This window comes from Colobus angolensis, unplaced genomic scaffold, assembly GCF_000951035.1.
Source record: "Colobus angolensis palliatus isolate OR3802 unplaced genomic scaffold, Cang.pa_1.0 Scaffold54, whole genome shotgun sequence".
Classification (NCBI taxonomy): domain Eukaryota; kingdom Metazoa; phylum Chordata; class Mammalia; order Primates; family Cercopithecidae; genus Colobus; species Colobus angolensis.
The window spans coordinates 6,714,574-6,786,662 of record NW_012118932.1 but is presented as its reverse complement, the minus strand read 5'-3'; the positions used below and the strand labels follow the sequence as shown (position 1 = coordinate 6,786,662).

The 72,089-nt window shown below is 36.4% G+C and overlaps 1 protein-coding gene across 1 annotated transcript; it reads left to right on the top strand.

Annotated features, from left to right (window-relative positions):
- The first annotated feature begins 24,608 nt into the window (after positions 1-24,608).
- On the top strand, positions 24,609-59,549 carry CCDC50 (coiled-coil domain containing 50). The gene is made up of 12 exons (XM_011961259.1): positions 24,609-24,633; positions 25,742-25,804; positions 26,659-26,785; positions 29,712-29,802; positions 38,835-38,952; positions 43,724-44,251; positions 48,825-48,940; positions 49,360-49,404; positions 49,501-49,605; positions 51,470-51,549; positions 56,778-56,884; positions 59,124-59,549. The coding sequence occupies exons 1-12, from the start codon at positions 24,609-24,611 to the stop codon at positions 59,141-59,143; spliced, it is 1,425 nt and encodes a 474-aa protein (XP_011816649.1). The 3' UTR covers positions 59,144-59,549.
- Positions 59,550-72,089: the final 12,540 nt, after the last annotated feature.

The following is a 72,089-nucleotide window of genomic DNA, read 5'->3' as shown; positions in this document are numbered from 1 at the left end:
TTTTCTTTTCTGAACCAGCAATCAAGACTCCCTACTTTACTTTTGCTCTCCAAGTTCCTGTATGGGTAAATGAATTGTCCACTTGCCATAATTTTGCCATTTAGCCCTCTCTAACCAAGGTGTTGATCGAAGCCTTTCTGGACATTTTGGCATTTCGTCAACTTCTTTGCAATTTCTTAAGCATTAGAGCTTTACCACTTTTAGCCATGCAGTGCATGCTTTCAGCCTCTCCTATTTTCTCCAAGTGTTAATCTTTATTTTTCTTTCCTTACAGCAGTTCTCTCAATCTCGTTTTTTATGTTCTATTCTTATATTCTTTAGGTGGAAAGTTCTGCTGGCTCAAAGTTGGTGAACACTGTGTGTATTGGTGTGCATGTGTCTGCTTAACATCTGGAAATCAGTTTGCCTAGGAGTGACTTACTTCTTGAAGTACAGGTAGCTAGCTATTCTGCTAGCAAATCCTTTTTCCTTAGTGAAAGGTACAATTTCATACATTTTTAGAAATGTCTGTAAAAGGAGACATACCTAGAAAGCACTGATTTATTTTAGGTTCAGAACACTGCAGTGGCATAATGTGGTAAATTAAGTTAATGGCATACATCCAGAACTTCAAGGGGGAAAGACATAAGATTATGTCTGGTACAGTCAGTTAACCCAGTAGTCTAAGAAATTTAAAGCTTATTACATGCACACTAGGCATCTAAACAGATGGCAATGTCCATGAGATGTACATATATCTGGCTACAGGGCAAACTCACTCTCCTTGGTTTTCAAAATTCCGTAACAGTTTTTGTTTTGGTTGTTGCTTTTTAATGAGACCCTGGCTGGGTTTCTTTGAGCAAAGAGTTTTGTGTCTTAGTTATCTTGCTTTACCCTCATTTGGATGAAGGTCTTTTATGTGGTCAGCAACTATTCAGTAAATATTTGCCTGTGTGAGTAAATGAATGAGTGAATTGATGAATACATTATTATTCTCTGTTGGTTTAGGAATCTTATCTCTGGCGTAAGTGTTTTGTATTCTTTTTCAGAGTATAAGCTTTTAAAAGGCAGAGATAATACCTTTTAAACCATGTGTATCACTTATCATTTATACCAGCATTAAATTTATAAAAACTTGGATATTTTTTCTAATATTTTATGGGTATGTCTTGTAAATAGAATTCATTCAGCATAGATATGTATTACATAGAAAAATTAAAGAATTTGTTGCTTTCTCTTCTGACTTTGGAGATAATCATTAAGAGTAGAATTTTAGTAAAATTTTCTAAATGCTGGTTTGTGTTTTTGATTTTTACTTGAGTAATAGGTTTAATTTTTTGTTCTAAGTGCAAAGCAGTATCGCTCCCTTTGGGAGCAGGAAGGAATCTTACATAATTTGCATATCTGCTGTGTACCACGTGTTGTGTTGAGGGTATTTCCACAATAAAAACATTTTCCGTGGCACATGAACATGATCTTTGCTCTGGTATGGAATGCATGGAGTTGTTGAAAGAACTTTCTGAATTCATATGTGCACCAAAAATGACTTTCACAAAAGGGAAGAAAATAGTTTATTGCCATATGTAGACTTGCAATACTTTTTTGAATGACCAAGGGAATTTTCAAATGGATGTAACTGTTAATTTGTAAAATACATGTATTTTTAAACTAACAGATACTTAACGGACAGCTCACACGTGGGAAACCATAGTTAATTGGTACTTTAAAAAGAGATTTCAGAGTAGAAAGCCTTAAAAAACACTGTTCTGGGCCAACTTCCTTATTTTCCAGATGAAAATCTGAGGGTCAGGGAGGGCAAGTGAGCTGTATTAGACCATCGAGGCTGAGTAGCTAGGAATTGGCACGTTGGGGCCTAGAATTAGAAAAGTTTAGAACTGTGAGTAGTTACTTACACAGCTTATTCTTCCCTCCTTTTCTTTTTACCTAACTTCTCTTTTCCTTTTCCTCCTTCCCTCTCTTCTCCTTCTTTCTTTTAAATTATTCTGTAGATACATAAGATTCATTTCTGATGTGTTTCATTTATGTGATATGCCATATGTTTAAGACAGTAGAATGAAAATAATAAGACTTTTTCTGAGGATAGTTATTTTAAGGATAATGTATCATATGGATGCTGAGTTAACGTAGGTTTAATTAAAATTTTTTACAGCTTTTATTTTTGATTCAGCAAATGAATTACTGAGTGAACTAGAGGAAGTCACACTCTTGCCTCACTGTTTTTTCTAAGTGAACTATAGGAAGTCACACTCTTGCCTCACTATTTTTTCTACCTGAAAAATCTTGCAAAAATGCATGTCTTCTCTGGTATATTTATTCTAAAGAGGCTAATATTTAAAGGTAGAAACTCTAAAATTAAACGTATTGGAGAAATAAAGTCGTAGGCCGTGGTCTTTCCTCAGCCCTTGTTAGGGACATAACAGTTTTTGTTGAGATAAGTGAATTTTTCCTCAGTGACAAAAAGCATGTGATACTCTACCATTCATAAAGAAAGCAGTTATGGAGACCACTAAACTTAAGCAAATGCTGCTTGAAATCCCGATTCTCCAAGTACAGAAGCATATTTAGAAACGAATCGCTTTGACCCATAGAGGACAAAACAAACATTAAAACAACTATATTAGCTGTTTCAGAGATAGCCACTGGAAGTGCCGTTGGATTAATGTTTTTAACTGGTGACTCATTTAAAGGGGTCCTGTGCTTCAAAAATGTAAAACCAGGATAACCTAGATCTTAGATAAGACCCACAAAGGATAATTAGTTTTTATATTTAGAAAGACTTTGGGGATTACTTAGATGTTTGATTCTAGAATGTTCCAGGTGTCTGAATTTAAAAACCAGCACAAGTGTTCTCAGATACTACTTTTAAAAGGACTGTTAAGCAGAAAACAATCATTATTTCCTTTTGTTATTTCGTTAAAAAAGCATACACACGTACATTAAGTGTGTATGCCTATGATAGTTGTTAGCCTACATTGAGAAAAAGGAAAAAAACAAAGCAGTGGAGACTTTCTAATAAACCAGAACCAATGTATTACCAGTCTTGTTTATTTATCAGTGGTTCTTTCCTTTTTCTTTGTCGTTTTAGTCAAGTTCAGTGAATCATTTACATACAGTAAAAATTCCTTCATTTTTAGTGTGTAGTTCTGAGTTTTGACAAATGTGTAGTCTTGGAACCACCACAACAATCAAGATACAGAACAGCTCCTAACCCCGAAACTTCTCAACCCCTGTTTCATGCCCCCACCAGCCACTGATGTGTTTTCTGCCCTTGTAGTTTTGCCTTGTCAAAAATGTTATATAAATAAGATCATATAGTAAGTAGTTTTTTGAGTCTCCGCAAACATACTGTTTATCCATTCACTCATTGAATGTTTTGAGTTGTTTTCAGTTTTGGTGGGTGTCAGTAATGTCACTCTCAACATTTGTGTACAAATTTTTTTTTGTATGTGTGTGCATGTGTATTTGAACATAAGTTTTTGTTTCCCTTGAATGGACTTTCCGGGTTATATGGCGAGTGCATGTTAAAATTGTCAAACTGTTTTTCAAAATGGCTGTACCGTTTTGCATTCCCACCAGCAAGCTATGTAAGCTCCAGTTGTTCTGCATCCTTGCTGGCATTTGATATTTTCAGGGCCCACTTAATTTTTTAAATTTTAACCATTTTAACAGGTGTGTTATGATATCTTATTGTGGCTTTAATTTGTATTTCCCTAATGACTCATGATGTTGTGCCTTTTTTCTTGTGCTGATTTGCTTTCTTATATTATTTGTTGAAGTGTTTGTTTCAAATTTTAGCTCATTTTAAAATAGACTTTTCTTATTATTGAATTTGAAGGTTCTTTACATATTCTGGATACAGTTCTTATTAGATATACAGTTTGCCCATGTCCATGGTTTTAAAAACCTTAATTCAATATCAGAATGATATGGGGGATCTAAATACCTTCCTAGCCCTACTGGACATTAGCTAAATCTCTTAGAGATGGTTTCAGGAATCTAGTTTTTATGTACAGACTATGTACTCAGACTTACGCATTGGCATTTGGAAAATACAGAATGAGTATACTGTGGCCACCTCAATACAGGGATCTTCTCCTAATTTCTTAAGTTTTTGCCGTGACAACTCATTTATCTGATAAAGAATGAGCAGTAATCCTCTCTCATAGTTGAAATTTGTTGCAGGGACCTACAAACTACTGCCACTTGTTTTATGTAGCAAGGTAGTTCAGGATGGCTTTTATATTTTTTAATGATTCAAAAAAATGTTATGTGAAAATTATATGAAATTCAAATTTCAGTGTCTGTAAGTAAGTCTGCTTACATACTATAGAGGCAGAGATGAGTAGTTGTAGCAGAGACCACGTGATTGGCAAAGCTTAAATTTTTTGCGACCTGGTGTTAGAAAGAAAAAAAAAAAAAAGATTTGTTTTGGAGCCATTTTCAATGAAACTTTCAAAAAACTTTCTTATTTAACCTTTTTTGGACAGTTCATTTATTGGTATAAACACTGTTGATCATAACTTTGCTTTAATATAATGATGCCGTTGGGAATTACTGTTGCTTGAACGCTTATGACAGCCTATTTAATTTTTGAAGTGACTTCAAAAAGTACAGACTTAAATCATTTTTCTCTCTCTCTCTCTTTTTTTTTTTTTGAGACAGTGTATCGCTCTGTCGCCCAGGCTGAAGGGCAGTGGTGTGATCTCTGCTCACAGCAACCTCCGCCTCCCAGGTTCTAGTGATTCTCCTGCCTCAGCCTCCCAAGTAGCTGGGATTACAGGTGCCTGCCACTACGCCCAGCTAATTTTTGTATTTTTAGTAGAGACAGGGTTTCACTGTGTTGGCCAGGCTGGTCTCAAACTCCTGACCTCATGATCCACCTATCTTGGCCTCCCAAAGTGCTGGGATTACAAGCATGAGCCACTGCATCCAGCCTCTTTTTTTAAGAAGAAAAGAATTACACTCCCGGTAAATTTCTGGGGACTTTCAAAATCAAATGTAGGTAGAAGTCTTACGTAAAGTAAGATTATGCCATATGCCAGCTCTGAGAAAGGGTCTGTGGGGCTTTCAGAAGTTCATGAGTATTCAACAGATTCAACCACCTTAAAATGCTTGCTTATTTTATTTTATTTTATTTTTTTAGCTTATATTATTGGCCCTATGTAAAACCTATTACAGATATTTGTGTGAATGAAGTATCATTTCATCTTTTTAGAGCCTTGTATCAGAGGTACCTAGGCTGATTTATCACCAGATTTTTCATCTTGCCTGATGAGCATTTCCAGTCCTGATACAGCTCTTCGGTGACCAAATACCAGGGGAGTCTCCCGTGGACTTTTTTGGCTTTTGGTTTTCCAATGAGTCATAAAGGCTTAGTCATTTTCCATTAACTTCAGGAGTTTTAACTGCATATAGTAAAACTGTGAATGACTTATAAGGATATCTTTCCCTCTTCACTGCTTCCCCATCAGCAACAAATTCTGTTTTGTTTATTGACTATGGAGGAGTCCATGATTGACTTTAAGTATCATATTCACTAATTTTTGAGTAGCATCTTCCCACCAAATACTTTGAAAATACTAGATTTTTCTTTTATGTTATGAAGGTCTGTGTAAATGTAGCATATAAGAGTTGACAAATACTGTGAAAGACTTTTTGTCTAGATGGGAGTCCTGACATAGAAGAAAGAGAAAGATAGAGGCTCACTTAATGTTCCACGTTCTTCCCATCTGTACATCTTGAGTTTGCCTTAATATCTGGACCAGTAGCTGTTTGGGAAAGGGCTATTCACGCTCAGTGACTACATTTATAGATCGCTTTCTGGCTTTTCCTAGAAAATACTTTCAATTCTGTCAGCGATCGCTGGATTCTAAGTTGACATGTTTGCTTCTGTTGTTTTCCCAGCATTCTCTGGTCAGACCTCATTATTTCACATTGGTCTTTGGTGTATCCACAAATCATTCCTTCTTTTTATAGTTTCCCCATTGAAGCTCCATAGAGCGAATCTTTGAAAAATCATTTTGCCTATGTGTGTATGTTAAAGGGGACAGACTGTAGGTGGAGACAATGGTTAGGGAGTTTTACTGTGCTAACCCCTGAATTCAAGGAATTTGGTTTCTGTGGCACCCAAACTCCCCAAAGTAGAATGACTATTGGGGCTTAAAGGCAGGGTCACCAAATAATTTACAAGCCAAACCTAGATACTTTGTGAGTAAAAAGGGATGATTCTAATAATTTCAACAGAATAGGTATATTTTGGTGACCACCCAAGTGAAGGGGACTTTGCTGAAATACCACAGGAAGTTGGATATGATGACTGGGCGAAGTCACTGTTACAGAACTTTCTGACTGGCAAATGTAAAGTTTTAATTGGCTCTTAAAACCCAAAGGATACCTGTCTCCCATAGACTGTCTTGAGGTTCTTAATTTATTTTCTATTTCATAATCGATTACTAAATGAAACATATAATCTGCCCTATAGAATGCAGTCGAAATCATTGGGGTTTTATTTATTCGTATTTAGTAGTCACAGAGTTTATCAGAATTCTATTTGGATAGCTTATTTTTGGTCCCTAATTTATAGGTTCCTCTATTCCCCCAAAATGTGGGGAATAGATGTTGAACCTATTTTTGCAATTGAAGGAAGGTAAGAAATGGACACATTTCTGATTCCTACTACTTGGCATTCATTTACATTTTAAATAGAAATGTAACAGGCTACCTTTTTACTCTGCATTTCTGTTATGCATCTTTTCAGTAATTGAGCTCCTCTCAGAATTATTTTGCAGTATTTTCTTTAGTTTACCAATACATTAAATAATTTATGCAAATTGAAATCTAGCTTAGAGTATAAAATTCAAGTTCAACTGAGTAAATTGTTTGTAAAGGGAAGTACTTTGAACGTGGATTTGTAAGACCTGGTTTCACGTCTCTTCTTTACTACTTATTAGCTGTAAGAACTCGGAGAAGACAATATCTCTGAGCTCCAGTTTTGTTATCTGTTCATTGGAGGTAATATTTAATGTGCTTTGGGAATTAACTGAAGAACTGGATATGGAAACATTTTGTAAAATGTAGGAGTATACATTTTCTTTTGATATTACTGTTCAAGTTGACCTGTAAATAATTCCACTTTGCTATCTTCCACACCATTGATCCTATGAGCCCTACTAACTGTCTATCTAGAATTTCCTTCTTCAGTGTCCACATATGTCCTGCTTCTCTCCTACCTCCCAACCCCTGGCCTCGCTCAAATGCTGTTTCTCTGTAAAGTTTCCTGCTTCTTTCCTGTGTATCTCTCCAGCCCTCCTTTAAGTATTTACTTCCTTAAGCAACATGTCTTCATGCTGTATATCAGGTTGCTCTTTCTCTCAAGATGAAGCTGGTTGCTGACTGATCTCGGTATTTCTTAAAGGTCCTCACACATAGGAGCTATATCCAGAAAACTTGGGAAATATCTGATAATTTGTTCTCAGTGAGCAAGCTATTCGAGGTAACCAAATTAATGACATGAGAGTAAGAGCTATGATCATTTGCATGAATTCCCTAGCATAGGAGTCGGGGACAAGGAGCAAGTCTTTTGCTTTTTGTTGTGTGAGTTGGTCCAGCTGTCAAATTTCTGTAGGAAGTTGATTGGTGTTGCGATGGACAACTCCTGAAGTCAGAGTAGTCTCCTTTGGAGGCAACAGTCTTCCTTGTTTAAGGATTAATTTTAGTTCTATAAGACCCTGGTAATCTTTGTACACGTTCTAGTAAAGTGATATTGTCATTTTGTTGCTCTTACTAGAGTATTCAGTTAGTTTCTTAGATGGTATTGGGTTCCATCAGAATTTTTATGTGTGCTATTTTCTCTTTTAGATTCATTTTTAGATAAATGGGGGAAGACTCTTACACAGTTTAAACTAGTCAAACATAGTGTGTATTTTTAAAATTCTTGATATAAGGGGAGACGATTGTGAAGAATCTGAAAGTTTTGGGTTGGAAACAATGAATGTACAGATTGCAAACTTGTCTTGATTTATACTGAAAAGGGGAGAGAGCATGAGCAAAAGAATGAGCTGAAGCCTGTTTGCTTTGGGGATGGTATGTTCAATTTGTACTTATTTTAGAATGGTCTCTTTCGGGTTCTTATGGTGTATTAGAAGTTAACACTGGTTAGAAATATGCAATGCTATGAAAAACAAATGTATGCTTCAAGGGAGTTACGATATAAAATTTTCTGAACCATCTAAATAATTTTGACTCCATATGAAACAAGTGAGGCAAATGATTCCTTTATAGCAGAAAAGGATTTGGACAGCTCATCTTCCTGTTCACAGATACAGGCTGCCCCTGATTTTCTTTCATTTCCTCTGCAGCGGGTATTACGTGTTAATGAAGCAAACTGTAGGTTGTACTGAAGCCAATTTCGGTAGCAATCGTAGAGAAATCTAGGGCATTTAGAACATGTTCCAGATGAACATAAAAATTTGCTGATCTTCAAGAAACCTTCTGAATATGGAAAGTGTTGACTTTCCCAGGCTGTCTGATCATCTGGCCCCAGGAAAACCTTTTAGTAAATGTCATAGTCCACATTTATATTCATTGGACAGTTAGTGACTGATAACATGGTCTCCTTTTACTCTGATAGTGAAGACCCTGTGAGAACTGTTAGTTGAAACAGGAAAAGCTCACCTTTTTAAAAGGCGCCGGATTGAACAAAAGATTAAAATTTATTTCTGGTTAAATATACTATACAGATGGATAGAAGCAGATATTGTTATCTTGGATGCTAGAAATAGTGAAATCAACAGCAACAATGAAGAAAGCAATATTTGGTGTAGGTAAAAGTTAGCATGGCAATTACCCTAGATGAATAGGCTTTAATTATTACATTTTTACATGGTGTGTAATACTTGTATCCAAGAGACAAATGTCTATCACTAACACCAAATCAACTACATTTCATTCTACCTTATTTTTAAGTTGGATAGATTCTTAAGAGGTAATTTAATCTGTCTCCTCACAGGTCAGGACATGAGGCTCTGATTTGGAAAGTGACTTGTCAAAGTTCATTCACTTGATAAGCTACTGACCGAGCCAAGACTAAAACTCTGACAGGTACCTGGAATTAAGAGGGCTCTTTATACTATGATTTACTTGCGCCTTATATACTATGATAAAGTCCTTATATTTCTGTAAATTGGGCAAGTAAATCTATATTTATTACATTTAAGATGCTAAAGTGTCATGGAGATGTAGCAGAAAGCTTTTACTACAGCAACTCAAAATACAGAATTAGGAAACTACATTTAGATTTAGCTATGCCAAAAAGTTTTAATCTGCGTGTTAATATACTGGTTAGATTTTGGCTGGCTACACTTCTACTCAACAGTTTTCCTTCATACCCTTCTGGATGGTGATAATTTGATGATTCTTCTATTTCAGTAAACTATAATTACATAATTTTCACATAGAATTCAACTTTCTAATCTTGGACATTCAGCTGACAAAGTTTGGAGTGGCAGAGCTTATTAAACATTTTAGACATTCTGATTTCCCTGTAACTCAGGTGGACAATGTGTATAGTAAACATATTCTCCCTCAGGTGGACATACGAGGTTAGAAAGAGCTTTAGACGTGCAGTAAAATATTGATTATATTGTTATTCCTTGCCAGGAAACATTGCTTCAGATTCTATTTCTTTTTCTTCCAGGACAGGGTTTCACTCTGTTGTCCAGGCTGGCGTACAGTGGTGCAGTCAGCTCACTGCAGCCTCAAGCTCCTGGGCTCAAGTGATCCTTCTGCCTCAGCCTTCTGAGTAGCTAGGACTTCAGGCCCATACCACCATTCCTGGATAATTAATTTTTTTTGGTTTATTTTGTAGAGTTAGGGTCTCACTATATTGCCCAGGCTGATCTTGAACTCCTGGCCTCAAGTGATCCTCCCACCTTAGCCTGCACTGGGATCATTTCTGCAGATTCCTAAGAGCAAGTACTCACTGCATATTCCAGCACAGATTTTGTACTAAACAAGTGACTAGATCTGTGTTAATCAGTGACTTAGTGGGACCTCACTAGAACTAATACCTAATAGAAAATGACTAATTATAAGGATTTATTAACTTTGATGAGGCCAATAATAGGCTCTATTTATTGAGCTGCTGCTTAGTGAGTAGCAGATGCTTTCTTTGGCCCTTCACATACCTTATCTAGTTTAGTCCTGACAACATTTATCCTTGTTTTACAGATGAGGAACCTGAGGTTCAAAGAAATTCAATACTTGTCCAAGGTCTTTTAGCCTGTAAGTAAGCAATATTTGAGTCCTGATCTGGACTCAAAATACTCGTAAATACTTCTTAAACACTTAGCAAAATTCAAAACAGATCCAGGTTGTTGTTCTGTATACTCTGTTTATTTGTATGTTATTGAAGTCTTAGCATCCTCCTCACTGGAGCCTCTCAGTATGACTCATGGCAGCATAAGGTTTTGCTTTTCTATTCTCAGCGTGCTAGCTTGTTTTCAGCCTTTGTTGGGAATAGAGAACTATCAAGAGTTCACATGTAACTTAAGTACCCATAAGGGGAATATAAATTTCTTTCTTAAAAAAAATTACCCCACTCTTGTGAAACTACTTGGAGAGCCAAAGTCGTTGACAGAATCACTTCTTAAAATCTATGTGTAACTCCCTGTTACCTGTGTGGGGATTTTCTGGACGTACTTTGAAACACTGGCTGGCTTCCTCAAGTCTACTGTGGGGTCACCTTATTCTGTGTAGACGGTATTTCCAGCGGAAGAAATATTATTTTAATATAAGCTTACTTTTATTAAAATTAGGAAGACATAGCTCCTGATCTTCTGTGGAAGTGTCCCCCTAGATTGTATAAAACTGATTTGATTCTGGGAATGTACCCATGGTCTCAAGGTATCTTTTAGACAAACACGTTTCTAGTCAGTGAACATGGCCAGTTACTGAGCATGTGGTGTCCTAACAGTGGAATTGCAGAGATTTCAAGATTGACACATTTGTTTTCTGTTCCTACCTTATGATTTCCATAATCCAAGATTTCTAGAAATGTGTATAGAGTTCTGACAAATGGTTATCAGAATGGAATTGTGAGCATTGCAGTTTGCTTTATGGGAGCAAGATTTTAAGAAATTATTTTACCATGCCTGTTGATCCTATGACTCTATCTAAAGTAAAGTTGTTGGGGAATTTTGAATATTGCTCTCATTCGTTTAAAGTTGAAATGAATTTACTAATTCTAATAAGAATGTGCTAGCCAAAGTATCTAGTAGCAAAAGAGAATTGGAAAATGGAAATATGTGACTCAAAGGATAAATAGAACTCGCAGTAGCTGGTCCTTAAGGAAGCTCTTGTGTCATATGAAGCCAATAAACCAGAATGGGTTTTCTTCCCCTGGTATAAACTTGTACTTAAGTTGGGCTGGAAGTGATCTTAGGGTTTTAATGGGCATGACCGGGTTTATCCTACAGAGGTTTAGGGAGATGAGTGGCTTTTCTTTCTAGGCTAAGGCAAACAGTACTGGCTGCCAAACCATTTGAGGGCTTGTGTAAGTGCCAGGAAAAGTGCCATTCAAGTAGTGAAACAACAGAAGGTTGGAGTTTCTTTAGGAATACATGGGAAAAAAATAAAATAAAATGAATTCTTACTATCTGGATATGCTTTGTGAAAAATTGCTTTGGAAAACATTGTCTACTACTGCTTATATAATGGTATTTACCCTTTTGAGGATGCCTCATGGCTATCAGTGGCCTGTTTTTTTCATAGAATGTCTGACTGCCTCCATGAGAATAATTGATAAGTACCTTTAAAATTTCCTGCAGTGCTCAAGTACAGTTGACCTTTGAACAATATGGGTTTGAACTGTGTGGGTCCATTTATGCATGGATTTTTTTTCAATCAAGTGTAGATCAGAAATATGGTATTTGTGGGGTGCAAGGCCTGTATATACTGAGGTATTTTTCATATGCCTGAGTTCCACAGGGCCAACTGCAGGATGTGAGTATGCACCAATTTTGGTATCTTTGGGGTTCTGGAACCAGTCCCTCTCGTGTATACCCAGGGATGACTTTACTTAGGATGGTTATTATTTCTCTCATATTGCAAGGGCATAAACATAAGTGATGTTAGTTTGTTTAAGATTATTTAGTTGGTGAGTGACAGAGCTAGGATTGGAATCAAAGTAGGAGTTCTCTTGGTTACACCATGCTGCTTCCTTGTGCAGTAGATATTCACTGAGTATCTCAAAGAGCCAGTGTTCTGTGCAGTGTACTGCAGAAGCTACTGTATAACAGTTTCATCTTTCTCTAAGTATAATTTTAAGTCATCTCTTTATGTTTAATTGTGAAATTTTATAAACCCATTTGAAAAGTAAACTGAACAATTTAAAAACAGCAAAAGTGCTTCCTTTTTACTCATCTTTATGATTTTAAGAGTAATTATTTAATTGCTAAGTTCATATATTCCTGAATTGTTCTAAAGCAAAGCAACCATGTAAAATGCAGTTGTTTTTTAAAGAAGGGACGGGAGACAAGAAATCTAGGAGAATGTTTCTTCAGTTGTGACTCGTTTAACTTTAAGGGCCAGTCGAAATTCATAAATGTTCACATTTGTTCATCGGAATCCAGGGTACTTCAGTAAGTGTTTGGTAAAGTATTAGAGATTTGGTGGGTTTATTCAGTACCAGTTGTATTTCAAGAATTGAACTCCTCTAACTATGTTGAATACCTGATTCACTTTACTTTCTAATCAGGAATTGGTTCGCTTTGTGTCTGTGACTGTATCTGCACAATGGTTGCTAGATAAATGTAGGATAGCTCTTAACCTTTCACTCTACTGAGGTTAGCAAAACTATTACGTTAGGCCTGAGGAAGAAGCAGCATAGGAGAAATGTAAATATACAAGCACTTTGAAGATAAATCAGTGGCTGACACAAGACCAGTAATATACTCAAGACCCTTAGTTGTCTGAAATGGCAAAGCAAATTATAACATCATTGTGTTTGCAAGCTCACATGCTTGTGCACGCATGCACATACAGAAGGTTAAAATGGTTTTATATGCTGTGAAGTCTCTAATTCAGGTTCACTGAGCGGTCCAGTTGTCTAAATTAGTTCTGTCTTACTGTCACATTGTGATTATCCTCTAGAGCAGTGCTATCTAATAGAACAACTGTGATGATGGAAACGTTCTGTGTTCTGCACTGTCCAGAGTAGTAGCCACCAGCCCCGTGTGGCTATTTAGCACTAGGAATATGATGAGTGAAACTGAGGAGAGCTGAACTTTAAAAATTGAATTTATGTTAATGTAACAGTTACATATGATTGGTGGCTACCATATATAGTGTGGAACAATTGTTTGTGACACTAAAGGATAGAATGATGATGGATTGATAGAACATATTGATTTTGGTTCAGTTTAAGGATGTCATTTCTGTTTGTTTGTTTTGGAGACAGAGTCTCGCTCTGTCACCCAGGCTGGATTGCAGTGGCACGATCTCGTCTCGCTGCAATCTCCGACTCCCGGGTTCAAGCAATTCTCCTGCCTCAGCCTCCTGAGTAGCTGGGACTACAGGCGCCTGCCACCTCATGGTTAATTTTTTGTATTTTTAGTAGAGACAGGGTTTTGCCATGTTGGCCAGGCAGGTCTTGAACGCCTGACCTCATGATCTGCCCGCCTCAGAGTCCCAAAATGCTGGGATTACAGGCGTGAGCCACCATGCCCGGCCAGGATGCCATTTCTAACAGATGTTCCATTGAGCATTAGACTGTGAGGAATGCACATCATTAGGGGTTTTGAAGAGAACCTTAGTGACTGCTTGGTGGGAATAGAAAGACAGAGCCCAGGAATCAATTTGATGGGCACTCAGAATAAATAACCTCCTGATTGAGCTCATTTTGAGGTTATGGGATGTTTCTTGAGAAGAAAGGAAGCTTAACTTGAGTGCTTTCTGTTAATACCTGCATCAGCATCTTCTAAGAATAGACAAGGCTAAGGCTTAACTTTTCTTGGGTAGCTTCTGTTTTGTTACTCCCACCAAAAAAAAAAAAAAAAAAAGGTTTTGGATTCAAAGCACCAATCCATACAGTTGATTCCTTTAACACAGGAAGCTTGTGAGGTTGTCCATGTTTGTGGGCATTTTAAAAATCATGTATGGTAGCCGAATCAGGTAAACCTTATATGGAAAGTTTTATCTGTGTTTGACAGTTTAACCAATGTAAGTAAGGACTGCTCTGTTTCTACCTTGCTACCTTTCCCCTGCTTTTTCACTGTTCCTCTCACTCCAGATCATTTGTCCTGTCAGATGGAAATTCTGACTCAGCCATTTTCTCTTTCCCAGTAAGTTACCCAGTTACTCTGTGGTCGCTGATGGTAGATGGTCTGTGATACTAAAGTAGTACTTCTGATGTGAGGACTTACATCATCTCAGCGTTTTCGAAACCCACTTGCCTGCAATCTGGTGTATCTGCGGTTAGCTATAACATATCTATTTGCCAAACAAGTGGTTTGGGTTACTGGAGTGTTCATTTAACTTTGAATTTAGGGGATTAGAAAAAATGTAACTCAGGAACATACTTTGATAAATTGTGTGAGAATGAAATGTTGGGATTCAATCAGTAGTTTTACTTTTCAAAATGATTCTTTGCAGTGTGTTTATTGAAGTGTGCGTGTGTTGTTGGCACACAGTTAAAACTTGTGCTTATTACCCTTCTTGTAAAACTATTGATGATGCTATAATATAATTTAGTGTTCCCTATTTTAAGTTGCCACATGACAACTGAATTTACTTGTACAGTTGATACCAATAAAACATTTCTTTGCAGCGAAGAGCTGGTATAATTTCTCCATTCTGATAATGAAAACTGAACAACTTTTCCTATTTCTCTCCTTACATTGCTGCTCAGGAAGATTGTTGACAAATTTGGGACCACATGTGGGCTTTACTTTTGTTAATGTTCAAAGGAGCATTATGAAATGAATCAATAAAATTGCTACTGTTACTGATTTTCTTCCTCGTAAATATTTCTTATATTTACTGTTTAGATGCTTATATTAGAATAAAAACATATATCTCTCTTTATTATGAAATATTTTGAAGAGGATTATCAGATTCTCCTTCATGGAAGATGAATTGGAAAAAACAGAAGTATTTAAAAAGGAAGAGAAGCTACATCGTAATCCCATAGTATATTGTTAATGTTAGAATTTTGATTATCCTTTCTAGTACCTTCTAAATTTAAATTGAATAGTCAAGTATTTCATCTATAGTCAGGGTATACTATAGGGAGGCATAAGATCAGCCCTAGACTCTGCCTATAACATGGAGAGTACATTTGGGACTTAACCTGTGCATTAACCTGTATGATGTGCTACATGGATTGTTATCCAACAGACGTCAGAATATCAGTTGTTTCTACAAAACACCTACATACACTCTGGAGAATGTGAGTGCTTTGAGGCTGGAACTAGGACCAGCTGATAATCACCATAGGTTGCCAGATTTTGTCCTTTTGAAGACAGTTTTACTTCTGGTTATCGGAAAAATGGGCTTGTTTTAAAGTAAAGGGGGTTTCCAGTGGCTGAAACATTTAAAAGGAGTCCCAGATGATTGCTTGGACAAGATAAGGCTGAATTTGACAACTATTAAAACCCTTTCTGATAATGTATCTGTAATTTTAATAAAGTGATAATTGGCATCTTTTTATGAACAGTGACTGAAATTTAGAAGTATTTGAGGAAACTAGGAAGCCTAGTCTGCCATTTAGGACCATTGTTATTGGAAATATTTCCTTGGGATTGCAGATGCTTGATACTCTTGACAGTTTGGCACTGTAACCAAGATGGTGACTTTAGCAGGTCAGATATTTGGAATAAATTTGCAGAAGATCCTGAGTTATGCTATTCTGGTGTTTGTAAAACTTTTTGTGAGAAAGGCAGCTTTCTATCTGTAATGTTTATTGTAGGATAGTTAACCCCAAAAATGTCTTTCTGTTACTAGAATTTCTGAAGGTTTTTCTCCTTTCTTCTTCTTCTTTTTTGGATATCAACCTCGAGTTGTTTTTTTTTTTTTCTATTCACCTTATATTTAATTTATTAACATTTTAAAATTCTTGGGATGATTTGGCAGTTTGCAACTACAGGGGAGTTCTAAGGATGTGGGGCAGTTTTCTAAAACCAGTAATTCAGGAGACTAGCTCCAGGTGGTGCAAATTCCTGCTAGCACCTCAGCACATACTGCTTTCTCTGCTTTAAATGCCACATATATCCTAAGCAGCCCATTGCATTGTTTAGCTGAACAAATACATCCATATGTATACACACATTTTTCTTGATTCTGAGCTCTAATCTTAACAGTGCCACTCATTTAACTGTGTGATCTTGGGAATATTATTACAAATCTCAGAGCCATCATTTCTTTGTAAGTTGAGTGATCTGTTTAATTGTGGCCCAAAGAAACCAAGAATTGACCACGTGCCTGAGTATATCACTTTTCTAGGTATTCTAGGATTCTGTTAGGCAACATATCCTTTCATTATAACAAATCTGAAATTCCAGGTGAAGGACTTTACTGTTGTTTGAGGTCATGTTGATAGACATGTAGCTCCATAGCCTTGTTTCAGATAAGCTGGAGGATGTGGATGAATCAATATGCTGGATGGATGTGGGTGGAGAAATCCAATGTTTCATGTTATGTCCTGTGCACTAGCCATCATTGTTCTAAGGATCTGTGTTTTTCACAAACATTTATTTGAAAATCACTATCCTGGGCACTGGGATAAATGTGGGAGATAAAATGATCCATAATATTTTTCTTGCTTTTCAGGATCTAGAATGTATGCTGGGGAAACATGAGTAAAATTTTTTAATAGTATAATTAGTGCTACAGTACTATCCTGTAAACTACATGCTATGAAAGTACTGAAAGAAAATAATAGATGAGTCTGCTGCATGTTTGTGAGTCAGCTACATAGGTGACATTTGAATGGGGGTCTTGTAGGTTGATTGTGAATTTTCTAAATGGTAGAGAGGTGGATGGATGCTTTGGGCAGATAGAACACGGAGATTCCACCAGCACCATCTGTGTAGTAATGGTGACTAAGTTTCTTGCCCATTTGCAGGGCTGTCCCGTTCTCTTGTGTTTCATTCTCACAACAATCAAGCAACCAAAAATAGAAACCAAAACCAATAACCATAAGAATCTCTAAACAGATGAAATATTGGAAATATTGCTTGGTTCTTTAGTCATCTGTATAAGGTGTAGAATGAAAATCTTCATTTTTCACAAAGGAATTACAGAAATTCTGTGTGGACTTTGTGGACAGTTTAGTAGTGGGATTATTATACTAAGGATAATAACTACAAGACAGTGAATCTGATTTAATTGTATTATGGATCTCTGTTTAGAAGGATCATCTATCTCCCAGACAGGTGGAATATCATGGCATATTGAAAAGAACAGGGCATTTAGAGACTTAAATTAGAAAAGTAGCCCTGCCGTTGATTACTTTGGCTAGTAACAAAATAAATGAAGATAGAACACCTATGTAGGTTATTTGCTTAACTTCTGCCAAAATTAGATGCCACTACCCTCGCACTGTCATACTGTAGTTAGATTTTGTTAATTTCAATGACATGAAAATTTTAGAACACTAAAAAATGGAGAAGGATCAAAAGTTTGTGTTACCCTTTGTTCTCTAGTAAACGAATTGCTCACGCATTATTTAAGTGTTCTTTTGTTTTCAGCCTTGAGCCTGAAAGTGAGAAATTTTAGTTATCAGTGATCAGCAACTCAGAGCTATGTTTGCTTTTATGGGGCTCATAATTGGGGTATTTGAGTAAACATAAGAGAGTGTCTGCTGTCTATAGCCAAGCATCTCTAAGCTCCCTACCTGCCCTGCTGATGGGGTTGGAGGAGGGGTTTGGTTTTGCTAATGGTATTGGCGGTAGTGATATTGATGTCATTTTGTTGATCTCTGTATAAACGTTGCTGAGGCTGAGAATGTAGAGGATTTGTCATTAGGATAAGCTCTATTCAGTTTCTCTTGACTCCCATTTCTCTTTTACTCAGGTAATTTTATTAGAACTTTTAATAAAGAGAAGAAACTAACCGATTAGGGAGATATTTCTTTTGTAGGGCAGCATAAGAGTTTTATAAAATATGTTTATTATTTCACAGTGTCATTAATATATCTTAGAGACACGAGTCTAAAATTTAACAGTATCTTCTCTACCCAAGTGGAGGGAAACTTGTGGGTGTTGAAAAGAGGATTAGAGAGATGAGGGCAAGTGGTAGGTCCCAGAGAGAGATTTCCCTTGGAGTTTTTCGCTGTAGTCAGTACCTAGGGTGTCCTGTAGGTCACTTAGAAAACACTGAAAGAATCTGAAGGATGGGGTGATGGGAAGAGGGTGAGAGATGAGAAGGTGCTTAATGGGTATAGTGTAATTATTCAGGTGGTGATTACGGTAAAAGCCCAGACTTCACTACTAGACAGTATATCCGTATAACAAAGCTGCACGTGAACCCCTTACGTGTATACAATTAAGGAACTTTTTATTCCTGTTTTTTTTTCCAGGTGTAGATATAGGCCGACCGTGATTGCTAGAAGTCTGTTTTTGGGAGATAGACAAAGTAAACTAGGTCTCATTTTTATTTGCATTTTGGGGGACCTGGAAACCACTTTCTGAATACATGTGCCATCTTTACTAAAAATTACGTTTATCCTTGATTTTAGTTTTATTTCTCTTGAGCCTTAGTTTCCTTGTAAATAAAATGCGGATGTTGATAAAGCCTTTATCATCAGATGGTTAGGAGGAGGAAATGTGAAGGTGCCTTGTAATCTATGAAGTGCTCTGTAAATGTCAGTTGTGGCTGTCTGTTATTACGAAACTTTCACAAGACAAAATGTATCTCTTGAATATCTTTCTTGTTCATAGTAGATGTTTTCATGTATGTAGAACAAAGGAAAGCAAGCATAATCCCTGCTTTCAAAGCAGAGTATGTAGTCCATCTGCTACTCATAGCATTTACATAAAAAGAATAATTCACAAAATTCTACCATTCTATAAAAGGGAAAACAGACATAGTTGAAAGAAATAGCCTCTTGTTAATGTATTATTAATCCAGGCATTTTTATGTGGGTGGAAGCTTGTAAAGATGAATCATGGCAATTGTGATTTCAGAAAGTCTTAGGATGTAGGTAAACGAACAAGGGAAGGGGAATGGCTTTTTTTCCACTTCCTTTTTAGGTTATGTAGAATTAGTTGGGAAAGCATTGGGAATGTGCACATTATTTGGATAATATGTGAAAGGAACGTGTAGCCACTCATTGAATCAGAAATTTCTGGGTTTAGTTGAAATATGTACTCATTCTGCTTACTTGACTGAGGTGAAAAAAAGGAGTTCTTGATAGCAGGAGCACTGTTCACTGTTTAGATTTAGTTAATCTTGTGCATAGCTTTTAAACTTTGGAGCAGAATTTGTTTAGCAAAATGTCCCCCACTAAGTTTTTTTCTCACTGGCGTTGCCAGTATAAATACAAGTTAAGTTCTTGATTCTTGTCCAAAATTTGAGACTGTGTTGATTTAGTGGAAGAGTAAACAAAATTTCTGCTGCCCTTAGGGGTATGTGTGTATGTGGGGGATGTGGCAGGGGTTGGGAGGGACCCTTCTGTATGTCCCTGAGAAAAAGATATGGGAATTCTAAAGACTCTTACCGCATCACTTGTCACTCTGAATCACCTCTTTGAAACAGGCTTTCAAAAGAATATTTTGTTTCTGAGTGAGAAAGAGAGAAACTTGCTGTAAATGAGCTTTCTAAAATAACAATCTTAAATATGTTTTGTGAAAAATGCTCAGTTTACTTATTTCTTTGTTGGTGAAAGCTGAGAAGATCTTAATCTAGTACTGTTAATGCCTAAGAAAAAAAAATTTTAAAGGCTATTTTAGGCCTCCAAATTTGTTGTTATTTGGGCCAGAATTCTAAGAGACATTCAAATCAATGTTGGTTTGTTTTTTTCTCTTTTCCTTTGAAATGTTGAATTATTAAAGTATACAAATTTTGTCTCTATTTTTCTACTAATTGCCAATGGTAGGGCAGACAAGGGTGTTACCTGTAGAAGGAGAACGAGTAGTTCTGCATCGAAGTTTATGGAAAGCTCCTATAGTTATTGGTAGGGAATGGGGGAGTGGGCTGTGTCTGGAGCTGGAGGGGTAAAGTTGGCAAGCAGATGTACCTGAAAAAAGGTGTGTGAGGAGAAGCAATAAAGCGAAAACAAAAATGAGAGACTTAGGAAGCAAATGCAAAAAGAGAAAAAGAAAAAGTATGAGAGGTCGAGTTTGGTTGGTGTGAGGTGGAGTGGGGTGGTAATCACCCGATTTTCTTTGGTACATTTCAGGTAAGTTGTATACCAGGAATGCCTAAAAAGGAACCAGTTTCTCATGAGGGTGCACAGGGGCTTTCCTATCATATCTCTTGCTGTAATTCCCTTTGGGGCTTCTGTGCTGTGGGCACACAGAACTCCAGAATGGCTTGTGGATTTTCATTTTTTTGGCTTTTTCCGTAATTGGCCCCTTTGCCAAGAATGTTTACCACTTCTGTCCATAGGAATTTTAATTTACCTTGAAATAATTTCGTGTTAATTACTTTAAGGTTTCTTGATACAAAGTTTCTGGATGCATTCTGTTTAAATCACTCCCACTTCTTACATCCACCCCCAATTCATAACAAGCATAATTGCTGCAGTGTTTATGACTTCAAAGAATTGTCTTTAATACAACAAATTGTCTTTAGTACAGTGTTTATTAACTTACATAATACTTGTTTTCCTCTCTGATATTTCACCTCATTGATGGCTTGGAGATGACTCATTCATCCTGAAATAGAGTTCAACGCATGTTTATTGAGTAAATGAGTGTTTATTAGGTGCATTCGATGCCATTCATGTATTTAGGGGGAGATCAACATCTCAATGAAAACCATTCTTTAAGGAAATGGATGGGGGGTGTATATATGTACATATTTATGTATGTCAGCCAGTCGTCCTTTCCATTTCTGAGACCTGCTTGGCCTGTTGTAAATTAATTCACCGTATACTAATTTGTATGTACAGGCATCCCTCATTTTATTGCACTTTCCTTTATTGCGCTTTGGACAAACTGTGTTTTACAAATTGAAGGTGTGTAGCAAGCATTTCTTAGTAATAATGTGTTTTTAAATTTAGGTATGTACATAACCTGTTTCGACTGAATTCCATAGCACATTTAATAGACTATCAATAGACTATTAATAGACTATAGTGTAAAAATAACTTTTATATGTTCTAGGAAACCAAACAATCATGTGATTCATTTTATTGCGATATTTCCTTTATTGCAGTGGTCTGGAACCAAACCTGCAATGTCTCCAAGGTAGACCTGTATTTAGATTAACATACCATTGAAACTCCTTTAATGAGAATGGGGATAGGGTTCTAGTTTTATGTAGTTTGTTTATTACTAAATTTGTTTAAATGATATTTGACATATCTTATGTGTGTTATGCTGTCATAATAGCAGAGTTTAATTCTGTTTATGGCATTATTTTCTCCCTTTCTCCTACTCTTGTTGGACTTTATGATCCAGCTTTTTTTTTTTTTTAACTTCTTTCGATGAATGAGCACACGTGTGGAAGGTGCAGAGAGTACACCCACAAAGTCCCTGCCATGCAGAGCTTGCAGCTGGATAGGAAAGCAGCTGTGTGCTCGAATTTCAGAGCAAAGTGCATTTTTTTCTGTTAATGCTCTTCTAAGCAATGAGGCAGAGTTGCACGGCTTTTAATGTTCAAAAGAGACTTAGCCATCATCCGTAACACTGGGAAAGTGGGCAGAGGGGAGAGCCTGCGAGACACTTGAGATCTGGGTGGGAACAAAGGAGAATAGTTGTGTCATTGACTGTGGCGGGAAGCTCATTTTAGTAGCAGGCTGGGAGTAGTAGGAGACATTGATAGGGTTGGCTTATGGCAAGAAGGTCAGCCTGAGTTCTGGATGAGTGAAAGTAAACATAGGAGGGGAAAAGTTTGAGAAATGGGAAGGTGAAAGGTGGTTCACCTTAAAGGTGCCCACAGGGAAATGTGGGGAGACGAGTTTATGCCATTTATCCTCAGTGGACTGTTTATACTGTTTACATCAAAGGTAGAGGAGGTTGGAAAAGGAGAAAAGTTCTCTTCAGGCTCTGAGCTTGGCCTGGCTGTGAAATAGTTTCTGTAATTCTCAATCAGGTTACCGATTTACAGAGTTGACTGGGTATGTGATTGTTTTCCAGGTTGTACTAGAATACTGATGCAGGGGGTACAGAGGCAAATCTTGAGAAAAAACTAGAGTGGGTTCAGAAGAAATTACATATTGGGCAAATAATATTTCAGTATAAATGAGATTATATGTTTGGAAACTCCTAGTAAACTCTGAAGGGCTAAGTCAGTGTATTTGACAGTGCAGCTCGGTGTGTATGTGTTTGTGTACTTCCTCATAATCATTGAAAATCTTCTAGATCCTCTTGACTAGCCCAGGCCCTACTCATATCTTTTGGGTACTAATTCAGCTTCTGCAGATTTAGGGACAAATCACAATAATAGAATATGCTTCAGTCTTGCTGTTTAGATACTAAGAAATCATTATGAGGAGTCATCAAGGTAATCAGTAATTCGTAAATTTCTCACACCTATTATAATGTGTCAAGCCATATCTTCATGTTCATTGTTTAGCGATATGTGCTATTGACAATGTGGAATTAAGTTAATTTAATTATATAACTTAAAATGTAATATTTAAGAATATACATATAAAAATCACAGGAAATAGAGAAATCCGTGAACCTACCACCCGCATCAGATGTTAATATTTTGCCTTATTGTGTGTCTTTTCTCTTTGTGCTTTTGAAGCAGTAGAATGGCTTGTGCAGCCAAGGCACTCATGCCCCTTTTCATCTCTCTGGAGAGAGAACTACTGTTTGGAGTTAAGTTTGTGTCAGTGCCATATTATTAAAAAAAATTTTTTTTACGGTAGGTATACCTATCTACAAACAGTATATTTTAATGTTTAATGTTCTGCCTAAAGTTAAGAAATATTTTTAAAATTATTGTACTTCTTCACATTCTCCACATGGAAAAATGTAATAATTTCATAATTTTTAATTTTAGTTAGCATGGTGTTAGAAACATAGAAAATACATTTTTGGCATTAATGTTCTGACCTAATAACGTAAATTGAAGTGGCTTTTAAACTTTTTGTAATCTGTAGAATGATGTGTGTTTCACATTTTGACCTAGTACCTATCATCTCTGTGTATTTCTGTGATCTGTATATATAATACTGGAAAAGTTTCCCCAAACTAGTTTCCTGTACTGTGTGTGATTTATAATAGTCCCTTGGTATTTGTGGGGTGGGGTGTGGAGTTGGTTCCAAGACCTCACATGGTTACTAAAAATCTGTGGATGCTTCAGTCCCTGGTATAAAAGGTGTTAGTATTTGCATATAATTCATACACATTCTACTGTATAGTTTCCATTGTCTCTACATTACTTATAATATCTAATACAGTGTAAATGCTATGTAAATAGCTGTTATACACTGTTTCGTTTAGAGAACAATGATAAGAAAAAAAGTGTGTACATGTTCAGTACAGCTACATTTTTTTTTTTCCTGAATATTTTTTATCTGTGGTTGATTGAAACCATGAATCCAAAACTCAGGGCTGTGAGGGCCAATTGTCTTCTGTTGTTCTCTAGACTATTGACTTTTAAAATGTTCTTCTCAGGCTTAGTAAATTGATTTTTTGACCTAATAATAGGTTGCCACCCATAATTTGAAAATCATTAAGATTAATCTTAAAATTTGATCTAATCATAATTAATCTAAAATTAAGACTGACTTTAATATGTAAGCACAAGCGTTTCCAGTAAGGTGTTTTAAGTGATAGGTCAGTGTATTAAAATAACATTCTTTACACAAGATTTGATTATATTTATTTTAGCTAATTCATTAATTTTTTAAAATTAAGTCCATGTATGTCTTACCCATTTAAAAATCAGATATTAATTGAAGTGTTTTAGAGAGTATATGCTGGTTAATGTAGAATATTTTCTTTCCGTCCATTCTGACTATGGTTTACCTGGAGGGAAGGAGGGCCGTCATTGTGTCAGGGAAGGGGAAAGAGCTCTTGAGCTCTTCCTGGCTTAGAGTTTGACCCCAAGCCCTGTCACCAGTGAACTCTGTGCTGCCTTAGAAAATCCCTTCTTGCTTCTGGCTTTCAGTTTCCTTACTTATTAAATGAGGGTGCTATCTAGCTCATCTTGAAAGTACTTTTATTCTGTGAAATATAAGGTAACTAGGACCTGGACTTCAGGATATTAGAATTCATTGAAAATATAGCTGATGAAAAAGAACAGGGCTTTCTGTTCGAATTACTGGTTTTGCTGTTACGTTTGAGTGAGGATTAAGCAGGTTGTATTCAGTTTAATGTAGTTCTTGGGCAAGAATTATTCCTCTGTTTAAAACCGTTTCAAAATAATCTTGACCTCCCCAAGATCTCCCTTCCTTGTTGTGGCGTTATCCCTCAGTAGTGAAGGACACAATTATGTCGGGTGTATATGTGAACATACGTAAGTGCGAAGAACGGCAAAGGAATGTTCTTCATTCTGTTTCAGTTAAGTGCGCTCATAGGCAAATCCAAAGCTGCAGAAAAGAATCTACCACTTTTCCTAAGCTCTAGGGACTGTTCATGAGTCCTACTCAATTGCAGTAATCTGAGGCTTTGGGGAGTTTCCTTTTTTTTTTTAAACATGAATTACATGTACATGCTTGGAATAGAGTGAGAACATATCACTTAAACTACACGTTCTTTAAACAACACTTTCCATGATGAATCCTTCATGTTTTGTCTGTTTGTATATTTACGAAGCAGGAGTTTAAATTGCAGCTTGGGGTAAACATGGACCTTCGAGACTTATTTCTTCCCATTTTGCTTCTAAGAAGACAGGTCAGGAAATTCCTTGCCTGGATCTTCAGGTGGAGGCAGAGTTGGGGCGGATTCCTGGTTTCTTTCAGGCTTCCCATTTTCTTTTGGTTTGTAGATTATTTGGGCGCAGCCCAAGGTTTAGAGGGACCTAGAGACCTAGTTCCAACTCATGTCCCTGGGGATTGACCCACTAAAGAATGTTTAAGAAATTGAGAATTTTTAAAGTAGAACTCTGCCCTACCTGAGGGACTAGTGAAAATATATTTTTCCTTCAGAGACACCAGGGTAGACATAAATTGCTGGGAGAGGATCGTCTGAACCACAGAGAAGCATAGGTTAGATTTCTTTTAACACCTCTAATTATGCAGTAACCCACTTCTCTCTCAGTAGCAATATGCAAAGCATGATTGATACTTCTGTTATTTTCAGCAGCACTTACCCTCCTTTTATGGAAGTGGATTGGAATTTCTAGACCTCTGGAATCTGATTCTAAGTGTTCTCACCTCAGGCCGGGGGCCAAGGCTAACCAGTGTTTTGTGACACCCTATGCTTGGCACTAAGCAGGCCCTATGGATTTTTGTGACTAAAGACTGAATACTTCACTAGTCACTATTTTATGCATTGAGAATTATAAAGTTTGTCATTCTGAAATATTAGAATTGATTTTTTTTAAAGTAAAAGTCCTTCCCTTTATATGTTAAAGTATTACTAATGAGCCTTCCTGTCTCTTTTTCCTCCTTCATCTTCTGTAGTATGCCGAGATTTTGCTGTCCTGGAGGACCACACCCTGGCTCACAGCCTGCAGGAACAGGAGAGTGAGTAATACCTCTCATTTATGCTCCTTCAGTTTTCTTTTTTTAGTGGTAGCTTGAGGCTGGTTTCTTAGGGCTTAGGTAGGGGGAGAGCGCAGTCACTTGGCGTCACCATCCGTACATTCTGAAGGATTTCTTTAGGCAAATGATGCCTGGGTGAGCGGTGAAGTTTCGGGCGTGTTTGAGTAAGACAGGCGGCCAGGGATTAGTAGACTGCTGCGTCTCTAGGAGGAAAAGAGGGGTTTGAAGCTTTTTTCTTGCCTTTTGTTGTAGGAGGGACATAACGGTTGTAGATTTATCTGGGGTGCATGCGTAGAAGAATCGATTCTTGCTCCTAGGATAGGGACCTGAACAGTTTTCCCAGGCAGCCATGGTGTAAATGAGATCACATTGTGTATTTTTCTGAATCTTTTTTTCCGTGTAGTGATGGAAAGTAAATCTAAGCTGCACATGTTATGTTAAAGTACATATTTGTGAATATATGATTTGTGAATTAATTCACATATAAATATAAAATTAAAGTTTTGAAAAATGCAGTTAATAAATAGAGTGACAACATGTAGTAGTAGAAAGAGCATTAGCCCTGGCTTTAGAATATTTGTGTAGATGTCCTGGCACTGCCACTTTGTTGCCGTGTGACCAAAGGCAAATTATTTAATCTTTTTGATCCTCTTTTTACTTCATGGAAAAGTGGGGATATTAATTCCTTGCTCTCTATTATATTTTGTTGTTGAGACAATAAAACGAAGTGATGGATGCAAAGCTATTGCTGTGGTAAAGCTCTTAAGATTATTATGGCATTTATTACTAACAAACTAAGGCATTATTAATTCCTGTCCTCAATCTTTTTGTTCCAGTTGAGCATCATTTGGCATCAAACGTTCAGCGGAACCGTTTGGTCCAGCATGATCTCCAGGTGGCTAAGCAGCTCCAAGAGGAAGATCTGAAAGCGCAGGCCCAGCTCCAGAAGCGCTACAAAGACCTGTGAGGATTTGGGAGATGGGAGGGGTAATGTCAAGACTGATTTTCTCTGTGGAGCTAGCAAACAGGGCAGGGGAAGAGGAGCCTACTTGTGTTCCTCTGATTCCTTTTACTGTTAAATTATAGTCTTATAGTGGCTATCTAACAGTTTTTTTGATTTGAAAATGTTTTGTTGTTGTTGTTGGAACGAACACTTGACCAGGTTTAAGGACATGTGGTTGATGGTGTAAATTCTAACATTTTTTTTAGCTCTATGACTTTGGGCCAGTTAGTGAACTTCTCTGAATTTTTTTTCCTTACCCATAACATGGGGAAAATAATCTCTGGCCCCTCTGTCGCGTAGTTTCTATGGGGAGTCCAGTGAAATAGTGGACATCAAAGAACTTTGTGGGTTGTGTTGGTTCCTTTACTGTGTTCTAGCTGTGTTTGCTGCTCTTACTTTCCTTGCTTTTCAGTACATGGCAGAATGTTCTGAAAAGCTCTGAAGTGTAGACTCAGTTATCTTCATAACTTCAGTGTCTGACAGAAGTTCTCTCTAGTAGCCTTCTTTAACAGACAGATAAACGGAAGTGATTATTTCTCAGGTTTCTTTTGGCACAGTGACTTTTATGCTGTTTCAGTGTTACAAAGCTCCCAGGATACATTTCTTGCTTGAGAGTGGCTCTTACATCCTAAATCTTTAATGTGGGTAGATTCAGCCACAGATACTGTGTTGAGGAGGAAGGGGTAAAGGAAAAATGGAAGGAACCCCTTAATTTAGTTTAGTGTCATATTCAGGTAAAAAGGGAAAGCCAGTCATTTTTGCTAACTTATAGGAAGGGTTTGCCCTTCTGTTCATTATTTGTAGAGAGGACTTTATGAATCATTTGTTAAGCTTCCTTGCTTTGTAAGTAAACACTTTTATTGATTCATGCTAAATCTGGCACCATGAAAGGAGACCAGAGATATGAATAAGACAGCCGTTACCTTTAAGGGCCTCAGGAAAACACCTTGAGCATTATATATCTAGAGATACATGCATGAGTCACAGATAATTGAAATGTAAATTTCATGCCTATTTAGAGAGAAGAGACTGGGAAAAGCTTCACAAGACAGATGATATGTTTAATCTGAAACTTGAAGGTTAATTAGAAGTTTATAGTGATACGGAAATCCATTCTAGCCAGAAGGAGCAGCATGCATAAGGGCAGGAGGTAAAAGGACTTGGAATCTCATGTTAACTGCAAGAAGTTCAGTGTTGCTGGAGTGGAGAGTGTATTTACGGGCAGAAGTAGGAAGTGAGGCCAGAAAAGTAGTCAAAAGCTGGATCATAAAGGTCACGATCAGTTACGTTAAAAGATTTCAGGTGTTGTAGAGTTTAAATTATAAGGAATGGAGAACCATTGAAGTAGTTTTAAATTTCCATTTTGGGATCTATTCTGGAGAGTAGGTGGGTGAAGGCTTGGAGTGGGCAAGATTTGAAGGCAGCTATTGTGAGCAGTGGTCAAATTAAGAGATGATGAGGCTTGAATGAAGACAGTGGTGGTAGTGGTGGTAGTGAAGGTCATGGTAATGGAGATAAAAGAGGAAGAGAGATATTTGAGATGTTACGAGGCTCAGTGTCACAGGTTAAGGTGAGAGCCAAAGCTAGAATGTCCTAGAGTTCTAAATTCGTTGCCCTTTACATTATTCACTATTCTCTGTCAGAAAGGCCAGTTCCGAGGTTGATGCAGATGATTAAATCCTGAATTAGGTTAATAACAGTATAATGAGCTTATTCAGAAATTATCAAGACAAACCACTCAAATATAAATCAGGAGTAGAGAGTAATATTTTATAGGTCCTAAATGAGAGAAGAACCAGGTATTATATTTCTGCTTGAGACTTCAAGGTTTTAAAATTGTTCCTGGATGAAATAAGTAAGCTAGAAGGGAAGTCTTTCAGTTCACTCCCTGCAATTTTGAGAGCTGGACATCTCAGAAAGGATGGAATGCTGCCGTTCTCATTGAAGTGGAACCTTTTATTCAGTCTGGATACCGGGGCTGCTATCCCAGGTCAGGATTGTCGCTTGCTTACTGCTGCTTTCTCCATTGTGCTTTCCCAGGAGTCTGTATCATTAGCTGACTGAACCAGAGCTGGTACTTCTTGGAAATACGGTTTGAAATCATTAAGCTCAGATGAAACTTCACTTACTTATTTTCTGTACCAGAAGGTACATCCTCTGTGTCACTTGTGACCTTTAACACTTCATTTGGGTTTGCCTTCTCTGCGGTGCTTCTACTTTCTTCCCACTTACTATCACATCCAATGTAGTTATTAGTCACTTAATTCTATACAGATTTTACATTAATTTGGGAGTTTCAGGTAGATGCTTGAATGAAGAGAGATAGAGGTCTTCGAAAACTAAGTCCATGATTTTGTGTATAATTCTTAATTATTATAATGAGTGAATAAAAAGAAGAAATATAAATAGGAATTGCTCTGAGTAGATTTTCATTTCTTTGGTTTGAATAGATAAGAATGCTATGATATTAGACTTATAATGTGAAGTTACTAAGTGTAAACTTTTAGAGCTTATAAAATGGCATGACAGAATGATTTGTGGTTATTAGTGGTAGAGGCAGGACCGAAAACAGGCCCCAGTGGGGTGAAGTGATATGGTGGTATAGAAGAGGCATGGAGTTTTCCACTGTTGGGTGTGATGATGAGATTCCAGTTCTACCACATATTTTCGTTGTGATCTTGAGAAAATAATTTAACTTCCCTGGGCCTTAGTTTTCTCATCTGTAAATGTGACTGTGTGAGCCTCTTTGCATCTTTATCTTGAAGATAAAGTGAGAAAAATAATGTACTTCTCATATAGTGAGTATTCAATAAATTGTATTTATTATTTTTAGGAAATACATTATTTTTTATTTTCCTTATTCATGTTTTCACCTTTGCTTTTTAGTGAACAACAAGACTGTGAAATTGCTCAGGAAATTCAGGAGAAGCTGGCTATTGAGGCAGAGAGACGACGCATTCAGGAGAAGAAGGATGAGGTATAACTTAGTTACTGCCCCTCTCCCTCATGGAGAAAGGGGTACTCAGCTTTAGAGCAAAAACTTTCTGTAGTCACGGGCTCAATGAAGGTTGCTGAATGGGAAGCAGAATGCCTCTTATTTGGGCTGCGTTTTCCTCTGTGGACCGTGGTTGTGGTAAAAGTCTTGAGAGAGAATGAATAATTTCACATATGATGTGAGTTAATTTCCTATGACTGCTGTTACAAATTACTCCTGCAAACTTGGCTTAACAGAAATTTACTGTCTTAGAGTTCTGGAGGCTAGAAGCCTAAAATCTGAAGTGTTGGCAGGGTCACGCTACCTCTTGGGAAGGATCCTTCCTTGCCTCTTCCTAGCTCCTGACTCCTGGCAATCTTTGGCATTCCTTGGCTTGTATCCGCATCACTTCAGTCTCTGCCTCCATTGTCACATGACTTTCTTCTCTGTATCTTTGTGTCTTCCTGTCTTCCTAGAAGGACATCAGTCATTGGATTGAGGACCCGACATCAGCTAAACTAATTACATCTGCAAAGACTGTTTCCAAATAAGGTCACATTTTGAGGTTTGGGTAGAAATGGATTTGGAGAGGGCACACTGTTCAGCTTACTACAAGGTGTCTGCCCCGGGTTGTTCTTGCAGCATTGGAGAGAGCCGACTTTTGAGTGGAGCCTGCACAGGATGCAGGGGGAGTAGTCCTCGGGAGAGGCCAGGAGCAGGCATTGCTCTCGTTCTTTCTCTTTTTCTTAAAGGTTTCACTTTCCTGTGATCCATTAGTTAAAAAGACTAATCAGTTTGATTCTCTACATATTTTTAAGTCGTATTGTTTAAAGGCTGAAAATGACTAAAATTACTAATATGTTTGGTTTGTGAGAAGACTTGAATTTACCATTAGCTATTATTTCCATTTGTGTTATATTTTCAGCACTTCTTCTTTTTTTTTTTTTTTTTGAGATGGCGTTTTGCTCTATCACCCAGGGTGGAGTTCAGTGGTGTGATCTTACTGCAGTCTCCGCCTCCCAGGCTTAAGTGGTCCTCTTGCCTCTTGAGTAGCTGGGACTACAGACACACGCCCCCACACTTGGCTAACATTTTTAAATTATTTTTTTGTAGAGACGAGGTCTCACTATATTGCCTAGGCTGGTTTCAAACTCCTAAGCTCAAGCTATCTTCCTGCCTCAGCCTCCCAAAGCACTGGAATTACTAGCATGAGCCACTGTGCCCAGCTTAGTTTCAGCACTTCTTACAAACAATTTATTTCATTTTACATCATTTCTATGCTACCTGCTTTCACACCTGTTATGCCGTACTTGGTCACTGTCTTGATTTATAATAAGAAAAGGATTTATTATTTTTAATAGTTGGATGACAATATGGTTTGTTATGCACCCAGAAACACTTTTGAGGGTTATAAGCGTGGTGTTAGTAATTACATAAACTGAAACTGTACTGGACAGACTGGCATTTATGGTCATCCTGTTAAATAGATGTGATCAGGGTCATCAGTAAACAGCCTACATACACTGCTACTTCTACTGAGCCACTCTTGTTCCTGTGAGACTTCTTGTTCAATGCCAGATGAATGTGAGACACCTGGTATGAGTGTAGTGAGTTGTTTCTTAAACAAGTCATGATCGCATGATGATCAGAACTGCAAGTAAAAATTAGGGATTATTTTTGATACTTCCTGTAATACACAGGAGGCTCTTTCTTAGTATTTAATGTGTTGCCTCTTTATAGTAAAGACTTTGCTTTGGGGATGACACTGGGAACTAAAAGAAGTGATTATATTTTGTAGACAGGAACGCTTCTATTTAAAAAATACCAGAGTAATGAAGTTGGCTTCTTATAAATGCTACTGCTGTCCTGTGGGGTTTTTTTTCTCCTTTTAGGGAAAAACAGGATAGAAAGAGAAAATAAAACACTTTATTTAAATTATGTAGAATCTAAACAGTAATCACAGTAAGTAATCTCTTGGTAATACTATATAAAGTAAGCAGTTCAGTGATTAACTCCAATTTTAAGATGGAGAAATTAAGTATTAAAGAAGTAAGTGACTGATTCCAAGTTATAAAATGCCAGAGAAATGTCTGTACAATTCAGGTCTCCTGACTGCTTCTGACTTAGACGTACTGTGGCATACATGAAACATGTGGACTTTGGAGTTACACTCACCTGGGTTTGGATTTTAGCTCATTAACTGTTTAGCTGTGTGATTTTCAGCATTGCACCTAACCACGCAGAACCTCAAGTTCCGAAATGGGTTGAATCATGGTAGTTGTGCATACCCTAAAGGGCTGTTGTGAGGTAAATTAGATGAGGTACTTGCAGCACCTGGTACATGTTAAATTTATAATTGCCCTTTCCTTGATTCTGTTACAGAGAGAGATGTGCTGCATAGGGCAGAATTCAGCAGGCTTCAGTGTGTTTCAGTATGGTGTGCTTTGGGAGGTCCTCAAGTGTTCACGCACTTGTCTTTACAGGTCTCCCATTAGCTTGCCCTCAGAAGAGTGGAAAAGTTAAATGAGAAATCCAGTTGTGTAGGTGTGTTGACTAGACAAGCCTATATAAACTTCATTCAGACTTTTTGACTTTTTAACTCATAGCTCAGATGAGAAGATGGCTACTGTGCCGGGGTGGTCTTTTGTCATAGAAAATTGTGACTCTCAGCTGACTAGTATGTTGTCAATATTAAATGAAGAAAATTTGCATGAGTTAAGTTTGTCATTGTGAGATATATGAAAATGCTTGTTTATTTTAGTCTGTTGGTAACAGGGTGCCTGAAAGGGAGAGGAAACTAATGCTGAGACCGTAGTGCTAATTCTTCTGGCCAATTTTTGAAAAAGAATTGCTTGTTACTCATGAACTCTCTTAGTTCCTTTTTTTTCTTTTCTTTTTTTTTTTTTTTTAAGACGGAGTCTTGCTATGTCTCCAGGCTGGAGTACAGTGGTGCAATCTCCGCTCACTGCAACCTCTGCCTCCCGGGTTCAAGCAATTCCCGTGTCTCAGCCTCCCAAGTAGCTGGGACTACAGGCGCCCGCCACCACGTCTGGCTGATGTTTTGTATTTCAGTAGAGACGGGGTTTCATCATGTTGGCCAGGATGGTCTCGATTTCCTGACCTTGTAATTCACCCACCTCAGCGTCCCAAAGTGCTGGGATTACAGGTACAAGCCACTGCACCCGGTCTCCTTTTTTTTTTTTTTCTTCCCTTTTCCCCTCAGTGCTCTTCTGCTTCCCCACAGGGTCTACTTGGTTAATAAGGATTTATTCAGCAGCAGGGCTGTGGAAAATCTCTCTCTGGGTTTCCACCCAAATCTCTTTTAGAGATTTTTGGGGTCAGTTTTCCTGGGTAGTTACCACCCTGTAAAATACCAGATGTAGAGACTGAGAACCTTTTTCTCTTGGAACAGAGATTTTTTTTTTTTTTTTTAATTTTTTTCTGAACAACATTGTGTGTAAGAGGTAGTGGAGTAATACAACCTTGTATGTGTAAATTAGCATTTCTAGCTTTGTCATAGTATAATTTTACTGTGTGTGTTAACAAAGCACAGATGTAAGGAAAGTGGCATTTCCATGCAGGAGACTGATGTGGAAAAGTTAAAAAAAAATTTTTTATTTTTTTGGTCTTTCTAGCTTTCCTCACCTTCCTCACCTTCCCTCCCCCCCATCCCATCACCTTCCCTCTCCTCCTTCCTCTTCTTCACTTTCTTGCTGTCTCACTCTGTTTGCTCTTCTGTCTCTGTTTATTTATTTTTAGCTCTTTTACATAGTTTCTCGAGTATAGTAGTTCTCTCTAGGCTTCCTATTGGAAGGAGCTTGTTAACTTTGGGTATACTGGACCCTATGAATTAGTGGTTAATAAAAATGGGTTAAGGTTAATCAGTTAATTTAACTTAGTTATTCTTAAATAAAACTCTAAAAGTGTGTGTGTACCTATGTGCATGACTGGGGGTGTGTGTGTGTGTGTGTGCGCGCATTTAAACTTAGGTTTAAAATATATGTGAATTTGCAGCTATTTTAGGGAAAAACTTTTTTTTCCCTTAAATAAATATTAGCATGGTCAAACATGTCATGAAAAGTTTGTGGCACTAGTTTAACTATTTGAAGCCCTTTATAGCATAAACTGCTCAGGGTAAGCCTAGTAACCAATTCACATTAAAAAATGAATCTAGTATGAACCGTGGTATTTACACATAGCACTCTTAGATTAGAATTTCATGTTCTAAAAGAATATTTACATATTATTTGGTAATATTTAGAGGCTAGATCAAAGAACAATACCGTTTAGCTATTAAAAATTTTCCTGTGTTGTAAGTATTGTAAAAATAAATGTATATATATATATATGACTAGAAAGGGAGATGGGAGAGAGATGGGAGGCTTCTTGTTGAGGTCTTCCTCTCTTCTTCTTAACTGATGTTTGTACATCCACAGAATTGGTATTTTCCTGTTTTATCAAACAACCCTTTTGGATTTTTACCTGCCTTGACATCCCTACCGAGTTAGATGTTAATTGCTAGTTAATAACGAAGTTTAGCAATTAAATGGAATGATTTTCTTTTTTTTCTTTCTGACAGTCATTTAGTAGTCACATTTTTAAATCACCTTTGGTTGTTTTTAAATTCCAGATTTCCTCTTTTTGAAATGCACTGCCATTGGAGGATAGAGGTGAAACGTTAGGAGTAACCCTCTATCCCTTATGTGTTTATATGATATAACCCTCTATCCCTTATATATTTATATGGTGTAACCCTCTATCCGTTATATATTTATATGATATAACTCTCTATTCCTTATATATTTATATAACTCTCTATCCCTTATATATGTATATAACTCTATTTCTTATATATTTATATGATATAACTATCCCTTATATATGTATATGATATAACCCTCTATCCCTTATATATTTATATGATATAACCCTCTGTCCCTTATATATGTATATGATAAAACTCTCTGTTATATATTTATATAACTCTCTATCCCTTATATATTTATGTGATATAAATCGTGTACAAGTTGAGCATCCAAAAATCCAAAATCTAAAATGTTCCAATGAGTATTTTCTTTGAACATCGTATCCGTGCTTCAGAAAGTTTCAGATTTTGGGGCATTTCAGATTTTGGATTTTTGGATTAGGGATGCTCAACCTGTAAATGACAAAAATATACCCCAAGGAACCCAACACCATGTTTCAGTTACTTGTCATCTACTTGGGAAAGATGTGTGGGGATCCTCTGGGTGCCACTGCACCTTGTTTATATTAATGCTTCTCTTAAAGCCATGTTTTCACGTCATTATGCTAATTGTTTTACCAGAAGATAAGAACTTTAAGGATATTTACCATATATACCAATCCCCTAGTGCTCATAGCATTATTCTTTAAAGCTAAAGAGTTTGGCACAGGGCACATGTCTGGCCTACTGAAGGGAATCACTACATCTATGTTTTCATTAAAATTACCTTTCTCTAGTATTCTAGAGATCCTTAACTGTTTCCTTCCTTATGGTTATAGTTTCAAATTTTCCAGAGTTAGCTGAGCTTGGGTAACAGAAGGGAGAGGTGAGATACAATGGTAAACTCCCATTTCAATTAATGTGTTTACTAGGAAGTCTTCTATTGAACAGGGTTATTTTTACATATCAGCCCAGAAGTCTGTCTCGTTAATTAAAATATAACTAAAAATGACTTTAAAAGAGCTTAAGAGTTCATTTAGATTTGTTTTCCCAAGTTATGTAGAACATTATACCTGAATTTTTTAAAAATGTGAACAGAAGCTTCTGTCATACATTTGGAAAATTATAGGTTACTGGAAGATAACAGGTGTTTTTTTTTCTTTTAAAGTTTTAAAATTTGCTAATACACATCTTGAAGAGTTAGATATGCTGCATGCTTTCTATTGAAAGTTGTGTTTTTTTTGGATAAAGTTTTGAGGCCAGTATTCTCAGGAACCGGCTTGGAAAGTGCTGTTCTAGACTTACCATTAACAGGAAGGAAGCTGAGGACCAAGCAGATTGTTTGTATCAAAGGTGACTAAGCTGGTTAGCTACATCCAAGTACTGTGACTGATAATTGCCATCTTCAGCTTGTTTCAGGGGGATTTACTTTATATTGAAATTATCTGACAAAACTCATTGCATAGTAATGTTGGAAAGCAGGGAGGAGAGCGGACTTGTGCTAAACCTCAGCTATAATATAGCGACAGTTTTCCATTGAATTTTTGTCCTTTCTTTCCTCAAGCCTAGCAGACCTTTTCTTTCAAAAAAGAGCTGAGAGCCTAGAAGAGCAAAAAAGTTTGGGTGCTAAGGTGCATGACATATTATGATTATTATTTTTTTGACTTGATTAAAAGCACTTTCTTTGACTAGCTAATGCATTATAAGAAGGAGCATAATTCTTTTTTTCTCTCCTGGTTCTTTACACTGAGAGAGTGGTGTATTACTATGCTTCCATTAGGACTAAATTCAGTAGCAGGAGGGCAGTTATAAGCAATTATATGAATAGAACTCTGAATTTCTGAGACTTTGATAGAAAAACTATCCCCTAAATCTGAATGTTAAAATGAATCTCTTTTCTCTTACAGCTCAAGTTAGACATGATTTTAAGAGACACTGTGAGATAGTCACTACTAATATCAATTTTGGGGGGAACTTCAATTCTTTATCTGTACAATGGAAAGTTTGAACTATTCAATCTTAAAGCCAAATGTCTTTGACTCCTTAATTTATCATTTTAATAAAGCTGTGTCTACCAGGTCTGTGGAGCATACTTTATAATTTTTGCTGGAAATTGGACCTGGTAATTTTCCTTTATGTTTTCCTCAGTTATAGTGGGGGAAATATTTGTTTACTGTAAAGCAAAACACTTAGGAAAATATAGTTCTGGTTGCTTAGTAAACATACAGCTCAAGGAAATGTTTACATTTCTTTCTACTTCTGTAGTAAACATTATAGAAATTTGGAAAATTCTTCTGTAACAAATAATAGTTTTTTGGAGAATAGGGTATCTCTCCCGTTCCTCTGTTCCTGATTGGTACATTACTTTGTGAGATATTAAAGCTAAAGAATCTGGCACAGGGATTGGCACCTGGTGGACATAGTTGTTAAAATGATACATTAGGGAGTCAAAGACATTTGGCTTTTTTTAAGATTGAATAGTTCAAACTTTCCGTTGTACAGATAAAAAATTGAAGTTCCCCTCAAATTCATTTTAGCAGTGACTATTTCTCTCCCAGTGTCTCTTTAAACCATGTCTAACCTGAACTGGAAAAGAAATTAATTTTAGCTTTCAGATTTAGGAGATAGTTTTTCCATCAGTCTTAGAAATTCAGAGTTCTATTCATGAAAAGTATACTTGTGTTAAGTAGGATTATGATATCTTTTACCTTTCACTCTGAGTTGCAACATTTTGTGAGTGCCCACTTAAGTGTCTGACACTTGCATGGGTGTTTACATAGATTACTTATCAAAAAGTATGTATATATGTGTCAGTTAAAAGTGTTTTAATGGTACATTTTAAGTTTGTATTTGGCATAAAGTCAGATTTATAAGGCTATTTGGATGAATAGTAAAAAAAACAGCTGAGGATATGGATAAATATTGCTAATTACCTAGATTAAGCATCCAGCTTGTTTCTGCATAGATGTGAAAAAAATTAATTCACTTAAATTTTCTTTTAAAACTGTATATTGCAGTCTTAATGTATTTTTCATTTGCACCTATTCATAAAATTTGAAGAATAGTAATTCTTGCTTTAAATGAACATTAACATTAACATTTAGTACTTCTTGTATTCCTTATTATTGATAAATAATAAAGAAGTAAGTACCTCAAACTACCAACGATTGTTACTACCATTTGTACCAGTGAGTATCGTTTCCATATTTGTATGAGCCTTTAAGAATCTGATGATAGCTATAGACTTCTCTCCTTAAAAGTGTGCATGAGCTTACAAGTTTATAGGCTATTTTATAGGGCTTTCATAGAAATAATCTTCAGATTCAGAACATTGTCACTCTGCAGCTCAAAACCTTTAGTAATCCTTCATCCCCTATGTTACAGACACCAGACTTCTTAAGATTATCCAAAAGGAATTCCTGTGATCCAGCCTTAGACTATTTTTTCTAGCCTCAGCTTTTTCTGCAGCACTCCGTATCTCATGTTCTAATTGAACTATTGGCTGTTCCTTAGATCGGTGCCCATTAAACTGTTCACAGCTTTGCTGATGTTTCCTGTTTCGACTTTGCTTGTTGGAACTCAGTTCTCTGTTCAAAGCCGAGCACAGTGCAGAATCTTGTACTGATTGCTTTAAGCAAAAATCGTATTCCCTCTTTTGTACTCCCATGGACATTTTTTTGAGGCATTTACAATTTAATTTTATTGTAGTTATTTATTTGTTTTTTTAAAAGTTTCTATGAAACTTTTGTTTTCATAAAAGATGATAATCTTTTAGGGAACATTATGGAATGATATTCATCATTCTGTGCCTCACAGTGCCTCTCAATAACTGCTAAACATTTGCCTGGGGATGAACAGGTGGGAGACAGAAGTAAGATTGTTGTCTTTTTTTCAGTTAAGACAGTGGTATTCTAATGCAAAGTGAAATCAGAATCCTCGGAAGAGTTCTTTTCAATAGTTTTTAAATTAAATTATAATTATAAAGTTTTGTAGATTATTACATCCTGCCCCATCTAGACTTACTGAATCATCAGCTTGAAAAAAGGACCCACAAATATGTATTTTTAAAATTCTGTTGTGTAACCTGCTTTAGGAAGTACTGAGTTTTGAATGTCTTTATATTGTATTAGATTTAAATTTCAATGTAAAAAAGCCTGTCTCACTTATCTAGATCATGTGCTACTCCTGTTGAGCAATCATCTGGCATTTGAAGATGTGAAATTAATGCCAGAAAGTCTAGAGAGCCATGGACAGAGCACATACAAACTTGGCAGTGGAATGTCACACCCCACTGTATGGAGTTTGTTTGTTCTTTGGTAATACATGTTTCCATTCTCTCTTGTCTTTACAGGACATAGCTCGCCTTTTGCAAGAGAAGGAGTTACAGGAAGAAAAAAAGAGAAAGAAACACTTTCCGGAGTTCTCAGCAACCCGTGCTTATACAGATAGTTACTATTATGAAGATGGAGGTAACAATTCCTGCATCATGATCTATTCTATCCTTAGACTCGACCATAAAACACTCCTTTAATTTTGTTCATGAAGTGACCTTAGGGATCTGGGAATGTTTCTCTTATCCCCTGGCACTGGGTACATTTAGATATGTGGCAGAATTCTATTTGAATCTAATAAATTCATGTTTTGTTTTGCTTTGTTTTGTTTTGTTTTTGTTTTGTTTTTGAGATGGAGTCCTGCTCTGTCACCCAGGCTGGAGTGCAGTGGTGCTATCTTGGCTCACTGCAACCTCCGCCTCCAAGGCTCAAGCAGTTCTGCTCCCTCAGCCTCCCAGGTAGCTAGAATTACAGGCATGTACTGCCACGCCTGGCTAATTTTGTATTTTTAGTAGAGACGAGGTTTCGCCATGTTGGCCAGGCTGGCCTTGAACTCCAGACCTCAAGTAATCCGCCCGCATCAGCCTCCCAAAGTGGTGGGATTACAGATGTGAACCACTGCACCTGGCCTTATCTGTTCTTTAGTTGGACAACCAGAGCCACTTTCATGACTGCTCAGATTTGAATATGATTTTGTAAGAATTGGCATGCATTCTTTTAAACTTTAGCCACTTGGAATGCTTTATTATAATCTAAGCATATAAATGGGGTGTGGAAAATGGTGGATGAGTCTCTGGACTTAACCTTTCTCAAGAAGTCTGGGCAGTACTGTTTGAAGCAGGAAAGTGGTATGAAGAAAGAAGGTATACCATTCATCAGTTACTGGGTAACAAAGCTTTGTTCTGTGCTTTCTTGTCTTTTAAACCTAGGCCAATGGTTTAGCCTGCTGATGACAAACAATATTAAATTTTAAGATTTCCATGTTCATTGTTTTTCTTTTAATCCTTTCTTTGCTATTTGATTACCATATAGTATGATTTCTGAGGGAGTGATTCCCACAGTTTCGCCTCTCTGGTGCCTGCTTTGCAGTGTGGTGGTGGTGATGGTGTGGTGGTGGCAGTTGTGGTGGTGATTATTTATCTTAAAAATGTGTTGGGAAACGAGTATTTGCAGGTATTGTTGAGTCCTTCTCAAAGACCTGTCAAAGCAAAGACGTTCCTATAGTTTCAAGTGTCAGTATTTAATGAAATTCAGCTTGAGGACCAATACTTAGGATCGCAAGTGAACAAAACCTAAAGGCAACTTTTAGAGAGTAAGGAATTTAAGGTCAGTGATCCTAAAGGGCCTTACAAACCAGTCATCAACTGCTTTTCTGTAATTCCATTATGAAAGGTAAGTATGTGTTTCTCTGATGAGTAGAATGAAAGCAATATATATGTAGGTGATGGGATTATTATAGTTTGAGTGTAATTTTGCCCAGTAACTTTTTTTGCTCTAAATTTACCATAATCAGTAGAGCTCAGCCTTTTTAGTAAGCAGGCTGATTCTCAATTTATTGCTTGATGTATTCTTCCTCTGTATGTAAAACACTCATCTCTTTTTTGATAGCCATTTTCTTTTTGCTGGTTTTTCTGATGAATCTGTATGTTATGTCATTTAAAAAGAAAACTTATTGCAACATTTTGCTGTGCTAAAGATCAGAAAGTAAAGTATTACTCTTCACCTTCAATTTAAATCTTAGAAATGTGGTCTGGTGTTTTTCCCTTTTTAAAAATTCTGCTTTGGAGATGTATTCACTGTAAACATTATTATTTTAAACTGTTCAGTCTATAAAAGCATTAGGATGCCAAGGAATTAAATGTATTAAAGTATTAATTTTAGCATTCCCCTCTTAAAGCCTTATACTGACTCGAATTGAGATCAAACCTGTCTTTTTGATCAGAGTACTGTCATCCCGATTTGTTTCTTTAGGGCAGGAGACTATGTTAAGAATTCATTGGTTTTTCAGGGGCACATAAAAGCTTTTAAAAGTATTTTATATTTATTTTAGTTACTCTGATAAATGTGTGGAGAGTAGCATATATGCTTGTTTCTTTGGGGAGAGACAGACTTTGAGGGAGTATTGAGGAACAGGAAGTGGTGACCTCCTGAACATGTGCATGTAAATACTCAAATTTCTCTTGCCTCAGCTGTGGTGTTGGGAGATTATATATTGTTGAACATAGAGTCCTTATGAATATGCCCTTGTGTTAGACCAAGTTCAGTTCCACAGAAACCATATTACAATTCAGCTCTTATTTACAAAACAGTCCTTCGGTTCTTTGCAGTGGTCCTTTTCCAACACATCTGGGATATTCTTTCATTATACTTCTCTGTATGTCTTTGTATATCTATTTGATTTTTTGCCTTACTTGCATAGTAATCACAGTATATCATTACAGAAATGGTCAATTTTTTCAACTTTTATTTAACTCGAACTTTAATACATTATCTATTAGAATGATTATTTATCGATTTTCTACAAATTTAAAATTGTATTAAACATTTGTCAAATTTATATCAACTCTTAAATGGCATATATTATTTATTAGTGAATCCATGTTTTTCTTTCAAAGTGTCTTACTGAAGTCATATTAGTGATTTTTTTTTTTTTTAAAGTCATGGTCTTTGGAGTCATAAGACTGGTTCAAGTCCTATCCCCTCCTTAGAACAATATTAATTTTAATGAAGTTATGTACTAAATAAAATGGAGATTATAAAAGTAAATCCTTCATTTGGATGTTAAGATCAAATAATGCAATTTTGGTAAAGTACTTATTGTTTATACATATATCAGTGTTATATGTGTATAATGTAATATTTTGTATATCTCTTATTTTGAAAGTCAAACATGGAGGCACACATATAAAATGCAGATATATATGTGTATAAATATATGTGTGTGTTTGTGTGTGTGTATATATATATATGTATTATGTATATGCCAATACGTAATACCTATATATGTTTTGGCAGTGAGGGAGTAAGTTATATTTGCCAAATAACTTGGTCTCAAGAAACAAGTCTCAATCCTCAACTGTATGAGGTTTTAAAGCATTCAGATAGATTCCTCACCTCATCTTTTTCTTTCCAAGATTTAAAGCTGTCACAACAAATTTATTATTAGAGAATAAATTTTTTCCAGTCAGCTCTGTAAAAATGTAGTAACAGCTCTGTGATAATTCTGCAACTTATTTCGTAAAACTATGAATATCAATTAACTATTTAGAAGGAATTAAAAATCATAACATCACAAATTCATGTCAAAACCAATTTCTTTTTGTTTCTTTTGAGCTGGAAGGTAGGCTTCACTTGTGCAACTCGTGAGTGAGCCCATTTTTATTAACACTGTAAACCATTGTTCCCTGGATGTGGTCATTAAGTAGCTGGTCTGTATTATATAACTTTATAGCAGTAGTCACTTGATTCTCATGTGGTCATGATAGACTTAAAATAATAGTTTGTTTAAAAGAGGTAATTTTTTTTTATCACCGGGTAATTCTACTCTTTTGCTTTTGATTTTATGTAAAATATAAACTTAACCATAAATGATGAAGATAAATACTTGTACAGACTGTTTAGAAAACAGATTTTAATTTAGTATTGTCTTCGGAAGCAAGCTATCTTTTCTTCTGGAAAGCTCAAGAGGAAACAATTTGAGGTTTTTAATGGAAACTTACATCATTGGTACATTTAGCACATATCTCTTGCTGTATTCCTTTAACATTAATATCAAATGAAACAGTTTTAAAGGAAAACATATAGTTTTTTACTTTCTTTATATCTCATCAACTTACAGCAGCTCTTTGATGCAGTTCAGCGAGTGGTTAATGCCATCACGGAATCTTAGCTATCATAGCAATTTTCCATGGAATTGGAATTTTTTTGTTATTTCCAAAACATAGTAAAAGTTTTAGAAAATGTTAAATCAGTATATTCTTGTAAAGTGCATATGAATTTACTGCCTTTGTTTTCACATTATATTTGTGCCAAAAAATGACCTGAGAAAGCACTATATTTGTGCTGTTTTTGAAGTGTATGTTAAATTTGGGGACATATACTTAGCATATATTGTATTTTTATACAAATAATACAGTATCATACAGTTTTTTGAAATGTATTTAGGAAGCAACTCCTTTTTATATATTCCATGAAAGCAACCCTTTGAATATTTTTCCTTTGCCAAGTTTCAACTAAGATTGGTAACAATTATCTAAAGATAAGAGGGTCACGGACTCACTTAAAATTCTCATCTACTTGACCCTCTTTTACATTGAACTGTAATAGAGGGCTATTTTCTGAAGTGACTGGGTATGTTTGCTTTGGCCACATAAAGTGGACAGATGGAGGAATATAAAAATCTGTGGATCATTCCTCTGAACTCGAGAAACTAGCAATATTCTGATACAGTTTTATTGACATTTCCAGTAAGAATATTTGAAAGCCTCTGTCTGAGATTACAAAGCTTAATTTTTTTGTTTTACAAGATTTCTCAACCTCTTTTTACTCTATATTAGTTTCAAATTGGTTTATAAATAGAACTTAATGTTCAATGGCTATAATTTTGTTATTGGCAAATATTAAAGTGTTGTTAGCTCTGCCTAATCATGATCAAGCTCTTCTTTCACATTTGTTTCACTTAATTTTAGTTTCTTACTATTTTGGCTGTATACCCAGAATTCTTTAGGTATGCATGAACTGTTTCAGTAATGCTCATCCCCTCTTCTCAATTTGTTAAGTTGGAAAAGCAGTTTTCTCCATTTTTAAAGTACCTTAAACTGGGGCCCAGACTCTTCCTTGTGTAATGAGTTCATACTCTCATTAAATTAATCTGCATTTTTATTTTTCACATCCCTCTGCCTCCACTCAGACCAACCAGGGTCAAGGAGGGCCAGGGAATTGGGTTCTGGATTCTCAAGACCTTGTAGACTCCAAAGAAATGGAAAGACTGTGAAGCAGAAGAAAGAGAAACCAGAACATCCACTGGAGAACTTGGAAGAGCCAGAACAACATCGTTCATCAGAGAGATCCCTGTCATCCTCTAGCTCTGGCAAAGAGAGGGACAAGCCCCAAATTAACAATGAGCAGCATGAAAGGAAACGGTCCTCTCAGGAGAGGCCCCGGAGACCTCTGCTTCCCACAATCAGTGGTGAAGTGTTTCTGAGCACTGAATGTGATGACTGGGAGGCTAAGAATAACCATCAGACTCGAAATTGGGAAAAACAGTCTCGACACCAAGATCGACTTTCACCCAAGTCCTCACAAAAAGCAGGGCTTCACTGCAAGGAAGTTGTATATGGGAGGGACCATGGGCAAGGTGAGCACAGAAAAAGGAGACACAGGCCCAGGACTCCTCCATTCTCAGAGAGTGAGGAGCAGCTCCACCTCCACGACCCAGGTAATAGAGGACAGTCTCGATGGAAGTCCTGGTATCATGTATATAACTACAAACCGATGAATTTAATAAGTATCTTAAGCAGCCTTTCTTTCTCTCCAGTTTGTGCTCATGACTTTGAAATAAATCCTAGAGCAACATATTGTAAAAGGTATACACTTAATCTCAGATCTGTAAGAAGAAGGAAAATATTTATAACTTTTCCCTTCTGTGAGAATGCACTGATTCTTGGAGAGTTATTCCAGGCCCAGGCTCTATTAGAGGTACCCATTCCAGATGTGGTTCTTCATTTACTGAGACTGTGTATCAGAGATTCTGACACCAAATCAAAACTCCCGAATTTCTGGTTTTACTTCAGTGAACCCAGAAGAGCTGATGAGCCTGTCTTGATGGTGTTTGTCTAACCAAAAGGCCGATAGAGCCGGAAATACTGTTATTTTTTAGGCCTCATCTTTCTCATTTGTAAAACGAGGAATTGGATAGGCAGTCTTCTAAGAAAGTGTTTTTCAAATAATATGCCTCAGTTCATTTTCATCAGAATCAGCTGTTAACTAAAAATGGAAATTTCTGGGTTTCATATATATTATCATCTCTGGAGTAAGGCCTGGCAGTTTGGACATGCTTTAGACGTGGAGGTGGATTCTTAGGAACTTAAAGTTTAAAGTCATCGCATGAAGTTACTTTTTATGCTCTAACTTTCTCCAGCTCTAACTCTACAGTTGGTGTTCTAAAGTACCAATACAGGTAAGTTATTGGTACCTATATAAGAATGAGGTAAATATTATAGATAAATCTCAAATTTCTGGCACCTCTGAGGCTTAACTCTGAAGTCCATCACTGACACAGTAATGGCTCTATTTTCTATTAACTGCTGAGGTGGTGCTTTCCATGTGGCTGTAACACTAGGAATCATAGTACCAAGGAGCCAGTCGAGCCCTGTCTGTGGTCAGAGAACTTGTTTCTAGGTTGTAGATTCAGGTTAAGTTGGTTTTTCCTGTCATGTTATTTCTTATTAAAGGACTTGGCTATGCAGAAAATTAAAATTTAGTTCCAGAAGCCATTCTGAGTAGCTGCCACAAATATCCTTGTCTTCGGCTTTGTGCTTGGATTTCAGCCAAAAAGATGGCTTTGTAGACAATTACAAACTAGATACCCTTTGTTAGGGAGACACAAAGAGCTGTGGAAAAATAGAGGAAAGTGTGATATAATCTATCTTGAGTAGGTTTATGAGGAAATTACACCATTTTCAGGTTTAGAAAGACATTTTGGAGTTCCAGAGGCGTGGGGGAAGTATGGAGGAAGAATGGTGATACACTGACCTCTACATTTCTGCTTCTGTGAATCTGACTTTCAGGAGTGCTCTGAGGGCTAGTTAGGCTTTATGGCTTTTAGTTATGCTCCAGGATATTTTAAGTAGGCTTAGGAAGCATGACACTAAACACTGACTCACAGGCTCCACTACTAGAATTGCAAATGTTTTGTTTTGTTTTGTTTTTTATTTTGCCACCACAAGGGATTAAAAAACCATGTTACTAGGCAGATATTAAAATGGCTACAACATGAGCTGCTTTATTTCTATCATTTTATATTCAGCTTGCTTTTTACATTTTACCTTTCTAGCCCCTGTAGGCATTTGATTTTGTAACTTCCTGGAAAACAGGTCAGAGGATTACATTAAAATATAATTACTAGGTAGTGGCATCTATTCTTGCTGTTGTAAAAGCACAATTCTTAAAGTTGTTAGGACAGGCCAAATTTACATTTAACTTAATAATGAAGAAACTAGTAGGAAAGTAGGATGACAAGCAGCTGGTTCTAAGAGCATTTGCGGAGCAGCATTAATAGAATCAGTTGAAAGGGAGTGCAAAATGAAATTTTGAGTATAAGATAACTATCTACAGGGCAATGGGTGTACCTAACCTTTCAGAGTTACTTCTCTGTTGGACTATAAATTCTTAACACCTTATCATTTTCTGCAGGTTAACTTCTAAACTCATAGGGCCATAAAATACGTGCACTTTTCTGCTGTGAATTGTTAGTCAGATATGCTGTGGCATTCCCTAAATGTCAAACTGGCTTATTACAAATACTCTTACGTGATATCAAAAAGAATCTATCATTTTACCTTATTCCAAGCTCAGAATAAATTTATCTTCAATATCAGTACTTTAAACAATTTTATTCTGTAAATTTATTTAAGGCTGAAGTTTTGTGTTCATTTAGGGATGTTCTTATGTTCTCCAAGTGAAGGATGATGAATAGAAAAAAACAAGGAAGTGTTAAATTAAGATACATATGGAACTTGAAAATACCACTCACCTGCTTTTTTGAAAGCTAGTTTCCAGAGTCTGTTTAGGATGCTGAAATGAGGGAAGCTAGTCTGTTAATTTCCTTTATTAATTACATTAAAAAAAAATTTAGACATCTTTGTTTTCTTTAATGATGGCCTTACACTTCTCTGTGAGTTCTTTTTCTATATCCTTACAAAAATTTTTGTCACCTTGGGTCCAGAGGACACTGCAGAGAATGGGCATCCTGACAATGCAGAAATTTAGTATTCCAAGCTGTGGGGATTTTCTACTTAATGAGATTTACACATTTCAGTGATACATCAAGGGTTTAAATAAACCGTTTCCCCTCTAAATATTTGGAACTGAGAGATACTACCTCAGATTCTGACTCTTACTGAGTCATCATTCTCTTTTTAACTGCCAGAGGTTATAGTGTTATCACCCTGTCAAACTGAATTAGACTCTTCAATGGAATATTGCCTTTGGTCGAATTTAAAACAATGTATCTTTAATGAAATTAAAAGTGAAAAATCTTCTTGGCTAATTCTGTGGTGTACTTAAGGAGGCGTAATAGTGGAGAAAATTTGGTCTCTTGAAATTTGAGCACATCCCACTGTATTATTTCCCTGGATGGCAAAAGTGAAGGAGCTAGGCATGTTCCGTCATCCTGAATTAAGCTTTGGGCTGCTTATTGAAGTATCATTTTTTCTATACACTGGAACATGGTATATATAGCAGACTATTTGTCCACTGACATTGCCCAGTACTGAGTTCCGTATCTAATTTCATTTTCTCTGAAATCTGCCTTCCTAGTTATGACTAAGCTAAATAACTCAGGGAGATTTATATTCTATTTCAGATGGTCCACTCTTGGGACTATGCCACTGTTTGTTGTTGTTGTTGTTTTTTGCTGTCCCAAACCACTCAGAAATCTAGATTAAGTCCAGCCCAGCATAAGACTCAGTGGCTCTAAGAGATGCTTTGAAGTGGTCTGTGCAATCAGATTCTATTAGGACTGAAGCTAAGAAAGCCATGTTTACTAGTCTTTGAAGGAAATACAGATGTGTATGAGTCTGTGGCTTCTGAAGCCACAGAAGCCAGGTTGAAAGTTGTACAAAGATAGGCTTCACAAGATACTTACATTCTCATCATTTGCCCAGTGTTTGCTTGTATTTTATTTTATTTTTAAATTAATAGCAAGTGAGTCAAGTGTGGTGAGGAATTTTGACAAAAAGCATTTTAATTTACGGTAATTTTAATGGATATAATACACTAAACAGGTGATGCCAATAATAATTGCTAGTAAGAATCAACTGGGGAGATTTAAAACAAACTTACCCAAGGACAGGGCACACCCAGGGTACTTAATTTAGAATCTGGGGGGGGTTGGGGTAAATGTATTCAAAGCACCCTCATGTGATTTAAATATATAGCCCTGATTGACAACCACTGGCATAAAGAGACAATCGGGAGTACATTTTCTTTGTCCTCTGAATAGTTAATTTACTGAAATGAACTGTTTCAGATGAATAATCTTGTTCGCTGTGTTCAAAATTTTTATTAATTCTAAATATAATACACTGTCGAGTAAAATTTTAAGGCCAGAATTGCTTTATAGGAATAAATTGGAATAGAACTCTGGTCATTGTACTGTCAATATAGCTCTGATGTTATATTTCCCTAAGATGTCACAGTGCCATCAGTCTGATCAAAGCTGTGGGGAAGATCTAAAGTGAGTGGGTTTATTTACTCTCAGAGCAAAAGCCATGGCAGGGCCACTGCTTGTCTAACAGGTATTATCACATGACTACCAGGTGCTGCTGTTTCTGCTCCCTCTGAAATAGTAAGTATGCAGTCTGAGATAAATAGAAAGAAGCCTCTCCTCTCCTCCAGCCTTGACAGTGTAGCCTCTTTTAAACTCTGACTCTGTAATTTGCTTGTCTTTAAATTCTTTTTGTTTTCTATGACTTTTTTTTTTCACTTTATATTTTTCCGGGGCCTCACTTGAAACTTCTTAACATAATTTTCTGCTGTTGCGGAAACTCTGTGAGAGGGGACTTCTTACCAGGCAGGCGGTTAGATACCGTTGTTTAAATGCGTGCATTGTCTACATTGCCACTTCCATTCCTAAGGCAAAAATATTTTTAATGCACCCCACACTGAATTCTGGAGTAGAGGTCATATTGTTAGCTACTAAAGAAAATGTCCTTTATCTTAAATTTCATAACTTTTCAGAAAACATCCTCAGTTGTTCTATTACATTGAGTTTTTTTTTTTTTTTTAAGGGATTAAGCCAAGAGTGACGAAAGAAACTATACCTGCTCCGTCACGAACGACCCACAGGGACCAGGAATGGTATGATGCTGAAATTGCCAGAAAACTACAAGAAGAAGAACTTTTGGTGAGCAAAGTTGAAGGCAAAAGTTTAGATATATTGATGGGTATTGTTTTTTGTGTGTGTGAATTTAGTCCATCTTGAAATTATATTAATAGTCCTCTATCAATTGAGAAACCTTTTTTTTTTTTATGAGTGGAAAAATCAAGACAATACGAATAAAGTATCCAGTTTTGCTTAGTGAGTGAACATTAACAGTGAAGTCCATAACTCCATCTCTCCATCTCCATGACAGTTCTCCATGACCTGCTGTAGGATTTGATAACATCTAGAGTTCCTACTCTGGTTGGTGAAAGCCTACCAACTGATTATCAACCTCAGGAACGTGTGTCACAATTATTTTCATAAACCAGCGTGATTTGTACAGGATATGTGCAACATAGACTCCAATTAAATTCTTTGTTTTTGTATTTTTGATATCATAGGCTACCCAGGTGGACATGAGAGCCGCTCAAGTAGCTCAGGATGAAGTAAGTTAATGAGTTTAGCTGATATTCTTTGGAAATATCCTAGTATATTTCTATCTGCAACTCCGCAGTTAATGATATTGACTGTATTTTGTTTAGGAAATTGCTCGACTTCTAATGGCTGAAGAAAAGAAAGCTTACAAAAAAGCCAAGGAGCGGGAGAAATCATCTTTGGACAAAAGAAAGCAAGACCCTGAGTGGAAGGTAGAGTGTGTTTTGTTTGTTTTCTAATTAGAAATAACATTAGAAATGAAAAGGGGACTCTGCTTTTAAGTGAAGCTCTGCAAATATAGTTAGGATATATGGATATATAAATTATCTGTATTGCATATGTGAATCTGATCTGAGAAGGTTCCATCAGCATGAAAAATCTCTGAATTTTTGAAAATATGTAAAAAGTTACTGCTAAGATTGAAAACTCATTCTGTTCCCTTTAAGACTGAAATGCAAGTACTTCTGGTCATGAACAGTCTTAGTTTTCATATACAGTACTTTGATTATAGAAGAATGTAGCATTTTCACATGCTTTCATATTTTCACATGCTTTCATATTTTCCACAATGAACTTCTTTTCCCGTCTCTACTTTCTTTGTGCTTACATTATCTTTCATCTCTATCATGTACCCGTTTCTCTTTCCTTTGAAGCAACATGGTTTATGGCAGACTGAAAGATACATACGTATCACCAACAATTCTTATTTATGTCACAGTGCAAGACCTATCTAGAATGAGTTTGACTCTTATCTTTCCCCTCATTGATCAGAAACTGTGAACAAAATAAGCAGTTACTGCAATTCATTCTGCTGTGGTAGTTGCAAGTTCCAGTTTAGCAGACTTTATTCATCAGTGACATTGCACAGGGCAACACTTTGGACCTCCATGGAAAGACAAAGACATTTTTCTGATAGTAGTGTAAAATGTACAGAGGAAGACAAAGCATAAACAGCTAACAAATAGAAGGTCAAGCTAGGTGGAAAAAGAGTGGAGGAGTAGGGAGAGAATTTGTACAATACAGGGTTTTTAGGGAGGGAGTTTAGGCCCAGAAGAATGAAACCTAGGTTGTGTATTCCTGATACAGTTGGTGTTTACCACTGGTCTCTCTTGAACACATACCTCCATTGGGCTTCTGGTCCCACCTCACTGTCTCAGTAATGGTTGTGAGGAAAAAGATGATGTAGAAACCCTGCTAATAGTATTGCTGTACTCTTTCCTGTTGCTCAGTTACCCAAGTGTTAGTCTCAAAACAATGAACGTATTATTCTCATATTAATTATGTATATTTAGCTCTCTCTTTTAACTAACTCAGTAATTCAGGATTTTTTCTAACATACTGTTTTAGTCAAGGATTCCCAAATACTTCTGTTAAATAAATTAAGCCACAAATAATTGCCCAGGAGTTACTCAGATTCTTTGTTACCTTAACTAGGAAAGGGTAAGTATTTAAGGATTATAAATCAAGTGTGTCAGAGAGCAGTGGCCACATCTCTAGCAAGTATCATGACTTCTGTAATTTTTATTTTATAACTGGTACTGATACAGTTCCTCTCTTGGAAAAGTTGACTTGAATGTGCCTTAGTTTACTGGCTGGAAATCAGCCTAAGACAGGTGTGCGGAAAGAAGTTCGAGTGCACAAACCTGGATTCCGTAGACTCTGGGCGTCCACTGGTTCTTGTCAGTTACCGTGTAGCTATTATGTTAATAATCAGTGGCCAAGCACACCCATCTAGGGAAGCATGTTCCTGTGTGTTTAGCCCATTCCTCTGGCTGCTCTGACCAAGGCTGTCAGATGAGAGGGCTAAATACACCTTCCATGTAAGCCCAAAGCATACCTTTGCAGCTATAAGTTTTTTACCTCTGGAGTGGCTGTATATATAAATATATTATGTTGCTCAAGTAAATATAATTAATCTGAAATTACTGAGGAAGAGCTTGGCATGATAAACATATTTTCTAAACTTCATCTTTCCCTTTGATGATTCTGGATTGTGTGTGTTATTCCCTTTGATGATTCTGGGCTGGATGTATGTGTGTGATTTTTTGTTGGTTTGTTTGTATTTTTTGTCCATAGCCCAAAGCAGCTAAAGCAGCATATTCAAAGTCGAAAGAGAGTGATGAACCTCACCATTCTAAGAATGAAAGGCCAGCACGGTAAGATGACACCTGAAAAGGAAAATGAGGAAGTTGACTTTGGGGTGAGTAAGGAGATGTCAGTTGCCTAAGAAGAGTGTATGTTTTTTGGAGAGGAGATCCAAAAGTCTGCATTTGTGAGGTAGTGTCAAGATGTTCGGAGTTATTTTTCAAACTTTATTTCCAGTCTTAAATTGAGTTGTGCACATCAAACCAGGATTTTACAAAAGTTGGGGTGGATAAGGAAGGATGTACTTTTTGTTAGGACTGATTCTTACCTCTACATTCACTGAATTTATGCTTTCAGCTTGGGAAATGAGAGTCATTTTCTTTCCTAAATAAAATTTCGAGTTGTAAATTTTTACCGGGTTTCATAGCGGCACTGATGTGTGTGTGACATTTGTACATGCTCAAACTCCTTTTTTTCTGAGTCTCAGTGTCCTTGACAAAATCTTGAATCCTTGCAGACTGACTGAATCCTGCTTGACAGATAGCTGTGGCTACGGTGTACATACTTTCTGATTTATCTCAAACAGTCGTGCATCATAGTTATGGAGCAGCTGCTGTCTTTCTACCTCATGTTGTCAACATTTAAGTCTCTGGGGAAGTAACCTCTTTTTTTTTTTTAATTGCTTTTTGTTACCTTTCAAAGGAAATCATGATTGGAATGTGAAGAACTGTTAAACACAAGACAAAAAAGTAACACTGAATTTAACATTTTGAACACTCTGAATTATTAAAATTTGAATTTTATTCTTGATTATTATTTAGCAATTCTTACATTTATTTCATTGAATAATTGACACTGTTGTTGCTACTCATGCCCACACTGAAGTTCCTAGACTTGTTTCCTTCAAGTGAATGTATTTAGTGTCCTTAAAAAGTAATCCTCTATTTTAAAACTCATTTGCTTTCAGAAGATAACCCTTCAGAAAATTACATTGGGTTTGTATTGCTCTGAGAACAATAGTGGCATATTCTGTCTAGTTATGTAAAATCTGTTTCTTTTGTAGCTTTTGGTTAAGCACATACCAAACATTTTTTTAGAAGTCTATAGGTGAGTATATTCCCAAAGTATCCAAGTAAAAGAAGCAGCAGCTAATCTGTTCTCACTAAGTAAATACATCTGGATTATTATCCTTTTTTTTTGTCAAATGAATTTAAATCATCTTTAGGCTGATTCTGCGGTCTTCAAATCCTTGGTCTCTTTAGAATAGTAATACCATTGACAGCATATATGATGGAACAGTATTGGATGATTTCTTAAGAAAGTTTATTAAAGTCTGAAAACAAGTTTTTGGAATGTAATACATACTTCAGAAATATTTGGCATACTGAAAGAGTGAATAATCAAATGATCCTGTATTAAAAATGACTATTATAAAGGAATGAAAAGTGACTTACAGCTAGTAGAATAGAAATTTTTGTTTTTACCTTAGAGGAACATTTGTCTTTAAATGTCATTTTAGAAGGATTGTATATATGACAAAAAAAAAAAAGTAAGAATTTTATGAAACCTGTATTTTCATTGTTGAAAGTTAAAGCTTATATATCTTGCATATGTAGATACCTTGCACAACTAATATCAGAATGTATGCTTTCTGGTTAGAATCTGTGGTTTTCCTCTTTCACATTTAATCATGGTGGGAAAGTTGAGCTAGCTAGCTATACAGAAAGAGTTGGTTTCAAGGATTGAAAAACATGGCACTTCCTAGGTCAAGATGTTTATTACTGAAGTGTAGTAATAGTAGTAGTAGAGGAGAAACAAATTCTCATGTACAGTTTGTAATACTTATGCTCAACAATCCAATTTCTTTGTCTGTTACAGAATTTTCTGCTCTTTGTGTATGTGTGTTTAATCTTTGTTATTATTTTTCAAAAATTGCCCTTTTTATTTTAGATTCTGGGGATACATGTGTAGGTTTGTTACAAGGGTGTATTGTGTGGTACTGAGGTTTGTACTTTTGACTTTGTCACCCAGATAGTGAACAGAGTACCCAGTAGGAAGTTTTTCAGCCCTTGCCTCCATCCCTCCTTTTGGAGTTCCCAGTGTCTATTATCCACATCTTTAAGTCCATGTGAAGCCAGGATTTAGCTCCCACTTATAAGTAAGAACATGCAATATTTAGTTTTCTGTTTCTGTGTTAATTCACATAGAATAATGCCCTCCAGAAGCATCCATGTTGCAGCAAATGATACGATTTCATTCCTTTTTATGGCTGTGTAGTATTCTATAGTGTATATATACCACATTTTCTTTAATTAACTGTTGATGGGCATTTTCGTTGATTCCATGTCTTAGCTATTTGCCCAGCTAATTTTTGTATAGTTAGTAGAGACAGGGTTTCACCATTTTGGCGAAGCTGGTCTTAAATTCCTGACCTCAGGTCATCTGCCTGCCTTAGCCTCTCGAAGTGCTGGGATTAAGGCATGAGCCACCGCACCTGACCTGGACATTTTAATAGTATAGATTCTTCCAACCCCATGAGCATAGAGTGCTTTTCCGTTTATTTGTGTCATCTATGATCTCCTAGACTTGATAAACAACTTAAGCGTAGTCTCAGGAAACAAAATCCATGTACAAAAATCAGTAGCATTTCTATATTCCAGTAAGGTTCAAGCTGAGAATTAAATCGAGAACTCAATCCCATCTACGATAACCACACACACAGAATACCTAGGAATACTTCTAACCAAGGAGGTGAAAGATCTCTATGAGGAGAACTACAAAACACTATTGAAAGTTTTCTACTGTTTTTAAGGAAATAGAGGATCACTTAGCAATCTGAATTCTAACTCTTGTAACTGGAAAAAATTTCATCCCGTGTTCCAAATTGTTTTAACTACAGGATTTTATAATGGTAATATTGTTATTCTACTTATTTTTTCCTTAGAAAAAATAAATATTTTATAAATCTCATTTTATTCCTTAAGCATTCTTATGAATGTGAAATACATTTGTCTCCCATTTTTCATTTATCCAGTATTTACTGAGCATCCTAATAATTGCTCACACGTAATTGGGGTACACATCAGTCAACAAGAATGAACTCTGTCATGTTCTCATGAGTTTGTAATTAAAAAAAAATAATTATCCAAATAACTATTACGATTGTGTTAAGTACTATAGATGAAAAGTACAAGATGATAAGAACATAGGGAGACTTCCTGATTTAAGTGTCTACGAGGGTTTCTTAAATGAATTTGTAAGTGAATTATGAAGTATTTGGCTGTATCACTAAGTTAAAGATGTAAATTATTTCATGAGAAAGGTAGGAAACAGGCAGTCTTAATACAATAAACTATACAACGAAGTATTGGTTAATAAGATTTTTCTAACTTGGATATATATGCCCTTAACTTTAAAACAATTGTCTCCCGTATAACAAAATAATTTGATGTAGGTCTCCTGGCAGCAAGATTTGTTCTCTGTGTAACATGAAACTAAGCAGAACAGTATACTTAAGAGCACTGAAGCCATTCTAGATTGATTTGTTTATCCTTACATGGACATGCTAGAAAACTTCTGGGCATCCTGTGCTTTGTTTCATAACTTTAGCATGCTTTTCCATGATGATGAGTTGATGGTGAGGCAATAGTCATGGATTGTTTTGGTGAGTCCCACTCAACTTCTCTTTCCTGATTTTTGACTGCCTAATGACATTAATAAAAGAGAGAGCAACAGACTGGGTCACTTAACTACTAACCCTGTTTTCTTGGGCCTGAGTCACTTCTTAAGCCACTTGTTTGCTTTTTGAAGCTAAGTTTTTTAATCCTAGAGTCAGATTAATTTGTCTCAGTTTTTCTACCAAGTCTTACATTGCTTTTTAGAGATAAGTGTTGTAAATATCAGGTATTGAAGAAAAACACTATTTAATTTCCAATATTTGTAAACAAATGATTTAAAAATAAAAATTAGAAAAATGTATTATTGTTTCCATTACTTATATGTATATAACAAATGCATGAAATGATATTTGAAAGTATAAGTATAAATACTTATGAAAGTATACTTATGAAAATATACAAATGCGTGTATATAAACACACATATATACATATAGTCTTGTATACAGATGATGCTGCTCCTGATAAAAATACACACCTGTGTAGTAGAGCATACTAGAGTGGTTAAGAACACTGGTTTTGAAATCCAGTTGAGTTTGAGGCCTGGGTGTGCCACTTAACAGCTGTGTGAACATGGACAGATTATTTACCTCATCTAACCTAATCTGACTCTAAAATATGTATATGATAGTTAGCATATAGACTTATCCTAAAAGTTAATTGCGATAATCTATGTAGAACCCGTAGCATAGTCCTCAGCACATATACCAGTTTATATCCCATGCTGACCTCTTCTGGATGCTGAATACCTAGGGAAAGATTTATTACTTGAGGACAAGATAAAAAATTTGAACACACTTGCTTTTATTTTTACATGACAGAGCCCGTTGTACCAAACCAATTTTAACTTTACAAACCTCAGAATACTTATGGCTTCTAGATTTTACATATAAATGTACATAATGGCCTACAGTGTGGTTATATATTTGATAAATGTTAATCTGGTGCTATCCTTTAGTGCAAACTTTGAGTACACCTTTGGGAAATAAAGAATGAGAGGTTTTCTGCTTCAGTGCCACATGTTTGCATAAATCTATGTTAAGTAACTAATAAAAAGTTCAGAGTAGTAAAAATTTTGTTTTTAATTTTTTTTACAAATGTATTACATAGAAGTTGCAAATATATTAAGATCTGTTTTGCCACCTAGTGGATAAAGGAACTTTGATCATGAAATTTTGTTTCTGTTTCCTCCCTCCTTTCTGCCTCCTACCCTTCCTTCTTCTCTTTTTTTCCTTTCCTTTCTTCCTTGACTTTATTATTTTCTTCTTTTCTGTTCTTTATTCTCTTTTTTCTTTGACTTGGGAAGATGCACCAAAACAAAGTTTATTTCTTATAAATGGCAACGGTCACATCATACTAATCTTCGTTTATCTAGCACAGTTCCTAACGTGTCAGTTGTTGAGGAGATACTTGTTTTTATTGAATTGTGACATCAAAACAAAGGAACGGGAAGATAAAAAATTTACTCAAGGCCATGCAACTGTCCAGGAACTACAGTGTGAATTCTGAAGCATTTTGGCTTTTGATTTCACGAGAAAATGTTTTTGCCTTTCAATCCAATGAGAGGTGGAGTTGTAGTAAGCGTTACTTAGAATGCCCCTTTAAATTCTGGCTTTCTTTTAGGCCACCACCACCTATCATGACAGATGGTGAAGATTTGGATTACACTCATTTTACAAACCAGCAGAGTTCCACACGGCATTTCTCAAAATCAGAGTCCTCTCATAAAGGTAAGAAGAGTATGTATGGTCAAGTTTAGGATCTTTTTTTTAAAAAATATAAGCCTCATGTTGTAGTGGAAAAATCAAATTCTGTGTTCCACTAGAGTGCAAAAATAAGTTATTCTCTCAACACATTGCTGTAGCACTCCTCATTTATTAAAAGAGTAACAAGACAAACAGAAAACACAACACTCTAAATTGTATGTAAGATATTCTGTTTATTTACATTTTCCTCTAGAAGCTTTCATCAGATTCACTTTTTTTTTTTTTTTTTTGAGACAAGAGTCTCACTCTGTCCCCCACGCTGGAATGCAGTGGCATGGTCTCGGCTCACTGCAGCCTCCACCACCTGGGTTCAAGTCATCCTTGCATCTCAGCCTCCCAGGGAGCTGGGATTACAGGCGTGTGCCACCACGCTCGGCTAATTTCTGTTTTTTTTTTTTTTTTTTGTAGAGATGAGGTGTTACCATGTCACCCCAGACTAGACTCAAGTAATCCCTCTGCCTCGGCCTCCCAAAGTGCTGGGATTACAGGCATGAGCCACCGCACCCAGCTCTTTCATCAGATTCTTAAAGGGTGATGGTGACCTCCATTTAGATCTGCAGGACTGCATTTTCTATAGTGGCTCTTGTTTCCTATCTGCCCATTACTCTTATTAATTAGATTTAAAATATGCATGCACAACTCCCACGTAACGTTTATGCAAAAGAAAAATGGAACAAAGCATAAAGAAAAAAATAGGGATATCTAAACTGGATGAAACCTTTAAAATGTGTTACCAGAAAGGGGTCCAGGTTCAGATTCCAAGAGAAGGTTCTTGGATCTCGTGTAAGAAAGAATTCTAGGGGAATCCATAGAGTAAACTGGTAGAAGCAAGTTTATTAAGAAAGTAAAGGAATAAAGAATGGCTGCTCCATAGGCAGAGCAGCAGTGTGGGCTGCTGGCTGCCCATTTTTTTGGTTATTTGATTATATGCTGATTAATACAAGGGGTGTATTATTCAGTAGTTTTCTGGGAAAGGGGTGGCAAATCCTGGAACTGAGGGTTCCTTCCCTTTATAGACCTTATAGGGTAACTTCTGATGTTCCCATGGCATCTGTAACCTGTCACGGCTCTGGTGGGAGTGTCTTTTAGCATGCTAATGCATTATAGTTAGCATATAATGAGCAATGAGGGCAGCCAGAGTTCAAATGTGTCACCGTCTTGGCTTTGGCCAGCTTCTTTACCACAGCCTGTTTTATCAGCAAAGTCTTTATTACCTGTGTCTTGTGCTGACCCCGTATCTCATCCTGTGACCTAGAATGTCTGACGTCCTAGGAATGCAGTCCAGCAGGTCTCAGCCTTATTTTATCCAGCCGCTGTTAAAGATGGAGTCGCTCTGGTTCAGACGCCTCTGACAGACGAACAGTTGGGTTGTATTTGCTCTTGCAAGGATCTGGGTTCACTTATGTACATATTTATGAAAGTTGTAAAATGAAATGCTGAAAAAGATAGTTTCCTATATTGATTTCCTCCTCTACAAAATGGAGGCAGTCTAAATAGAAAGTGTCAGAGTTGTCAGGATCATGAAAGATTACATATGTAATAGAAGTTTGCAGAGTGCAGTAGACTTTGCAAATATATTAGATCTCATTAATTGATGCGTTTTTTGGTTAGGATTTTTGAAGACTTAGGTGATATTGTTATTATTCATTTCTAAGTCTAATAATAATGTCCCGAAATGTCTTTAAATTACATTTTCTGCTGTTATTTAAAAATACCATTGCAAAAATGACACTCTGGAATACTTAAATCAGAATCTCTGGGTGGAGGTTGTCAAGTATTTGCATTTTTAAGAAAGCTTCCCTCCCCCCAATTCTGACTTGCATCCCATACTGAGAAGAAGACAAAAGGCATTATTTTAAAAATAAGGTTAGTTGGACATTATAAACATCTTCATCAAAACATCCCACCTCAGCTTCCATCAGTTGGTGGCATTTTCAGTGTCCCTGATTTAACAAAGTAGCTCATATTTTTCTTTCTCAAACTACATGTATCACCTTTTGAGGGTGACCTTACCGTCTTAGACGTACATTTGATGCATAATACTAAACTAACACATTGATTCTGTATATACGTCACAATCAAGAATAAAGTACCGTTTGAAATGTATAGAAATAAAGTTATTTTACTTGGGCAGGGAGAAAAAGCTGTCTGAGTTTCAAAGGTTTTTCCTTAATTGTGTTTCCTTTTTTCTTCCCCTCCCCAGGTTTTCATTACAAGCATTAAAAACCTAGGAATCTGCCTTGAAAATGGACTCACTATAGCAAATATTACTGGGTGATACAGAATGAATTCTACACTTATTTTTTTCTCCTGTGTTTGCATTCCTGGGATTTATCCTCAAGTATATTTCTGACCATAAATAATTTTTGAGTCATTTTCAAATATTTTGGTTATTTGTAATCACTTGGGCAGTATAAGAAAATGTAGCTTCTGAATATTGGCCACCTCTATGCTGCATATACTTCTTGGAATATAGTATCTAAGAGCTCTGTAAACTGCCATTTTGTTAGGTATGGAATTTGGCATCTAGGGAGTAGGCCTTAATTAGCAATTCAAATTTTGTGGAGATGAATGATCAAAGTAAAACAATGTTTGGATGCAACGCAGAATAAAAGAATATAAGAAATAGCTTTTTGTTGCATTAGTGTATGATATTTTGAAGGAGAGAGCCTTTGCTTTTTGTATGCTTTAGGAAATGAAAATCACTACCGTAAAGTATTTTAAAAAAAGAAACTCTTGAAGCAATTGAAATACGTTATTCTGACTAGATGGACTGTAGAGGTTTTGCACATTCCTTCCCGGCCCTCCTGGGGAGACTGGCCTGGACGGCGTTCTCTAACAGTTACTCAGCTTCTGGCTCAGTAGCAAGGCTTTCTGAAGCCCCTGGGCAATGGACCGTTTATTGGCATTTATTGACAAAAATTTAGTTCTCTGAAATTTTAACTCAGATATATGAAAAGCTTTGTATTCTATCTCTTGTTTTTGATTTACTTGTAGGGCCAAGGAAATGGAATTGAAAGATGATTGCATAAGTAATGATGCCATCCTTCTCTCTGGCTGTAGACTGAAGTTTTTCTCTTGCTTAAAGTCATATCTATATTTGTTGATAACCTCTCAATAATGTTGTGTTTACATACCAATGATTAGATTAATTCAACTTGAATGTGATAAAGTGGTTATTTATCCAAGTTTTTTTTTTTTTTTTTTGAAGATGGAGTCTCACCCTGTCACCCAGGGTGGAGTGTGGTGGTGCAATCTTGACTCAGTGCAACCTCCACCTCCCGGACTTGAGCAATTCCCCTGCCTCAGCCTCCCGAGTAGCTGAGATTACAGGTGTGTACCACCACACATGGCTAATTTTTGTATTTTTAGTATAGAGGGGGTTTCACCATGTTGGCCAGGCTGATCTCGAATTCCTGACCTCAAGTGATCCACCTGCCTCGGCCTCCCAAAGTGCTGGGATTACAGGTATAAGCCATTGCATCCAGCCAGCCAAGTATTTGGTTTTAAACATTTGTATTCCTTTGTGCAAGGGATTGTATTTTGTACAAGACCTTCAAGCCCCTCTTCAAGAAATTGAGTCTTTGTGTAGCTGCTGACCTTACTGCCATATTTATTTTCCCATACTGCTTAGCTGACAAATGGCAATCAAGCTTACTTGTACTTCCTCTCTCTCTCTCTCCCCCCGCTTCATATGTAACTTGACTTGCTATTATTTTTCATTGTATAAATCTGAAATTCTTGGCATTTCAATATGGCGTTTGTTTAGGAAAGAAATATATAGGTCACTAGAGAAAAACGTGAATTTTTTTCCTACTGGAAATTGCCTTCTATTTGCCTTATCTTTTCAGATAGTCTTTAAAGTTGGGCAATATTCAAACAGCTCATTTTGAGAAAGATTTGTAATTTCATAAAGTTTGTTCATTTCAGGAATTTAAGTAAAATCATCTGAATTAAGTGTTGGGCACATGTTAATCAGAAAGATAATCTGCATCCCTACATTATGTAGTCATTTTGGAGAAATGGAGGAAAAGAAAAATAACAGGACTTTTTATAGCTATGATAAAGAAAAACCTCCATTTAAATAAGGAAGTTGGAGACAAAATGGAAGGTCCTGGCCTTAAGTCCAATTCCAGATAGTGGTTTCAATATCCAAAGCCTAGGCCTTGTTTACTTATAGTAATGCTATATTTTTCTTTATCTGCCCTGTGATTTTGCTTCGTGTCCTTGATTCAAAGTTTTTTTATTGTAATTTTAAAGGAAAAAACAGTGTATTTTTATTTGATAACTAGGCAAAATCATTTGCCATTTTTTATTTCATAAATATTTATTTTTCTATCTCATACAATGATCAGTTTTACTTTAGAAATTCTGCATTTCTCTTGCCTCTCATGTACTTCATCCAGTTATTTATTATTGTAAAATGTTAACTGGAGTACTTCATTCAAAAAAATTTCATACCACTTAACACTTTCCCGGAATGCTAGTGTTCCAGCTGTCTTAGTAAGTGACCAAAGGTGGTATTTCCCTTGTGATAGCTAATTCAACATCTTTATTGAAAATTTGTTAATTTTTTTAAAGGTTTTTAAAAGATTACAATTTTAAAATATTTTATGTTTATTTTATTTTTGTGTAAAGCACTTTTTAAATAATATCAGAGTAATTATTACCCTGTGAATAAGGAGATAGAAATGCAATTCAGCCAGTTAAATCCTCTTACGCTTTCTCATTCAAGTAATGTAATAATGTTTGAGACTATAGAAGCAACTCGTGTGTTTTAATGAACTGCCAGACACTTTTCACTGTGTTCTCTGCTTTTTACTTGGTCATTTTTATATACATGTGGAAGCATTTATTTTTGTTGTTGTTGTTCCTGCTGCTAGAACACATGCAGTTTAATTTGTAGGCCCACAATGTATTATGCTTTAATGTTGTGATGTAAACTAATACTTCTGGCCTTGGAAAACCTTTCTGTTTCTGTATCTTTGTCCTTTGGAGGCCAGGCCTCGTTAACACCTGTATTGTTGAATAAGCACAATATGTTATGGAGCTTTATCATAAGGCTGCTTGACATAGACACCCACTCTCCTCCACATTTTATAAATCATTGTTTGGAAGTAAAGTTAGGTAAGAGTCAAATTAAATGTTTTGACTTGAAAAATATTTGACTTTTGCGTTCAAACCACTGTTAGACATATGTATTTTATTAGACATAAGTATTTTATTTTGGGACTGGACAGTTGCTTTACATGTATTTAAAGGAACATTGTGATTTTCAGAAAGTGGCTTTGCATACTATTGAATTGCTAGTTCCCAAGTTACTTTACAACCACCAGCAGCATACCAATAAATTACAAAAACAGAAAATGAAAATTAACCTTAGGTGTTCTGATGATAGAGAAATAGCTGAATTAGAAAAGAAAGATATGGATAGATGCTCTTAGGAGGAAAACCTTTTTAGAATGGCAATGACTGCTTGGATCTAGGTCAACAGATTCAAAAATGTGTGACCTTGTGTTTGTGTTTACTGAACTCACTCTAGAAAATTCTGGACCCAATTCATTAACCCTCCTTTTCTTCTCTAATGTGTACTGAAGCTGAGCTGGATAATGAGGGAATTCATTGCTGACTGTTGCTCATCACTTTCCCTCAAAGTCAGAACTTTTCAGTATGAAAATAATTAGCTTTTAACTGATTATTAATTTTCTTTAGTACTGTGAGAACTTGTCTGAAATTCGTGTTGTGCCAGATTGGAAATACCTACTGTAATATGGTGCATTCATTTTACCCCGTAAGTGGTTAACATTTTAGGTCCTAGATTTTTAATGTCCTGCCTTTGTGTAAACATCACTTTGGGGAATACCAAGATGATTCATTATTCAGTGATTATTTTCTTGAAAGATAACTATGATGATTGGCTGTAAAATCTTCAGCCTAATAAAGGAGTGAGATCTCTGTGTAAACAGCTTTCTGAAGGACTGATAATAGAATAGTACTTGCAGCCAAAGGCTTTTTCCCTTTTGAGAAGACGGTATTTGTGTAGGGAGTGCTAAGGTAGACTTCATTGTACGTCGAGTGCCATATTCTGATGAAACAGTCATAACAAAATCAAAACCTCATGCTTCAGCAGAAAGGAAAAAAGATCTTTAAATTACTTTGTCTGTTACTGCTCATAGAGAACTATATAAAATGGTCCCATTTTCTCATTTCTGGTGGTGCCTGTGAGTCTTAAAGCCATATCTGCTTATCTTACTGTTGATAGAATACTTTTTTCTTTTTAGCCCATGGTACGTAATATGGGCAGATAGAAGCAAACTGGAGACTGTCCTGTTAATGCTGCATGGGGCACAGTGTCATTCAAATTATTGGTGGAAGAATGTCTTTTATCCATGGTGAGAGGTAAGAATATTAAAGGAAAGAGTCAGGATATTGTTGCTCCTGGTATTTAACAACTATCATTAGAAATGCTGAAATTTAATTCTAGAGAAGTGAAGAAAAAAAGATTAAACTGAGCAAATCTCACTATTACAAAGTAACTTTTACAATGAGACCTGCACTTTATGCCAGCGCTGTTTGTGAGGAGCAGTACTGCCTTAAATTAGTTTGACTCTGACTGATGTCAGTGTACGTTACTTCCTTTATGTGACTGACAGTCAACTTTCCATTGAGATCCAACATTCACAGATGATCCCCAAGCATCCTTGTCATCAGAAGCTTTGGACCTTTTCTGCCACTGACTTATGGCTGATCTGTAACACAATCAATACATAATTTTATTTCATGTTGTCTGTCAACCTCTGAATAAACAGTGGCATGACCAAAAAGACTGGTAGAAGGAGAGAGAATTTCCTGGCCAAATCTTGAGTGGCCACTTCTTGAGTAATTGAAAGTTGACTGTCTTCTATGGTGACGATATAGAAGATACTTCCAAAGGTTCTGTTATGCAGTGAAGACATTCAGATTATTTGTAAAAATTTCACCAACACCCTTGTGTATTGAAGTGCTTAACCATTAACAGAAAAAAAGGAGAAAACCAAACAAAACAGAGACATTTACTTGAAATGGGAGATTTGCTAATGTGAATAGTGTTTCTATTTTATTACTTTTAAGAGAAAAGCAGGAAAACTTTTGCTATGATAAGGAAGACACCAGAGTGGTGATTCTATTTGATACCACAAGCTAACGCAATCGTGTAAGTCATCATGTTGAGTTGTAGAAATATGTGGCCCTAAAAACCATTCTCTTTCCCTTACATATATATATGTGAACACTGCCTGGTAACGTTTTAATAGGTTTAAGATGCATTTGTACATTCTCAGCCAACTAGAAAATGTTTTTTCTCTTTTTGAGTAACTTCATAGCATAGGGAACCAGCACTGTGCAGATTTCAGCATTTCAGATAAGGACAGAATTAATTGTGTAACTTAGTGCCCTGTTATTCATTGCTGAGGTTCCTATATAAAGAACAGAAAAATTGAAAGATGGGTTTGAGCGACATTTTCTTCACAAAAGATCAAGGAGTAAGAACAAGTAAGGGAAGACAGCTAAGAGAACATACTGTGACATATAGAATTGGGATACATTTTTGTTGTGCTGGATTTCAGGCTATAATTGCTAAAATAATTTCTAGCTATTTGGCGAGAGGGTTTTTGACATCAGAATTTTTATACTTCTGGTCAAATTGACCTTGGAGATCCCTATGGTCTCTAATTTCAGCTCTTGCTGTAAACTGCAACCCAAATGCTGTTTCTCAGAAAGAGCTATATTTTTCTCTTCTTACAGGCAACCCAGTATTTATTTCATAAAGTGTTATAAATATTGAGAGGTTACACTGGGGAGATAGAATATCAAAATGATGCTCCAAAATGAGAATTCTCTATAATGGGGTTTTCCCTAAGAAGAATCCATCCCAGCACATATTTTGAAAAGGTGCTGAATTAAAAAGTACAAGAGTTTGCTCATATAAATCAAGTTGCTCAGGAAATCTGAGGTGATGCTGTCATTTGTCTCATAATTTAGAAAAGTGATCTCTTGAGAGAGACTACACATTGCCTGGGCACTTTCAGATTATTTAGTAAGTGCCGCTTTGATATTTGGAATGTGGATATGTTTATAAAACAAATGGATTGTTATTCCAAATGCTCATAGATTTATAACCAAGCCCCAGAAGAATATGCAGCTTTGAAATAGTTATTTTGTGGAATTGAACAGAACCTTAATGGAATATAGTTGCCTATGTGAGGACAGAAAACAAAGAGACTGCCTCAAACTACATGCCTATCTAGACATTAGGTGAAACTGTGAGGGACATTTTGTGGATGCCTTAAAGGTGACCAGTGGTGGGTTCTGATGGGAATATACACACCCATCTGGACTAGGCCAGTGGAAGCAGAGTCTCTTTCAGTTCACCTCCATACAGCAGAAGTTGTTCCTGCTCATGACCTCATTGAGGAAAATGAGAATTGTGGTGCTGGTGACTTTCATGTGTCTTGGGAGGTTCAGGTGTTCAACATCGTTAAGGCACTCCCAAAACGCAAACCTCCTTTTTTAAATGCCAATTGTGCATCTACATTAATTCATCTATGCAAGCTTGTGTTTTCATGGTTTGTTTTTTACACCATATTTCTCATTGGGTTCTTTAAACATCAAGTTTAATATTGATATTATGAATAATTTTTAAACCAAAGTATTCTCTAACTCTTTGTGCTTTGTTTTCCTGAATGGTTTGACCAAGGTAAATATCAATCTTGTCCTTCTCTCTTAATAAAGTCATCCATTTGTTAAGTCAGTGGTCTCTGTCTCATGTTTTTGTTGTTTCTTTACAACATTCAGGGAAAGTTACGTAAATAGCCATCATAAGTATTATTATGATTGTTATTTTTTACAAAATGACCCTAATAGGTCTGTTTAATAACAGTAAAATTTTCTCTCCATTTCCATACACTTTCTATAAATATGTATAACATGATAACGATGCCTGGTGTATTGAAATTCTCAATAAATACTTCCAAGTATGGATCAGTTGGAGAAGTAGCTTTGTTTTGTGTGTGGTGTTTGGTGGTTTGATTGATGTATTTGGGAGAAAAAAACAGGTAAATGGGTGTTCACACAATAATTCCAGTGATTAAAGACCCCATATACAGCTCTGCACTATACCTGACACCTTGTGGACACTTAAATGTATTTTGAGAAAATGGGTATTAATAACTGATTTATTCAATATTTTACCTTCATAAAAATTTTGTTATTTGGTTTGGTAGAATAGCCACGATGTGGGAAATGATTCTGCAAAAATTTATCAGGTATGTTATTTTCAATGACTACTAAATTTATTTTTAAATATGTCACTATTTAGCGATCCTAGAGCAGATTCTCTAGGCCTCAGATTCCTCTATGGCAAATATAGCAGGGAATCTAAATGATTTCTGTAGTCTCTGCTAGATCTTGAGTAGTACCAATGATGTGCAGGTGATACTGTTTTATTTAGTTGAAGAAGGTTGGTATGTTGATTTCAACCTTTGGTCTCTGAATAAATACTAAAGTTGCCAGTGGATAAAGTTGATGCATCTAGAAGCCAATTTAAAAATTAAATATGCAAGTAAAATAGCTCCCTTTAATCTGTGGTAAGAGGTACTGAAGGTGACAGGGTGGTTTGTGGGGAATACGACTTGAGTCTGATTGTCAGGCTATGGCCATGTGGCCATGTTAAGAGGTAGCATACTAGAAAGTTCCTTCTTAAAGCAGCTAAGAGGCCACTGTCCACCTCGCACACCTTAGAAATTTGGAGAAACCTTTAAGAGGGTTTTGGACTACTGCAAATCCTAGAGTCACAGTTTCAAGACAATTTTGCCTCCATTTCAAGGGCAGGAAGACCAGTTCCCCCCTTCCATTGTGTTTGGGTATCATTCTTAAATGAACGAACGCAAAACTAAAGGCTGCTGCAAAATCAGTGTAGTAAAGAAATCTACAGGAATAAGGAGATGTGAGGTCCTAGTCCAGGTTTTGCTATGAGCTTGTTTCAGGAACTTGGGACATCATTTATCCTGCTGTATCTCAGTTCACTTGCCTGAAGCATTCCTTCAGGTATAACATTTGAGGATTCCTGCTGTCAAGGGCTGCTGGTTTCTTTTAAGATGTTGCCAGGAAGAGAGCAGCTTTATTCACTGCTGGGTGCCTGCAAAATCACAAAGACTTCCTAGACATTCCATCATGAAAGGCCTCAGCCATGATCTTTTGTTCTTTACTGTACTATTTTGCTACTTCTATCTCCACATGCAGTAGATTGTCATTAACTTGTTATGTGTTTTTCTAACCAATATCCGTCTCTGTGTTTTATTCCCAAGGCTGAAATTTGAGCCTCTTTCCTCAAATGGTCTTTGGATGTTCTTGTAAATTAACTCCACTAGTATGTCTTGCTTACCATACTTCGGGACACACCCACTTTTCTTATCAATTCTGCAGCCTAATCATACAAATTTGGTTTTGGTCATGTAGATCATAACATACCCTTAATTATGCCTGCCATTTTAAATTATTTTGTGTCATTACCTGATCTTTGCCATCACTAGCAGTGCTCTTTGTGCCTAACTAATCATTTTGAAACCTTTCCTGCTGATCTGTCAGTCCCTCATTCCTTCACATCTCTGACCAGGCTGCAGGGGCTCTCAAACACAGGTGACTCTGTCATTGACTCTAAGGGTTTATGTATGTATGAAAATGGCCTTTTCTGGTCTGGACAGTACCAATTGGTGTATATCAATTGGTGTGTAAAATTTCTTTTATGGATTATTATTTGGTGTCAAGCCTAAGAACTCTGCCTAGCCCTACATCTTGAAGATTTTCTCCATTTTGGAGTGGATTTTTGTATAAAGTGTGAGGTTTAGGATAAGCTTTGTGTTTTTTGCCTGCATGTTCAGTTGCTCCAGAACCATTTTCCTGATACCTTTTAAAAATCTCCCATTTCTAGTTTGATTCTGTTGTGGTTAGAGAATACACTCTGCATGATTCCAATTTCATTAAATTTGTTGAAGTTTGTTTCATGGCCTGGGATATTGCCTGTTTTAGTATATGTTCCATAAGCACTGAAAAGCACATGTGTTGCTGTTGGGTAGTGTGTTCTATATACTCATTCTGCTTGACTTACTGTGGGGTTATGTCTGCATAAAGTCATTAAGTTGAAAGTGCCTTTTCACGTTAATATTTTCAATTTATGATGGATTTATCCAGATTTAACACCATTGTCATACAGTCAGGGGCCATCTTTATGTTGAGTAGATCTTGTTGGCCAACTGGTATTGTTGAGTTCTTCTGTATCCTCTGATTTATGTCTAGTTATTTCATCAGTTGTCAAGAGAGGTGCTGAAGTCTCTACTTCCGGATTTGTCTGTTTTTTAATTTCAGTTGCTATCAATTTTTGCTTCACATATTTTGCAGCTGTCATTTGATACTCCATATGTGTATGTGTGTATGTGTATATATGTATATAGCAGAGTTCTCCAAAGGGACAGAACGAATAGGATATATAAATATGAAAGAGTTTATTACGAAGAATGGACTTCCATGATTATAAGATGGAGTTCCACTATAGGTCGTCTGCAAGCTGGGGAAGAGAGAAGCTGATATCAGCTCTGTCGAAGTCCGAAAGCCTCAAAACCAGGGAAACTGACTGCAGCTTTCAGTCTGTGGCCAAAGCCCAAGGTCCCATGGTAAGCCACTGGTACAAGTCACAGAGTCCAAAGGCCAAAGAACCTGAGGTCCAATGTCCAGGGCAGGACGAATGGAAGGAAACATCCAGCACGGGAGAAAGAAGGCAGCCAGAAAAGTCAGCAGGCAAAGATGATCCCATCTTCTTCTTCCACCTGCTTTGTTCTAGGCGCACTGGCAGCTGATTGGATGGTACTCACCCATACTGGGGGTGGGTCTTCCTCTCCCAGTCCACCGACACAAATGTCAATCTCCTCTGGCAACACCTTCACAGACACACCCAGAAATACTTTACCAGCCATTTAGGTATCCTTCAAGTTGACACCTAATACTAATCACAGATACATACACGTGTAGGATTGTCATGTCTTAGTGGAGTGATCATTTTACCATGGACAGGTACTGGTTCTTGGCCTGTCAGGAATCAGGCCGCACAGCAGGAGGTGAGCAGCAGGCCAGTGAGCATTACCACCTGAGCTCTGCCTCCTGTCAGATCAGCAGCAGCATTAGATTCTCATAGGAGCGCACACCTTATTGTGAGCTGCGCATGCAGAACATCTAGGTTGCTGTCTCCTTATGAGAATCTAATGCCCAGTGATCTGAGGTGGAACAGTTTCATCCCAAAACCATCTCCACCCCGCTCACCTACCCTTGTCCATGGAAAACCTGTTTTCTACAAAACCAGTACCTGGTGCCAAAAAAGTTGAGGACCACTGGTTTTGAAAACTTTGTAGTTTTCTTAGTCTGATATATATAAGAGAACAAGAAAGCCCAGGGAAACCATGTTCCTTAGGTTCTGAAGTTCCTTGACTTATTTTTTATTGAGAGTCTAATGTTGGTTTTATAATATGATGTTTAGGTGTTTTAGTTGTATTTAGTGGGAGGGATAGGGAAAAGTATGTCTATTTTATATCCTAGAAATGGAAGTCTCCAATATTTACATATTTTAATATCTTTTTAATTAGGTTTTGAGATTTATTTCACTAGGAATTCATTTTGATATAATTACTTTTATTTTCTGTTCATTTCTGCCTATGCTATTTATTAAACAGCCAACCCATTTTTTATAGATTTGAAATGCACTTGTAATAGTTCTAATTCTATACATTTTCTGTTTAAAAAATTTTCTTACCTTTGTCTAGTGCCACATTTTAAATTACTAAATTAATGTGTAGTGACATATGTTCATTTTTATTACTCTTTCAAAAAAATCTATTGGTATTATTTCATATTCCTCTAGTGGAAAATTAAAGCTGTTTTGGCAATTTCTTTCTTTTTTTCTTTTAGCATGTTCTGCATTTATTTATTTTGCTGTTGTATTTTGTATTATGAAATCTGCATAACAAAGTATGAAATTTTACTATTTTAAGTGTACGATCCAGTGATATTAATTTTATTCACAGTGATGGTCATTACTACTACTATTTCCAAAACTTTTCAGTCACCCAAAATATAAACTCTGTACCCATTAAGCAGTAATTCCCCATTCTTTCCCTTCCCCAACTTCTAGCAATCTAACCTTTCTGTCTCTATGAATTTGCCTGTTTTAGATATTTCATAAAGGTGGAATCAACCTACTTCTCCTTTCCTGTCTGCCTTGTTATACTTCGCATACTGTGTTTGAGGTTCACTCATGTAACATGTATCAGCAGTTCATTCCTGTTTATGGCTGAGTATTCTATGTATATATCACATTCTGTTTACGCAGTTATCTATTCATAGACACTAGATTGTTTCCACCTTTTGGCTATTGTGAATGAACATTGTAGTACAAGTATTTGAGTCTCTGTTTTCATTTCTTCTGGTTTTATATGTAGGAATTGCTGGGTCATGTGATAACTCACTGTTTTAACTTTTGGAAGAACCACTAAACTGTTTTCTATAATGAGTGCACCATTTTACATTTCCATCAGCAGTTTCTCCACATCCTCATCAACACTTGTTCTTTTCTCTTTTTTTCCCTGATAGTCATCCTAATTGTGTGTGAAATAGGGCTCTAACTTCATTATTTTGCATCTGGAAACCTAATGTATGTCTCAGCACTATTTGTTGAAGAAATTTTCTTTTTCTCATTGAATCAACTTGGCACCTTTAAGGAAAACCAATTGGCCATAAGTTTGTGGGTTTATTTCTAGACTTCAGTTCTGTTTCATTGGTCTATATGTTTAGCCTTATGCCACTACTACACTATTTTGATTACTGGAGCTTTGTTGTAAGTTTTGAAATTGGGGATTGTGAATCCTCCAGTGTTTTTTCTTTTTCTTTTTTTTTTTTCAGGATTATTTTGGCTGTCAGGGACCCCACTGCAATTCCAAATGAATTTTAAGATTAGCCTTTTCATTTCTACAAAAATACTGTAGCAATTTTGATAAGGATTGCATTGAATCCACAGGCCTTTAGGGTAACATTGCCATCTTAATCATACTGAGTTTTTCAATCCATGATCATGGAATGTCTATTTATGCTATTTTTAATTTTTTTCAATTATGTTCTGTAATTTATTGTGTATAGTCTTTCACACCTGTGATTAAATTTATTCCTTATTATTCCTTGGTATATTAGAAGCTATTGTAAATGGAATTGCTTTCTTAATTTCCTTTTTTGATTGTTCATTACTAGTGTATAGAAACAACTGATTTTAATTTATTGATCTTAGAACCTGCAGTTTTGCTGAATTCAGTTATTAACTCTAGTAACTATCTTGTGGATTCGTTGGGATTTTCAATATATAGGATTATATCATAGGCAAACAGGTAGTTTTACTTCTTCCTTTCAAATTGAGATGCCTTTGTATTAGTCTGTTTTGCATTACTAGGAAGAATTACCTCAGGCTGGGTAATTTCTGACAAAAAGAGGTTTATTTGGCTCATGGCTCTGCAGGCTGTACGATAAGCATGATACCAGTATCTGCTTCTGGTGAGGACATCAGGAGGCTTATAGGCCTCGTGGAAGGCCAAGGGATAGCAGGTGTGTCATGGCAAGAGAGGGAGCAAGAAAGAGGGAGGAGGTCTCAGACTCTTCTTAACAACCAGATCTCATGTGAAGTCATTACTGTGGGGAGAACACCAAGCCCTTTATGAGGGGCCTGCTCCCATGACCCAAACACCTCCCACTAGGCTCCACCTCCAACATTAGAGATCACATTTCAACATGAGATTTGGAGTTGAAATCTACATATTTAAACTATATAATTCTGCCCCTGGCTCCCCAACCCTGATGTCCTCCTCACATTGCAAAATACAATCATTCCTTCCCAATAGTCCCCAAAAGTCTTAACTCATTCTGGTATCAACTCAAAAGTCTCATCTGAGACTCAAGGCAAGTTCCTTCCACTTATGAGTCTGTAATATCAAAAGTAAGTTATTTACTTCTAAGATGCAATGGTGATTCAGGCATTGAGTAAGCATTCTCATTCTGAAAGAGATGTTGGCCAAAAGAAAGGGGCAACAGACTTAGCAAGCAAGTC

Bases quoted from the DNA above. Each gene is read 5' to 3' on its own strand.
- CCDC50 (XM_011961259.1), top strand. From the start codon at position 24,609: ATGTCGGGTGTATATGTGAACATAC. The intron at 49,405-49,500 runs GTAAGTTAATGA...TATTTTGTTTAG, and splicing joins CTCAAGTAGCTCAGGATGAA to GAAATTGCTCGACTTCTAAT. The intron at 56,885-59,123 runs GTAAGAAGAGTA...TCCCCTCCCCAG, and splicing joins ATCAGAGTCCTCTCATAAAG to GTTTTCATTACAAGCATTAA.